We start from the raw sequence: 72,089 nt of genomic DNA, 5'->3' as shown, positions 1-72,089 counted from the left end.
AGTTAGGGAAGTCTGGAAGGAGGACGGGAAAGAGGGAAGGAGGACGGGAAAGAGGGAACAAGAACGGGAAGAAGGGAAGAAGGAGGCAGGAAAGGGTGGGAGGGAGCCATATGGGAATATTTTGAGAATCCAGAGCTGGTTCCACAGACACATTTCAACATGGGAACGCCAGATGCTAGCAATGATTGGATACTGCATAGTTCAGAAGGATGAGCTGCTGGGCACCTAGGCCCCCCAAAAGTCCACGCAAGCTTGGATATTCTGACTTCTGGCTTAGCCCCGTCCCTTCCTCCCTTCTGAGTATTAGCAACATAACATTCTTTCGATAATTTTTCTTTCAAAGGAGATACTACTCTTACTAAAAGGTCAACCAGCTAAAAATATTTTGCTTGGATTTTCCATGCACTTCTGTTCATGATTTCTTTGCTTCTAGCCTTGCCTGGGAGAAATGACCGAAGCATTTTCCACCCGCAGGGAATTGTTTTCCAGGCATTGGTGCCAATGTTTGTCTTCTCACTCTTCCTTCCCCGCTTTACCCTTTTTGGTCTTATCAGTAACTTTCGGAAGAACCAAATGAAATATTTTATTTTTAAGGAAAGAGTCCAACCTCTCTTTGACATTTTAAGCCAAAGGGCCCGAGTTCCTTTTTAGTAAACCCCTTTACGAGAGCAGAAGCAGGGTGCTGTGGCATGCGGGATGGAAATTGGGGTTTTCCTTGGGGCAGGACCCCAGGTGTGATGGGGCACCTGATGGCCCGTGGATAGGACCAGCAGCTGTGCCACTGGTAGAGCAATTTGAGGGTTGCCCCAAATGGTTCCTGGAATTCCTACTGGCAGAATCACTTGTTTGGGCCAAAACATGGAAGATTCCTACTCAACCTTCTCTTCCTGGAATGCTCTTTCCTCCATTTCTCTACCAGGTGAAATTCTACCATTCTTGAGATGGAGTCTCACTCTGTTGCCCAGGCTGGAGTGCAGTGGTACCATCTCGGCTCACTGCAACCTCCGCCTCCCGGGTTCAAGCGATTCTCCTGCCTCAGCCTCCTGAGTAGCTGGGATTATAGGCGCGTGCCACCATGCCCTACTAATTTTTGTATTTTTAGTAGAGACGGGGTTTCACCAGGTTGGTCAGGCTGGTCTCAAACACCTGAACTCATGATCCACCTGCCTTGGCCTCCCAAAGTGCTGGGATTACATGCATGAGCCACCATACCCAGCCCTACTCATTCTTTAGTACACAGCTCAAAGTGTACCTGCTTGGGATTAGTTGTTTTGTTTTCTAGGTTCTCATAGCAGCTGACTCCAACCACTGTCGTGGTACTCAACTTGTCATCTACCTGCTTGCATGCCTGTCTTTCCATAGCACACCCTCTCCCCCTGAGACCCTTCCATGCTTCCAGGTCAGCCTCAGTCTGATTATCTCTGTAAAAATAAGACCTGGAACCTAATGGGTACTGTTAAAGAAAAAATTATGTGGACACTTGTCATTATGGCAAGGAAGACTATATTCAAAACTATTAGGGTAGGAGAGAGAGATTTAGGTCAACCCCAAATGCAGCAAGGATATGCAAGGATTTACAGCAAAGAACAGAGTGAGGGGGAAAGTGACTAGGAATTACTAAGAGGAGACCTCAGAGGGGAGGGAGATTCTGGCTAACCTGACTTAGCAGGATTCTTTGCTAAAAGTTGTTTGGGCAGACCAAGGATGGGGTGGGGGCTACCGTCAAGGCCTAATGAAAAAGAGGGCTTAGAGGAGCCTAACTACATTTTGGTCATGGAGCAACTCTTTGTCAGTACCAAAGAGTTTATAAAATGAAAGGCTCTATCTCTAGGAAGTAGCTCATTCTTGTCATTTAGCCCTATTCACATTCTTCTCTCTGTAAACAATTACTAGCCATGTGACCATGATTCTCTCTTTGACCAACTGTAGGAGGATCCTCTGAACTCTCTTCTCAACTATGCATCGACCTTTGGACTTCCGTGTTAGTCTTTGCATTGCCCAATTTAGCAAGAATCCTGCTAAATCTGTTTAGCCAGCATCTCCCATCCTTGGTATCTTACCAGGTTCCTCGTCTGCACTGTCTCCTAGGTGATATGTGATCACACTGGTCTGCCTTCAGTCAGAATCCTGCTAGGTTACTTTAGTAGAATCTCCTGTTACCTTTGATGTTCTCTCTAGGAATTTTTCATCTGCTGACCTTGTGTACTAAGAGCTGAGCCCAATCTCTCATGCCCACTGCAAAACCCCCCTGTGGTAGTCTTGACATCTACCTCAATAGTCCTGCTGAATAAAGTCGGCCTTACCATTCTTTAATAAGTGTCAGGAATAATTTTTTCTTGGACATGTTTTGTCACCAACCCTGGCTAGAGAACAAGCTGCATCCCTGGGCATTGCCAGGGGACTGGGAGGGTGGGCCTGGGGGCTGTGCTTTGGACAGGGAACCTGAGGCCATGGGTCCCTGAAAGCCAGGGTGCTGGAGGTAAGGGCTGCTGAAGACCAATCTCACCCCCATCACAATTGTGCCTGAAGCCAACCCTTGCCATCAGGATGCCAAATTCTTCTCATATCCAATGAAACTTTCAACCTGTTTCTATTTCCTAGTCAAGGAGAGTTATTTTTCTTTTTTCTTTTTGCCATTAAAAATATTTTTATTTAAATATTAAAAAGTAGCATGCCTTTTCTGTTTCAAGGTCTTTTGTGTTTTGAGAACATCCTTCAGCCCAAAAGCGGTCCCCATGGGAATTTCTTTTAAGACTACAAAACCCGAGAATGCAGGAGTGAATGGTAGACAGCAGATGCGCCCAGGGGAGGGTGAAAGTAAAAGCTGAGTTCTGCTTATTTTTAACCTGTTTTTCTCAGGATCATCTCCTCCCATAAGGAGCTTTATGTCAATATGATACGACTTTCCACAGAGTTTATAGAACCGGGCAGAGATCATCTGATCTGTCCCTGACATGTCAAAGCTTGGAAAGAAAAAGAAAAAGGAAGGGAAGAAAAGAAAAAGACTGAGATAAAGAGGTAAAGGCATTTGCTGAAGTCCCCAACTGTCTCAAGGGACGGGACAAGAATTTCCATGTCTCACGAGGGAAACTTACATGCTGTTGGTGGGCACGTAAACTATTACAACCACTATGGAGAACAATACAGAGATTCCTCAAAAAATTAAAAATAGAACTGCCATATGATCCAGTACTCCTACTTCTGGATATATATTCAAAGAATATGAAACTACTATGTCAAAGGCATATCTGCACTCCTCTGTTTATTGCAGCACTATTCACAATGGCCAAGATATGGAACCAACTTAACAGTCCATCAATGGATGAATGGATAAAGAAAATGAGGTATATTCACACACAGTGGAATTCTATTCAGCCATATAAAATAATGAAATCCTATCATTTGTGACAACATGGATGAGACTGGAGGATGTTGTGCTGAGTGAAACACACGAAGACAAAACACAAGATCTCATTTCTACGGGAAATCCAAAAAGGTCTAACTCATAAAAGCAGAGTGAATGGAGGTTACCAGGGGCTGGGGGGCAGGGGAGAGGTGATTAGGGAGATGTTGGTCAAAGGATACAAAACTTCAATTAGAGGAATGAGTTTCAAGAGATCTATTTGATAACATGGTGAATATAGTTAATAACAATACATTATACACCTGAAAATTGCTAAGAAAGTAGATTGTAAGTGTTCTCACCACAAATAAATAAGTACGGTTATGTGCTAAATAACAACATTTTGTTCAATGATGGACCCTCCCCCACCCCCACCCCATGACAGTGGTTCCATAAGATTATCAAAGAGCTGAAAACTTTCTATGGTTTAGTGACATGGTGCAAGGCATTACTTGTGTTTGTGGCGATGCTGATGTAAGCAGATCTGCTGCACTGCCAGTCATATAACAGTCTACCACATACAATGATGTATGCTACATAATACTTGATAGTGGAAATAAACAACTATGCTACTGGCTTATTATGTATGATGCTGTACTTTTTATTATGATTATAGAGTGTACTCCTACTTATCAAAAAAAAGTACACTCTATATTTGCACAAGGACAAAATCTAACAACACGTTTCTCAGAAAGTACCTGTGGTTAAGCCACACCTGACTGTGGATGAGTCAATGCATATGGTAATTGGCTTGGTTTAGCCATTGCACAAAGTATACATCTATCAAACCGTGATATTGCACACCATAAATATATATCATTCTTATTTGTCAATTTGAAAAAGGCTTTTTTTTTTGAAACAGTGTCTCTCTCCGTAGTTCAGGCTGGAGCGCAGTGGTGCGATCTCGGCTCACTGCAAGCTCCACCTCCCAGGTTCCCGCCATTTTCCTGTCTCAGCCTCCCGAGTAGCTGCGACTACGGGCGCCCACCACCACGCCTGGCTAATTTGATTCTATTTTTAGTAGAGACGGGGTTTCAACGTGTTACCCAGGATGGTCCTAATCGCTGACCTTGTGATCCGCCCACCTCGGCCTCCCAAAGTGCTGGGATTACAGGCGTGAGCCACTGTACCTGGCCTGAAAAAGGCTTTTTTTTTTTAAAAAAAAAAAAAAAAAAAAAAAAAAAGAATCTCCACATCTTAACTCTTGGCCTACTGCAGAGAGAGCACTCCCTGACTTACCAGGAGCCGCAAGCTGATACCTTTTCAGATGCCTTTTATATTATTAGTTCACTCATTTGAATTCCAAGGTTCTGAAAACTTGTTTACAAAGGAGTTTTCGTGTAAAAATAACCTAGTGGTTGTCTCTGGCAATTGCAGATAAGCTGTTTAGCTTGCATTTTGCAGAGAAAAGGAAAGGGGCTGTCACTTGTTCCCACTGCATGACGTTGTTCTTACCCTTGCACGGTGAGAGGCAGGAACCAAACTTCAGCTCACCATGGGAAACTCAGGGGGTCTCTCTCAAAGCTCCGGCGTTTCCTGACAAGGCAGGTCTGGTGAGGAGGCAGCCACCCCAATACATACTGCAGATTTCAAATAAACTCCAAACTAGAATCACCTGCCTCATTCAGCTTTTTTACTGTTAACACCAGCTGGAGCTAACTCAATCTAAGGTTAAATTCAAACTTTGGATATATTATAAATATAATATATATATAATTTGTGTTATAAATATATATATAATTTGTATAAATATACTTTAAAAGCCATTCTATATAAGTGGGCTATAAATATATGTGTGTATACACTTAGATATTTTAAGTTTTTATTTGAAATAATTTGAAAGATACAGAGAAGTTGCTGAAATAATACAAAGAACTGTCATATCCTCTTTACCCAGGTGTCAACATTGGGCTACATTTGGCTAATTATTTTCTATAGATAGATAGACAGGTAGATATTTTTATACCCTAAAGCATTCATGAGTAGATTACATACATCATTCCTCTTCACTGCCGAATATACCAGTGTTTGCCTGAGAACAAGGGTATCCTCTTACATAACCACAGTGTAATTATCAAATTCAGGAAATTTAGCATTGAGACAATACTGTTATCTAATCTACAGTTTATAAAACATGGTTATAGTGTGCCCCAAAAGTCTTGGTACAGGGTAAGCTATTTAATGTTTTTAATACAACAAAGAAAAATGTTTTACTCACAGCTGAGATCATTCATGAGAACCTTCCCACCAATTTATAAGAACAAATTATTTGCTCCATATATTATTAATTGATCTAGATATTTTTAGTTTGCTTCTTGACCTAAAGGCTCTAGACACATCTCTATAAATCCAAGAAGGCAATCCCTGTCCTGAAGGTACCAAGTTGGTATGAAGGAGCTGAGAGTTTATTCTAAGTGCAGGTGATCAGAGGAAGTTCCAGGGGGTAAAATACAGCCTTTAAATATCTTAGCCAGATTTGGGCTTCTGGAAAAATGAGAATTAAAATATAGGACTAGAAATGCTCTTTATGAAAATTACCCCAGTACTCATAGGAAAAAAAAAAAAAAAGCATAACTCACAGCCACACCAGGAAACTGACAGCAAGTCTGTAAACCAAGAGCAGGATCGTGTCTTGTCCCCAGCGCTCTCACTTGGGCAGGGGCAGGGGCCAGGGCCGCTCTCCACTGTGACTACGTGGGGTGTGTGTAAGTGTGTGTAGTCGTTTTGTAATAACGGAACATTGGTATTTCATCAATACCACTTACCTGTCCTCAGCCACACTCAATCTCATCCCCTTTGCTTCATGTCACTGGAACACGCCATTGAATAGATGTCCCATCAGGGCCAGGCTTTCCTCCCCTATCTTTCCTCCCCTATCTCCTCCCCTCGTCTCTGCTTTGAGACTTCACCCCAACAATCAATCTCTCCCACTCTTCTCTCTCTCTTACCTTTCTTATTTCTCCATTGGCTTCTTCCCTCGTGACTCAGAACCTACTCAAATCTTTCCCAGGAACCCAGTCCAGGTGCAGCCTCGCCTGCAGAAGGCCGCCATGCTGGGTGTGGTGCCTGGGGAAGGTGAAAGGTCCAGGAGCAGGTTCAGAGGTCAGAACCCCCATGGACATGTGATGGAGGAGCCACCAATGAAAAGAAAGCAAAACAGTGCCTTCAGTCCAGAGAGAGGCTGGGATGGGCATGGCAGGGGCCAGGGGGCCGGGTGGTGAAAATTAACTTTATACAAGAGATAGGATAAGGATAGAACTAATAGGCCAAGGGACATAAATAAATGTTTGGCTTGTAATAACTACTTGCTAAGTGTCTTGTAGTTTCAAATTCTCAATACATAAGAGTTTACTTTTACTTATTTGTAATGCCCTGGGCCTCAACTTGTGCCCAGATAAGAAACGTTACAGAGAATTCCCATCAGGCATTCTCTCCCACAGTTAATGAACTTTAAAAAGAAGAAAAAGAGAAGCTGCAAAGGGAATTCTTGTTTCAGGCTCTAGGCAAAACCTGCCATGTTGAGGTCAATTGGTTTCACCTCCTTCTGACCCGCCTTTTTGCACAGGAGGTAATTAGGCAGATTGGGTTTCAAGAAGTCATACTCAAGAGCCAGCCCAGGTGTGTCTGCTTCTGCCTGTTGACGGCAGCTAACCTTAATGCTAATGAAGAATAATGTGCTGGTGAGGGTCTCAGATCAACAGCCACCAGCAGTTCAGATTAAGAAGGAGAAATGGGCCGGGCCTGGTGGCTCACACCTGTAATCCCAGCACTTTGGGAGGCCAAGGCAGAAGGATCGCTTGAACGCAGGAGTTTTGAGACCAGCTTGAGCAACAGAATGAGGCTCCATCTCTACAAAACATTTAAAAATTAGCCAGGTGTGATGGTGTGCACCTGTCCTCCCAGCTACTCTGGGGGCTAAGGCAGGAGGATCACCTGAGCCCTGGAGGTCACGGCTGTGAGCTGTGACTGAGCCACTGCACTCCAGCCTGGTGACAGAGGGAGACCCTGTCTCAAAAAGCATTAATGAAAATTGTAAAAGGAGTAAGACTTTTGCAACAGCATCCTCTCTATTGCAGGCAAACAGAGCAGCGAGGTTCAGGGATTCCAGAAAAGGCCGGCATTTGACCAGACAGCGTGCCTGCCAGTGTCAAGGGGAATGATGTTGATTTGAATGGTCTTCTAGCGCACCACTTCCTTAAATATGTCTATAGACAGGCTCTGTTCCAGCACCACAGTTACTTTATAAGCTTTAAGCCTCACGACAACCTGATGAGGTAGCTTTGAAATCACTTCAGTGAGGAAACTGAGACTCAATGAGATGAAGTCGCTTCTAAGATGATTCAGCTCCTAAGTGGCAAAGGTGAAATTCGACAGAAGATTCCGACTGGGAAGCCCTCATTCTTTCCCACTGGGTCTAAAAAGCAGACACTAAAATGATGTTAGAACCAACAACTGTACCCCATCCCTTGCCTGCCCTCCGATTTCAGATGGAGGTACACTTTTCTTTTTCAAAAAGTTTCAACTGGCTGTGAGATACAATTCCAGCCCTTTCTCCTGGAGTTCAGGGCTCTGGGCTGGCACCTGCTTACCTCTCAGTCCTGCCTCCGACAGCTTCCCACTGTGGCCTCACTTGTTCTGACCCCCAATGTGTGGGTTTCTGGTGCTCTTTCACCTAAGTATCCACATCTGGATGTTCTCTCTTCATGATAAGCCACCGCTTCTGCCTTCAGAAACTCACACTTGAAGCCTGCCCCACTGCCAGGTCATCTGTGAAGCTGTCCCTGACCTTCCCAGACCCCTGCAGCTGCTCCCTTCTGTGGAACCCTGTGACATTTTGTCCAGACCTCTCATTTGACATTTGCCAGTTGCAAACTTGGGTTTTATATGAGGGTGCCACATTCATAGACTACCTGGGCCATGGGTAGCGAGTGCCAGCCTTGGGTTTTGGTCTGAGAAGCCCCAGAAGGACACCCAAGTTAGGAAATTCCAGACAGAAATCTGCCAAACATGACAGCATAGGGCCGGGAAGGTTTTGGAACCCAGGGGCCAGGCAGAGGATGAGAAATCAGGTCAGTAAATATTGGCAGGCTAAAGAGAAACAACACCGAGCAGTGGGATTACAAACTTAGATAAAAACTTAGATGTCAGCCGGGAGCAGTGGCTCATGCCTGCAATCCCAGCACTTTGGGAAGCCAAGGTGTGTGGATCACCTGAGGTCAGGAGTTCAAGACCGGCCTGGTCAACATGGTAAAACCCTGTCTCTACTAAAAACATAAAAATTTGCTGGGTGTGATGGTGCGCGCCTGTAGTCCCAGCTACTTGGGAGGCTGAGCCAGGAAAATCGCTTGAACCCGGGAGGCAGAGGTTGCCGTGTGTTGAGATCGTGCCACTGCACTCCAGCCTGGGCTTAAAACAAAAATAAAAAAATTAGATGTCAAAACCCACCTCAGGTGTAGTGTGATGGGCCAGAGACCTTTGGGATGGGGACCAGAATGAACCTTAAAAAATATGCTTGCAAGCGCTTCCTGGAAGACCACAGAATCAACTAGGGACATTCCTCCCATTGATGTCGATTTGTTAAAAGAGTATTTATGGAATTTAAACACAGCCAAATAGGATTAGAACTCAGAGCTTTCCACGGTCTTCAATATACACCTGGGAATTGTGAATCTCTAAGACAGGAATATAGAAGGCAAGTTTTATCGAACTTATTTCAATTCCTTGGCCAGGGAATTCTTTCTCTTAAGAGCCTCTCCCGGGGGCCGGGTGTGGTGGCTCACACATGTAATCCCAGCACTTTAGGAGGCCAAGGTGGGCGGATCACCAGGTCAGGAGATTGAGAACATCCTGGCTAACACAGTGAAACCCCGTCTCTATTAAAAATACAAAAAAAATTAGCCGGGCATGGTGGTGGGCACTTGTAGTCCCAGCTACTTGGGAGGCTGAGGCAGGAGAATGGCGTGAACCCAGGAGGCAGAGCTTACAGTGAGCTGAGATGGCGCCACTGCACTCCAGCCTGGGCGACAGAGCGAGACTCCGTCTCAGAACAAACAAACAAACAAAAAAGAGCCTCTCCCAGTTAGTGTTCTTTAGAACAGGGGTCCTCAACCCCCAGGCTGCAGACAGGTACCAGTCTGTTGCTTGTTAAGAACCAGGCTGCACAGGCCTGGCACGGTGGCTCACGCCTGTAATCCCAGCACTTTGGGAGGCTGAGGCGGGCGGATCACGAGGTCAGGAGATCGAGACCATCCTGGCTAACACGGTGAAACCCCATCACTACTAAAAATAGAAAAAATTAGCCGGGCATGGTGGCGAGTGCCTGTAGTCCCAGCTACTCGGGAGGCTGAGGCAGGAGAATGGCGTGAACCCGGGAGGTGGAGCTTGCAGTGAGCCAAGATCATGCCACCTCACACAAGCCTGGGAGACAGAGCAAGACTCCATCTTAAAAAAAAAAAAAAGAACCAGGCCGCACAGCAGGAGGTGAGCGGTGGGCCAGCGAGCATTACCCCCTGAGTTCCACTTCATGTCAGATCACTGGCGGCATTAGAGTCTCGTAAGAGCGCAAGCCCTGTTGTGAACTGCGGAAGCGAGGGATCTAGGTTGTGTGCTCCTTGTAAGAATCTAATGCCTGATGATCTGAGATGGAAGAGCTTCATCTTGAAACCACACCCCACTCTGTCCGTGGAAAAATTGTCTTCCACAAAACCAGTTCCTCCTGCCAAAAACGTTGGGGACCGCTGCTTTAGAACACACTTAATAAATGCTATTTACGTTTAGTCTGATCCATTTGTCATTGTGGCTAACAAAGGGGGAAGATTGCAAAATTTGAGAGAGAGGAGAGAGAGAGATCAGGCTTTATTTTACCAAATTTATTACTGTATTAAAAGCTAGAATTTTTGATAGTTTTGAACAAAAGCCGTTACGAATACCAGACTGGATTAGTAACAGCCAAGATAAGCATAGGATTCTTTGAGATGTGCATCATAAAACTGGAATCCTACCAAATGATTTGAGGCATTTCTCAAGTTGATGTCTGATACTTTCCAGAATTAAAAATGCTGAATGGATATGTAAGAATAAACCAATTCTTAGCTATTTTCGGCCTGATCGTCCTCATTTTCTCTTATGAAAAAGCCCTGCTTTCATGACAGAACCTATTTCAAGGGCTTATTTTGTTAACTTTTGGGACAGTTCTTTAAAGAAACACACACACACATTATCTACATTATTCCTGTCTTAATTCTCCACCTACACCACATGTGAAGAAATCCTTTGACACTTGACCACCTCTGCCCCCCTTCCAGAGATGGTAAAGACAAAGTTGCATACATTTCAGATAGAAATGCTTTAAAATAGAAAGTGACGCTTGTAAAGTGATACAAGTTTCAACATCAAACAAAAATTATTTTGGGGATATTTGCCAATTTATCTCTACCTCTTGTCTCTTCCATTGTGTAGGTAACATAAGGTTGAGCTGGTCTTTATTTATGGACACGATTTTAATCTAAATTTCGGTTCAAGCTTTTTAAATAGTTTCCTCAATACAGTCTCTAACATCACACAAACAGATTCCTGATGTCATGAGTGGGGATGTTTTGACCTAATCCTGATTCTGAGGTTAATCAGCACACTGTTCATCTTTCCCATCACAACCAACAAAACTGCTCCTGATACACTTCAGACTCCAGTCTACAGGGGTCTCGAAAACACGGCTTCCCGTATCAATAATCCCAAAAGTACTGTTTTCTTTCATCCTTTTTGGACTCAAAATGTCCAGTGGGCCTTCATATTTTGCTTTGATTTGGCAACTTTTCCTGTCCAGATAATTGGTGGTGTGCATTGAACTAGTTAAGGTGAAACAAGAGTCTGAGAAGCATACTGCTTTATTTGTGACAGAAATAGTCTGCTTAGTTAAACTAAAAGTTGAAAAGTCTTCATGAAGCATTGTGGCAGTTTTATTCTATCAGCATTCGATTGACCTGGGTGTGTGACTCTTATGACTGGAGAGCTCCATCACGTGATAGTCCTGATAGAAGAAAATGGGACTTAACACCTCAATAAGATCTCATGTGAACATTTGGGACTTTGTACGTCCTGTCACTTAAAAGTCATAAGCCAAAGCACTGTGGCAGGAAAATGAGCTAGTCATGGGTTACCCAGGAAGCAACCAGTATCCAAGGGGATCCCTTTGGGCCTCTAGGGATTGCCTGAGTCCAGGCAATTAGGCTGCTATGGCCACCTCCATTCTGCTCTTAACATGCACATCTGTTCAAACAGCTGTCCAGGTCTCATAAGAGACCTTTGTTTAACCAAGTAAATGGCTTTCTTCATTTATTAAAAGCATTTTACCTTTCCCTCAAATAAGAACAGATTGTGAGGACAAAATGACATTATAGATGTGAAAATGGTTTGAGAGTAAAAGTTGAATTCCAACATTATTACAATGATGACCCTATCAGTAATACAGGCTTTACATATATCCTCTAGGCACTTGTAAAAAATGAAAAACAGGCCAGGCACAGTGGCCCATGCCTGTAATCCCAGCACTTTGGGAGGCTGAGGCGGGTGGATCACCTGAGGTCAGGAGTTTGGGACCAGCCTGGCCAACATGGTGAAACCCCATCTCTACTAAAAACACAAAAATTGGCCAGGCATGGTGGTGGGCACCTGTAATCCCAGCTACTTGGGAGGCTGAGGCAGGAGAATCACTTGAATCTGGGAGGCAGAGGTTGCAGTGAACCAAGATCGTGCCATTGCACTCCAGCCTGGGTAACAAGAGCGAAACTCTGTCTAAAAAAAAAAAAAAGCCAGAAGTTATATGAAAAGCTGAATTTAGATCAAGACACTGTGTGTGTATATATTCTTGCATGTGCATCTATGAACACATATGTTTGTGTATGATGTTGGCCAAGACATGTAACCTGTATGACTCAGTTTCTGGATCAGCAAAATTGGAATAATACCTCTGCCTTGTTGAATTGCAAAAAAGGGAAAAAAAAAAGAAGTTAGAGTTTAGATTTGAAATTTTCATCCCTTCTCGTTCACCTTGCAAAAAATCCTCCAAGTTAAACAATTTTCAAATAAATCTGGACATAGACTAAGGCTCAGAACTACATGGACATGTTAAGTGTCAAACGCTTGGAGCCAAACTGGTCCTGGCCTAGGAAAGTCTGAGAATGACGGGCCTATACTGATGCTATCCTGCTAAAAGTTTCAACTTCCATTTATGAGAAAGCAAAAAGAGTTGATGTGTTTTCAGGTTTACTGAAGAAGAAATTGGCATAGAGAGATTAAGTCTAATATGAGGTCTCATGGGCACAAAGGGTCAGAACCTGGGAGAAGACCCAGGTCTCATATCATCCGCCCTCAGGTAACACTCACAGGGCTTTCAAATGTCATGAGTCTCAAGAAATAGGAATGCTTTTACGCTATTGATGGGAATGTAAATTAGTTCCACCATTGTGGAAGACAGTGTGGTGATTCCTCAAGGATCTACAACCAGAAATACCATTTGACCCAGCAATCCCCTTACTGGGTATACATCCAAAGAAATATAAATCATTCTGCTATAAAGACACATGCACATAAGTTTACTGCAGCACTATTTACCATAGCAAAGACATGGAACCAACCCAAATGCCCATCAATGACAGACTGGATAAAGAAAATGTGGTACATGTACACCATGGAATACTATGCAGCCATAAAAAGGAATGAGATCATGTCCTTTGCAGGGACATGATGAAGCTGGAAGCCATCATTCTCAGCAAACTCACACAGGAACAGAAACCCAAACACCACATGTTCTCGCTCATAAGTGGGAGTTGAATAATGAGAACACAAGGACACAGGGAGGGGAACGACACACACCAGGGCCTGCTGGTGGGTGGGGGACAAGGGAAGGGAATCTAGAGGATGAATCAATAGGTGCAGCAAAGCAAACCACCATGGCACACTTATACCTATGTAACAAACATGCACATTCTGCACATATATCCCAGAACTTAAAGAAAAAAAGTCACGAGTCTCCCAAAATTGTAGTTTCCTCAACCCTACATCTCCCACTCATCTCTGTACCTTCTCCTAGTTTCCACATCAAAGATAACACAAGCATCTTCTTTTAACACATTTTGGAGTCACCCACCAACACCAATTCCCAGAAAAAGCAAGCCAAATGTAGTTTTATGAAAATCTGTTTAGTCCTCTTTTTTTTTTTTTCTTTTTTGGCAACAGAGTCTCACTCTGTCGCCCAGGCTGGAGTGCAGTGGTACCATATCGGCTCACTGTAACCTCCACCTCCCGGGTTCAAGCGATTCTCCTTCCTCAGCCTCCCAAGTAGCTGGGATTACAGGTGCCCGCCAACATGCCCAGCTATTTTTTTTGTATTTTTAATAGAGAGGGTGTCTCACCATGTTGGCCAGGCTGGTCTCGACCTCCTGACCTCAAGTGATCCTCCTGCCTCGGCCTCCCAAAGTGCTGGGATTACAGGCATGCACCATTTGGTGTCTGAAGTTCAGTCCTGATAGAAGACCCTGAGTGCAGGGGCACGTGTGTCCCCATGGCTGCTGCAGGCCACACTATGGAAAAACAAAACTCGCGCTTTTACAATCAGAACTCTGGAGCTGAAAAGACCAACCCTCCCTCTCCGAGTTTGAACTAAATAGTTTGTCTCTGTAGCATAGTAAACAAAGCAGAGAAGCTCATTAGCAACAGCATCTGCGGTGGTTGATGACTATGTGCACAGCTGATGGGCAAGTCCCGGCCATCTTTCAGGATTAATTTATGCTGGCCGCCTTGGCTTCCTCATCTTGTACGTATCTGGTTTAGAAAATGCGAGGAATTTGCTAGCTGAGCAAGTTTATTCATCTTGCTTTCTAACTAGGCTCTTTCCCACTGAGGTATGTTTCTAAAATTTCCCTTAGCAGGCTTTGTTGCAAAAGCAGTGCGGGGTTCAACGGGACAGTTTAAATCTAAAACAAATCCTCCCTAAAAATGCACTGTTCTCTGTCAGGACAGAATCTCGCTCTGTCTTTGAAACAGAGGTGCCTGAACTTATTATTAAAACTTCTAGCAAAGGCTAGAAGGACATCATCCCTCTATGTGCAGACAATACATTGAAAGAGGCCAGTGGGACAAAGGTTATTTGCTAAGCACTCACTGCGTGCAACATGAGATGTCATTCCATTTTACTAATGTGAGAACTGACTGTTGCAGAAGTTAAATGACTTGGACAAGTTCAATTACTAAGTGGCAGAGCAGGAATTTAAAACCAAGTCTCATGATACAAGGCAGATTGCACTATGTGTGCATAACCTCAAGTTGACCAACTGTTTAACTAAATGTCACTAAGAAAGCGTAGACTGCTAAATTAGATACTAAGATGTCAAGGCTTGCATCTGTAATCCCAGCTATTTGAGAGGCTGAGGCAGGAGGATTGCTTGAGGCTAGGAGTCGGAGACCAGCCTGGGCAACACACACAGTGTGACTCTCTCTAAATAATAAATAAAATACACTAGATAAAATAAATAAATTAGATAAAACCATTATTCATTGAGTTGGAATTTAAGAAAAATATATAAATCAAAGTCTAGATTAATGACTTACAAAAATCATAAACTAAAGTGATTTTCTAATTTGCAAACAACCCTGATAGGTTGTTTCTAATTTGCAAACAACCTATCTTAATAATTCTTTGGTAAGTTAAATTGGCTAGTGATGACATGAAGAAACCTTTTTTTCTTATATTTAATTTTACGATGTGCATTTCTTTTGGGAAAAAAAAAAACATTAAATGTATCCTATGGAAATGAATCCAAAAGTAACAGTTAATTTCAGTTCATAGGTAATGTCCAAGGCAAAAGCAAGGAGAAAAATAAAATAGAACCACTGCACCATCTAGTGACAGAACTCTTGCTTTACAAGAAAACCACCTGATGCAATTACATTTTGCAAATCAGTCCCCAGAACTTTCTGAGCCTGAAGAATATTCATAAAATTGTCCAAAAGAAGAATACCTAGTGACAATGAATCATAGAAAATTAAGAGCAGACAGGATAGATTCCTCTCCTAAGTTTCCATTTGGAAGCTAGAGGCAAACCCAATTTTTAGTCCTCAAAGAGTAGGTGCCATGGGTCCTGTTTACTTTCCCCTCTGCACCCAGAAGCTTTATGTATTATTTTATGAGCTAATAAGGGTTTGAAGCCGGGCATGGTTGCACACACCTGTAATCCCAGCTACCCAGGAGGCTAAGAAGGACTGCTTAAGCCCAGGAGTTCGAGACCAACCCGGGCAACATAGTGAGCAATCCACTCTCAAAAACAAAATAATAAAGTTCGACTGCAAAACACAGATGGTGTAAGGACCTATTCGGTAAATCTGAAATGTTTCTCCACAAGCCTGACTAGGACTCATTTATAATGGTAAACACAAGGCTCAGTTTAAGACTAAAGCGTCTTCCTTCTATTACCTTTCCCTGTAGTTTTGTCCAAAGTAGGTGGTGATAAATCTGAAATTTACTAGCCAGGCGTGGTGGTGCACACCTGTATTCCTAGCTACTGGGGAGGCTGAGGAGGGAGGATCACTTGAACCCAGGAGGTCAAGGCTGCAGTGAGCTAATTACACCACTGCACTCCAGGCTGGGCAACAGAGTCAGATCTCATCAATCACTAAATCTGAAATAAGTAAACCTGAAATTTAATGTCTTATTTGAATGCTCAGCAAATAACAAAATGCCCAAAGAAAACTCACTTATTTTTTAAAATTACAAAAATATTACTTCAAGAGCCAAAATAGATACTAGAACTAAAATAGAAAACTTTTGTGGGATCTCAAGATTTATATTTTGTCCAAGATGTTAACATTCACGGCCAGGGAGAAAATGTATTGAATAATATTGTGATTAGTGTGAATAAATAAAAAAAATTACCAAGGAAGAAGAAAATCCGTTTCCACGGAGTAATTATGTGGAATGAGTAGGTTAGTGTATGTGAAAAAACGTTTACTTCCATTATGCTTGCACAATGTTTAAAGTGAAGCTAGTTTTCATTACAGCAAGATTTGAAACATTTATAGTGACTGGCTCTGTCAGCTCCAACCTCCTCACAGGCAAGATAGTAGTTGAATCTAGTTGGGTACTTAGCACTTCCCTGAGAAATCCCAAACATTCAAAATATGCATAAATTTGACAATTCAAATCCTCAGTTGATAATTTTTCAAAACCACATAATTTCATCTGGTTTTTGACAGTAATGAGATATTATCTCATTACAGGTAAGAGTTCCCAAAATACTCTGTAGACATCAACACAACATTGTTGTGGGGAAGCAGGTAATAGAGCAAGAAAACCCCAGCCCGGCAATTATTAGCTCTGTGACCTTGAGCAGATTCCTACCTTAACTTCAAATGCTTCATCTATAAAACGGCGATAAAACATATCACTTGAAGGGTTACCCTAAGTGTTAAAGAATACATAGGGAGTGTCTAACAGATAAGAAGCACTCAACAAATGGTAGCTCCTTATTAATAAAATTGATAGCATGTTTCTTTAAACGGTAACTCAGAAGTAGATGCTATGTGGCCCAGGATTGATCCTAGGCAAGTCTATTAACTAGACTTTATGCCTCTCACCCTTTTTTTTTTTCTTCTGAGGGTCTCATTCGGTCGCCCAGGCTGGACTGCAGTGGTACGTTTTCCGCTCACTGAAACCTCCGTCTCCCGTGATTTCCAGCCTCAGCCTCCCAAGTAGCTGGGACTACAGGCACATATCACAGCATCCAGCTAACTTTTTTGTATTTTTAGTAGAGACGGGGTTTCACCATGTTGGCCAGGCTGGTCACCTCTCAGCTTTTAAGCACTACCTCCTAAATCGTAGGTAAAACTGGGCCAGAAAAATTGACAAAAAGGCAAAAGAAGACATTTGAGTCCACAGTGAATGAATTGAAAAGATATATCACCAAGAGTCAAATACCTCATAAAGCTTTCAAAGACAGGTTTATTTATATATAAGTGCATGAAATTGAATACAGAAACTTTATTAAAATACTGTATATTACAAATTTTTAATCCAATAAATTCTGTGTAATGACATTTAAGTGCTGGATTCACTTTCAACAGTTGTTTTGTGTGTATCAGTAAAGAGTTCACCCTGTATATTACAAAGAGGAGAGCCACATGTGGACCTCAGAAATGGTCCTGTGATTAGACACTGAATGATAGTAATTGTGCATCTTTTCCTTAAAGCAATGAATTGGAACCTAGATCTTATCTTTGTAGACCTACTTTGTATAATTAAAAATAACTTGCATATGTTTATTGCTGCCCTTTGAAGAAAATGAGAATGGTGAAAAATAATTTAAAATAAAGATCAACATCTCTAGGCTAAACTGATGCTTACTGCAATTAAAATACTTAAAATTCACTGCAAAATTTGTGTTCTCCAGGAAATTATGCTATATACATAATGAGATTTGTACATGAATTGGGAAATAAAAAATTGCTTATATAAAATTAAAAATCAATAATATACAATATTTACAGCTTGTTAGGTATTATATATAAACATAGTTTTTAAAATAATCCTTCATAATTAAACTGTTTTATGTAAACATGCAGTACACATACTCATACAGTGTAGTTTATAGTCTTAACAGAAGGGGAAATTGTGTTCATGTAACACAGGGTACTTCATCAAATATGCCTTTGTTTTTGTGTATTACCCCTCCAACATTTATTCTCCTGTCTTTAAGCTTCACAGTACATTTAGTATTTCTATAGTAAAAATAAATCCCTGATGGTAAACATATTTCTAAAGGTTAAAGTGTGTGCCCTGTACTACAGTATAAAACTAACACTGTTCACTAGAATCTCTAGTTTACAACAAAACTAAATTTTAAAGTCTCACACTTAATTTTCTTAACTACATTTTTTTCCATTTCATACTTGGAAAAAGAAAAAATACAGAAAAATACAACATCATGAAAATATAGTGAAAGTAGCTGTCATCTCTCACAGTCAATGACTAAGTAACTGATTTACACTGAACCATATGAAGTTAGTAGCTACTATTCGTTAGGCTTTCTAAACTTTGAATTCCCAGTCACGGGTGATGTGTACCTAGCCAACTCACTGGTGCCAATCCTGAATCTTGCTAAATCCACTTTGCACAAGTATCTTAACTTTCAAGGCACTAAGGCTTCATTTAGCTTTTAAAATCTGCCTGTGATTTACTAAATGATTCATCGGTGGTCTGAGAGTTAACACAATTTGAAAGTGAGACTTTTAATACCTGTCAGGTAAACTATATTTTTGCTATTTAAATAAAGACATTTTAGCTAGTTAACTTTCAAGATAAAGTTGATTCCCTCATCTCAGAATAACTAGAGTCAGGGGCTAATATTTTTGGTAGAATCCTATGAATTTTGGATGGCTAAAACAAAAAATACTGTGAATTTCCTATTTGTTCATCTAAATATGTGGAGCTCAAGTCTGAATGTGTGTATTGGTGAGAGGGCCAAATCTTTTAAAAAAATTCTTCCATTGTAAATGCATCCAACATCAAAAACATTAAGAAAGTGTCAACAGTTAAATTATCAACTCATCTGCTATTAAAAGTAAATCATTTTTATGATGATTTACTCAACAAGTGCCACTATGTTGCTTTCTATGGAGAAAACGTTAAAATATTCCATTCCAAAAATACTTAACAATGATGTGTAAATACTTTAAAAACAAGAAAAGCTTCATTATCAGTAGTCCTCTCGAGTTAACGTGCCTTTAAACAGGGCTCTAAAAAAAAGTGATTTCTGCTTAATTCAGCAAGACAGAATAAAATTTTTAAAGTGGTGATTTTTAGTAACTACCAATTTATACTTAAGAGAAAAAGTGTTACAGTTACAGGACTCAGATGATTGATTATACACCGCAATTCCTCTTTCTGTGTATTTGTGTCAAACTGCTTTTGAGTTTCAGTTATCTACCTGAATACATTCCCAAAAAGGGTAGAGTCATGTTACTACCAAGAGTAGATATATGTGGGTGCAGTACATAATCATAAAACATATGTATGAGGTTCATGCTCTCCTGACTTGCCTAAAGTACTTACTTTTCAGTAAGATTAGAGCTGCATAACCGTAGGTGTTAAGAATATTCTTTCCTAAACCAGCTCCTTGGATTCTATCAACAAATTGTACACGTTTAAACTATAACATATGACATCTGTATGGAAAGAGGAGGAAGATTTTTAGGAAATTGCTAAATTCGTTCTCAAAATCAGGGAAGAGTTATTATGTAAGTTCAATATATGTGCAACAAATGTAAAGAATGTGAAAACAACTTCCCTAAACTCAGGGGAAGAGATGATTATAGTTCATAGCTCAGTTCACTCAGAAATGTGTTTCCACTAATTTAAAAGTATTATCTGATATATCTCCACATTTACTGAAAATACTTCAGATATTAGGCATTATTTCCCCCAAATTCATGGATACATTTTTAGATAACTAATTCAGCAACCTCCTTAACAACACTGTACTGCCTACACAGAACAGAGCTCCTTAAGTGAGAAGAGCAAACCTGTCACCACACACACACAAAATGCAATACAATTTCAAAATGCACGGTGGTCAGTGAAGCCTCACATATAAAGAAACACAGCATGTGTAAACATGCAGTATACATACTCATTCCAGTATAGTTTATAGTCCTAACAAAAGGGTGGAAATTGTGTTCACAGGATGTAGGGCGCTTTGTCAAATATGTTTTTGTTTTTGTGTGTTACCTCTCCAAATGCTATAATTTTTAATCAAATAATATCCTTTTTATCCTGAACAGTCTTCTTCCAAGATGTTATAACAAGGACAGGAAGTTAAGAAAGATTATAAAACCATTTGATTACTGGTCCGTTTTAACAATTGAGAGTTTCACCCCTGATTATTAAAAGAAATAGTAATTTACCCAGTTACCCAAAAAGTGTTACCAAATTTCTCTGCAATTGAAATCTGCTAGAATTTCTTCAGTAATTTTCCTCGTCCCTCACATCTTAAAAACAAATAATGACTGCAGAGATTCTGATTGAGACTGAGAGAAAAATCTGTAGTGTCAAGAGTGAAGTGGTTTGAGAATATTTCAGAAATTGCTCCAGGCATCTTGTTACTCCCTGAATTATATAAAGAACATAAATTTAAAGTAATAGTACTTAAAGTTAAAAAAAAAATAGGCTGGGCGCGGCGGCTCACACCTGTAATCCCAGCACTTTGGGAGGCCGAGGTGGGTGGATCCCTTGAGGTTGGGAGTTTGAGACCAGCCTGACCAACATAGAGAAACCTGTCTCTATTAAAAATACAAAATTAGCCGGGCATAGTGATGCGCACCTGTAATCCCAGCTACTCGGGAGACTGAGGAAGGAGAATCGCTTGAACCTGGGAGGCAGAGGTTGCGGTGAGCTGAGATCATGCCATTGCACTGCAGCCTGGGCAACAAGAGCAAAACTCCGTCTCAAAAAAAAAAAAAAGAAAAGAAACAAAGTAACAGCTAGGGCTTAAGCACCCTTGGCCCGTGGAAGAAAGGACTTGGTAGACACTGAATGTCGTTCTATTTTTCTACAGAATTGGCACTACACTGTAGAGCCAAAGGCCCGGGCCAGCAGAAGAAACAGACCTATAGAAGACAGAAGGGTTATATATCTCTCTTACTTTTCAAGAAGAATAATTAGCAAATAATGATTCATTAACATGGCTGAATGAATCCAAGGGAAGTAAGTGGGATTAGGTAAAGGAGTCAAGGCTGACTGCCTCTCTACCCTTTTCCTATTTTAACCAGTGGTCAACAGAACTCCTAATTTAATCCTGCTTGCACTGGCCATTTCAACCACCACCAATTCACAAAAGGTTCTTAAAGATCTGCTGATTTTAAAAAGAAAAGGTGAAAAGGAGATGAAGCAAGATAATAAAAGAACATTTTTAGTTTCTTTCCTAAAGTATATGTAGGGAAAATATAGAAATGAAAGAAAATTGATGAATTTTACAAAACAACATATTCAATTGGTAATGCAATTGCAAAATGTAATTTTAAAAAAATTCTGGAGACTATCAATCGATCACTTACTGTGAAATACATACTGCTTTGCCATTCATAAACAATCTCACGTAATCCTCACAGTAACTACAGGAAGTATTAGTCACATTTTACAGAGTATGAACTGAGGCTCAGAGAGCTTAAGTGATTTGCTCAAGGTCAAAACGCTGACAAGTGACAGAGTCTTAATTCAATCTGTGTTGCTGGCTTGGAGTCTCGTATTCTCTTCACTATGTCACAGCCATGATATCTCAGTTATGGAAATTCCACTTAGTGGATGAACCAGGAAAGTGAGAATTTGGAGGGATAACAGGCTAACTTTCAACTAAAATCAGGAAGCAAAATGTTGTCCCAAACTTTTTAGGATTTAAAAATCATCTTGCTAGCTTTTGGTGGACTCAATGTAAAGCATTCCATCTTGGTAATTCTTGTACTTCTTACTAGAGAAAATACTTGGCAGAGCACTTTACATAGTGGATCCACAAAAAGTGTTTTACAAAATAGAATTATTTGGTGTATGAGTGGCAGCCTAGGTACATCAATGTGGCAGCTGCACTTTCTTCATTAGAGGTTCTTTAAAGACCTTTTCCACAACCTTCTGTGATTTCAAATTATCCCGTTCCTTACATCACAAATACAAGATATACAGGCCAACTCATTTCTTTATTTCTCTCATTTAAAGTACAAACAAAACCCTTATACTTTTTTGAGCAGTGAAATGTATGCTGCAAATACTAAGAAAGTATATTGGGTAACAAACCGTAACACTGTTTGGTAAACATTAAGATCTAAAGAATAATTCAGCTCCAGGCCCTGAATACAGCCAGCATTTAGGACTTCATTTATCCTAGGCAAGGTAGGCTATTAGCTTGGAACTGTCCCATGGGGAAGACTCCTTGTTCTCCTTCTTTTAAAGTTTTAAGCATTATTTGCAGTTTATTTGAGGCCTCCTGACTAGCTGTGATCTATGGGCATTTTTAATCAGTATGTTAAACTATAACTAGTTTGGGCATGTAGGAGTTCCTTCTTTGGGGAGCGGATTCACTATAAACAATATTTTATTAAACATTTTTTAAATAAAGGAGTGTCCACTATAGAGGATCCTCCCTCCCTTCTTGCATTTGTCACGAAGAAAATGTACTGCTAAATCACATATAAATTTTAACAAAGTATATAACCCAAATACATCAATAAGGACTTTTGTCATGTCCCAAACAAGGGTCTCCAGCTCTATTAAGTGAAGAAAATTTTCCCAAAATGCAAAATTTCCAAACATCCTCAAACCTATTTAAAAGATCATTTTACACTGAACAAATTTTCCGCTAGAACATGAAAGTGTTCACTGAAAAAAAGCTTTCCAAGTAGACTGTATTCATATATAGCAGCTCTCTATATACGTATATAATGATATATATATGTGTGTGTATATATATCATTAAACATTTCTTGTGTCTATAGGAAAGCTACTAACTTTTTAAAAATCTCAGCATATAAACAGCTATTAAGACAATTCATAAACTCAAACTATTCAACTGCATCTCAAAACGAGACAGTTGCACAAAATCTCAATGGAAATAACTGAAAACAGCAAAGAAACCAAAAATAACCCCTAAAATTAAAAGTATACACATACACACACAATTCATAACGTAAAGCAACTTGATAATGAGATAACTGCAGGACACTCTACAAACTAATTATTAACCGTTCAATTATACTTTCATTCTAGAGTAAAAACAATAGTTTAAATCTCTTTGGTCCACACATTAGTACATTTAATGTATCCAAGTTCTTTTCTCATTAATTTTGGATTATGAATCGTGCTCCATATTACTTTACCATAACTTTCTTAAATCATAAAATAACCATATGTTAAAATAAGTATTCATTCTGTAGATCTGAAACAATTTCCACATGCTATTGGTAATTCCTCTGGAAGAATATGAATGCTTTAAATTATTGACAGAATAGCCAAAGTAAAGGAAGAACACAATTCAAGTCTGGCAGAAAAGAAAAAATCAGATTGACTTGGAAAAGTTATGCCTAAATTTAATTTGTAAAAACATCAGGAATATAAAGAACACATGAAACAATTTCAGGCTTGTACATAATAAAAATAATCAATTTTAAGATTTACTTCAAATATCCATGCATAGTTGCTTATTATTTTTTTAAAACAAATTTCCAAGCCAGTGTTAGTAAATCCCCCAAATTGGCTTCCATACTGGAAAAAGTACTGCCTCTCCAACTTCTCATTGATAAGTTGTGGATATACTCTGCTTCTGGGTAGAGAAAAAGTGGTATGGGTAACAAAGTTCTTAAATTTGAATGTAATATAACAAAGGCCTACTTTTATAGCAAATTGGATTAAACAGCAAGGCTACCAGGTTATTTTTTGATTATCCTTAACTTCATATTCTCTGCAATGTCTCCTTTGAGTTAGCACATTATAACTGTATCTGGTGCAAAAAAATCTCATTACGAGACCAGTTCAACGAGACCAGTTCAACCCTACCTCCTGTACTCTTACAATTACGTATTGCCAGAACCTCTTAAAATGTTTTATATAAAGGACATTTCCACTTTTGATATACGCCCTCACAGATGCTTCTAGTAAACTTAAATCATAACTTCATATCATAAATCAAGAACTGAACAACTGAATTACTCAAATACACGCTCAGTACTGCATTGATATGCTGAGACTAATTGCCAAATTTTAAAATTACCTACTATATTCCCCAATTTTTACTTAGCAAAATTATGATGTTGCCACATGTCCAAAGTAAAATAGTTCATTACTCTTCCTATATAACTTACTTGTTACTTATTTCTACAAATGAGGTCTTTATTTCCAGAGCCTAATTTAGGCCACTCTCTAAAAACAGTTAATACTCCAGAATGAAAGACTGTTTATGTTGTGTCAAAAATCAAGATATATGCAACACGTAATATAATCCCACTGAGATACTAGTTATAAAGATGTTTTGTCCATGAGATACAAGGCAAAAACTTTCTTTAGAAGGGTCAAAGAATGCAACATGCATTTCAGACTTTTTCTTACAAAACTTTTAAGAAAATTTTCAAATTACATTTTTATGACACACCAACTACAATCAATGTGTATGACCCTTCAAGTTTCTGAATTTGTATAAGAATATGTATGCATGAGGGAAGCTATAAAGGGTGTTATTTAAGTTACTGAAAAGTATGCACCCTATAGAGCTACTCTGAGTTCTTAAAACAGTTGAGCTAGTCTTCAGTTAAGAAGACTTATCTTCCACATCAATTAAATAACAATAATACCTAAACATATTGAAGCCCTAAATCCCAGAAACGCGCAACATTAAAAACCAAATAATTTCTCTCATATTAAACAATTCAGTATTTAGCACTCAAACGGGATTTAGTGTTACAGAACAAAAATCTTAGTACATTACCTGAATTCATGTCAAATATGTTCACAGCACTCAGCTACATCTACACTTGCAAATTGTCACATGATCAATGTTAATAAAAAGAAAAGAGTTTGGCACATATATCAATACCTCGAAACGTCCCTGTAACTTAACACAACACTGTTAGGAACGATGATTTCAACACCAATGTTAACCTGATAGGCAGCTAAACAAGGTGCTTTTTCTTGTAACTTTACATAGTGTCTTAATGCACCTTGCCTGAGACAGAGGCACATAAGGTGCAGTGCGGTAGTGCAATCACTTGAACACCAGAGGGCAATCTTTCCACACAGCTCAAGGTCTTCCTTATGCTTTGACCTGCTCAGTCCACATTCTTGCACAATTTCATTTCCACTTGTTAACAATGCCGTTTTCAGGGAATCTGTACATCTGTTTCCTTATGTGAAGTAAGACATTCCCACAGAAACCTCAAAGTGTAGCGAGGATCCTTGAAAAGGAGATGATTAATGTCAGAACAGTCTGTCCAACACCCCATACCAGCGCTTCCAAAGGGGCCATGTTCTTCCCAGCTACTCTGTAAATGCCCGCTACTGCTGCACCTAAGGAGAAACAGGAGAAAAATGAAGGGATACAGTCACTCATTTTATAACACACTGCATGCTGCACCTTAAGAGCTCTTTTCATTTCATCAAAACATAAGTCATCATTTTTTTCTCATTTTATCCACTTTCTATGAAAAAGTTTCCCTGTGATTGGTGAAAGTTACAACTTACCATAATACACTTAGCCACTTATCTGAAAAACAGACTTTTCTATTCAACCAAAAGATATATATTTATGGTATATGCTGCATACTTGATAGCAAATATGTTCATAAAAAATGAACAATTCATTATTGCAACCTCTCACCTGGGCATCCAATTAACTAGACCTCTTTAGCATTTTTGTAAATATACAATATACCATACTGATAATTACAAATGATAATGCAGAAAAATAACATAACTTAATGTAATTTCTAAATTATTAATAAATATTTTAATATTAAAGGTATCTTTTCTGAATAATATGAATTCTTAAATGTCATGTAAAATATAATACCTGACTAATCCATCTCACAATCTACCATACAAAATAGTTCATTACTTTTTAAATAAACCATCCAACTCTAAGTTATTTAGAGACTAGTATCTTGACGTCTAATAAGAATGGAAAATGAACTTGACACTTATTCTAGTGAGGTTCCTTAGGTAATGCACACTTCTGAGAATGGGAGAATCTCAGCGTATGAGGAACCTCAGTGCCCATCTGATTCAACATCTGATCTTCACAGACCATCCATAATGATGTGGTATCTAAGTGGCTAACTTTAAAAGTACATTTAGGAACCATAAAGGAGGAAACATTTAAATTATAATATGCCATCTCACAGATGGAGATGGCCTGAAAACTATTTTTCTAGAAAAACTGTCTATATATCCTAAAATGGTTAGATAAAAGAACATAAGACAAAGATGAGAAGTTATCTGAAAATACTGAATTGACAATTACAATTAAGACTGAAACCTAGTCATGAAAATTAGAATATAATTTTTACTTGTCAACTTAGAAAAAAATTAGCTAAAGACTAATTCTTTGTACTTCACTCAAAATCTTCCAAATAAAAGTTATTGTATTGCTCTGTAAGAGATGTAAACAGGAAAAGCAAATTATTAACCTAAGCCAAGGACTTTCATATACATGTTTTAAAATAAAAGGAAATTAAAATAGTGTACTTACCATATACTCTGTATTTTGCTAGGAACTTTATAAATATTATCATATTTAAATATCATACCATCCCCTCAATATTATTGCCTAATTTAAAGATGAAAAAAACAGAGGTTCAGAGAGGTTCAGTTACTAGCCCCAGGAAATACAGCAAGTACAAGAGCTGGGATTTTTCAATCCAGGTTAGTCTGGCTATAAATCCTGAAATCATTCTATCACTTCATATTTATACTAAGTGAAAATGAGAACGAAGAATTCAGAGAATGATAAAGTAGCTAATAAGCATCTCAAAACTCCTAGTAGCACCAACATTTACTTAACCAAACAATAAAATCACTTGTATAATTGGTCACATATCCAAATTTTAGAATTAGATGACATTCTTTAAAAATATTAAGTATCCTACACCTTTGTTATCAGAAATTATGTTAAACTAGAGTAATACTCTTTCTCTTTGGATTCATCCTAGATTTATATGACTATCTTCCATTTTAAAAACTACAATTTGGCCTCCATCCCTCTGATACTAAGTTTTCAATCATGATCCACAACAAGGGGAAAATCGAAGCAATTACTAGCTCAGGCTGCCTGCGAAATGGCAAACAAATGTGTCAATTCAAACGTTCCATGCTCACATAAGGTGAGGAGCATGGGTTGTGGAGCTAGGCTCCTGGATTAAAATCCAAGCTCCACTACTAAGCAACTGTGTTACACTGGGCAATCACTTAGCCTCCCATGCCTTGCTTCCTCAACTGTAAAATAGGTGGGCATGAAGATTAAGAGATGACACTTGTCAAGTGCTTAAAATAGTGGATGATCCTAGTATGTACGCAACAAATTTTGGCTAGTAGTCGTCATAGTAGTAAAGGATAAAGATAATTCCAATCAGTGGTTCACCATTCAATAAATGGTGTTGGAACGACTGGTAGCCATTTCAAAAAAATAAATTTAGGTCCCTGCTTCACACCATTCCCCAAAATAAATTTCAGATGGATCAAATTAAATGTTAAAAACAAAAGTACATATCTAAACTTTAAAATGTAAGAGAATTATGTTTATGATCCTAGGAAAAGAGATCTTCTTGAGACCACAAAAAAAGAGTAAAACCCATAAAGGTTTCACATCAGGAACAGACTGGAAAAATATTTGCTATATGCAAAACAAACTGATGATTAATATTTAGAATACAAACACACACATGTACATGCATAAACACACATAATCAATACAGCATTTCTGTAATCAAACAAAAACAAAACAAATGTCCACCATCAGTTGGAGATAAACTATATGAAGTCCATACCATGAACCCATACAATTTCAAAAGGAAAATATAGATTTGTATGAACTGAAATAAAAATAACTTAGATATATCATTTAGGTAACAAAGAAAATAAAACATAAAACAATACATATTCTCTACTAGTACATACATACATATGTATGTGTGTATGTATGCGTGTATGTATGTAAATATGTATGAGTGAATGTAATGCATCAACAAATATCTGGCGGATACATACCAAACTGAAAATAGGGCTTACTTCTGAGAATAGCACTAGTTTGAGAGTGTTGGTCAAAAGGGACTTTGCTCTATGTTTTGAGTTTTACATAATGAATATAATCATATATTACTCACATAATAAAATTTTTAAAATCTAACTTAACTTCTATACCTAACTTGCCTAAAACGTCCCTAAAATTCCAAGAAACTTTCATCTTAAATGTCAGGATATGAAAGATATTTCATTTTAAATGCCAGGATATCTTTCAATCCTATTTATCAAATAAAAATATTGGTATACAATGAAAGAGTTAAATAAACTCTTGATTTAAAATAGCAGGGCATAAATATATTATGGAATATAGTAGGAAATAACTATATTCCTTGTATGCAGCTATAACTTATTCATTTTCACTGCCATACAGAATTCCAAGTATGAATATACCACAATTTATTTATCCATTCTATGGCCAACAACATTGCTTTGTTTTCGGTCCTTTACAATCACAAACACTGCTCCTGTGAATGTTCTTGTCCATGACCCCTAGCACACACATGCAGTCAAGAGTTTCTCCATGATCCACGAGTAAAACCAGAACTGCTCAGCCCTGTGGTATGGGCCTTTTCAACTTGACTAGATAGTGCCAAATTATTTTTCCAAATTAGCTGTACCAATGTATATTTCAGTTACTCCATATCCTCAGAGGCAGGTGACATCCTTTTTTGTCTTTTAATTTTTTTTTGCCAATCTAGTGGGTAAGAGATATTATCTATCTGATGAATTTACAAATCCTTGGCAATTAATGTGATTGAGTTTCTCTTCACATATTATTAGCCATTAGGGTTTCTACTTGTATGAAATGCTTAAGTCCTTTATTCACTTTTCTACTGGGTTGTCTTTTAATAACTTGAGGCACAGGGTTTTAAAAAAATATATAGTCTAGATATTAATCTTTTTACAATTATATGAAGTTATATATTGTTTTATTTATTTATTTATTTATTTTTTTTGAGACGGAGTCTCGCTCTGTCACCCAGGCTGGAGTGCAGTGGCGCGATCTCAGCTCCCTGCAAGCTCCGCCTCCCGGGTTCACGCCATTCTCTCACCTCAGCCTCCCGAGTAGCTGGGACTACAGGTGCCTGCCACCACGCCCAGCTAATTTTTTGTATTTTTAGTAGAGACAGGGTTTCACCATGGTCTTGATCTCCTGACCTCGTGATCCGCCCGCCTCGGCCTCCCAAAGTGCTGGGATTACAAGCGTGAGCCACCGTGCCCGGCCAAATATCTTATCCCAGTTTGCTCTTTAGTTTTCACTCTCCTTAGGGTGTCTTGCTGAACAACAGCTAGTTGAAAGAGTACATTAAGATCTTTATTTTCTTGGTGATTTATGAGGCTAATATATGCAGGCATGCAGAGAAGTGGGATAGGGTTCTTGAAATAAATAACACATGTGGATCTGCCACTGTGAACAGTGGCAAACATGATCAATTAGAAATAAGGAAAGATCCCAAATGAAGTGGAGAAAGCAATATTGCCAAGATGATCTGAGGTGAGTAAAATATACAAAACTACAAGGACGAAGGGGAACAGGAGAGTCATCAGTAGACAGAAAACACTGATTAACAACATAAAGTGCCTGCAGATGGGCATTCCAGTAAAAAGTGATGTGATCTGCCCTGCGTATTTCCTGACAGAAAGCAAATGATAGCCTGTAGTCCTAGCAACTCAGGAGGCTGAACTGGGAGGATCACTGGAGCTCAGAAGTTCAAGGGTACAGTAAGGTATGAGTGTGTCACTGCATTCCTGCCTGGGCAGCAGAGCTAGACCCTATCTCTAAAATGGAAAAAGAAAAAAAAAAGCAAGCATATGATAAAGGTTAAGGGTGAAGAGGCACAAAGAGCTATGGGTGGAAAAACAGAAAAAAAAATAGAACAAGGTTAAGGGAAGAATTAGTTTTAATAATGTGTTGATTCTATCAGTTTGCATAGTTAGATCGAGGTTGGCAAACTACAATCCACAAATCTGGCCCACCGACCTATTTTGTACAGCATGCAGGCTAAGAATAGTTTTCACTTTTTTAAAGTGATTTGTTAAAATCCAGAGACTAACATTTCATGATACATGAAAATTATATGAAATTCTGATTTTAGTGTCCATCAATAATGTTTTCTTGAAATACAGCTGCACTCATTTCTGATATTGAATTATCTTTGCATTCCAAGAACAGGAATTCCTAAGGTTCTGGTGTAGCCCTCATCTTGTTTAGCAATAAGATTACGCTGACCTCTGAAAATAAGCTGTGCACAGCTTTTATTCTTTCTATTTTCTGCAGTAACTTGGATCAAATATGAACTAGTTGTTCTTGAAAGTTTGGTAGAATTCTCCTGTAAACCCCTTTGGGCCTGGAGTTTTTTGGAAGAAGGGTCTTTAATATTGCAATTGGCAAAAATAATTATTTTCCTATTCATATTTTCTACTTCCCCTTATGTCAATTTTGACATTTTATATTTAGGTATAGCTGTTCATAAAACTATTTTATTTTTATAATTCTCTATCTTTATTATTGAGATTTAGTATTTCTTCTATTATGCTCTGTATTTTACTCTTCTGCCTTAACCCTTTTTTCTTAGTTTGCCAGCAGTCTATTCATCTTATCTCTCCAAAGAACCAGTTTGTTAATCTTTCATAAACCTGACTTACATCTCCACACCAATAAAACTAAACAATGTAATCAAAAGATATCCATGTACAATAGCCATAACAGGAGTTTAGGAATTAACTTCATAAAAAATATACAAACTTCCTATTGAGAAAAGCATTTTTAAACTCTAATAAAAGACATAAAAGATGATCTCAACAAATAGAGATACACTACATGTTCTTGGGTGATAAAATATGCCAATTCTTCCCAAATTATCCTCTATATTCAGTTAAATCCTAATAAAAATCATTATCATACTTTTTGAACGATCCAGTAGACATAGTCTAAAATTTATATGAACAAATAAGGGCCCATCAACAGCTGTTAACTTTGAGAAAGGAAAGTAACAAGAAGGAGCTATTCCTGACAGATATTAAGATATACCACAAAACTACTGGGATTAAAAAAAAAAGTGACCCTTCTACAAGAATAGATAAAAAGACCATGAATCAGAATAGAGTTCAGAGACAGATCCCTGTACTTTGAGAATATAATACACAATAAAGGTGGCACTACAAATCAGTAAGGAAATGATGAATTTTTTAGCGTTTGGCATGATAAAAACTGATTTACTATATGGCAGTGGGGGAAAAAACACATAGAATCCTATCTAATACCTAAAACAAAGGTAGACTCTATATGGAGGATAAATTATGGCCTGAATGCCCGATGCCTTTTTTGTAAATAGAAATAAAGTTTTACCGTAACAGGCCATGTGCATTCATTTACATATGTCTATGGCTGCTTTTGCACTACCTTGGCAGAACTGAATAATGTGACAGAGACCACTAGCCTGTGAAATCTAAAATATTTATTACTTGGCCCTTTACAAAAATGTTTGCCAATTCCTGCTACAGGTGAATTAAAGACCTTAATACAAAAGGAAAAACTGTAAAATTAATAGAATATATCAGAATATCTTCTAGCACTGGAATGGAGGATAACTTCTTTAATAAAATCTTTATAAACCATAAGGCAAAAACCCTTTCAGTTGATCACGCTGAAACTAAGGATTTCTGCTCCGTAAATGATATCATGGATGAAGGTAACTGATAAAAGACTGAGATAAATTATTTGCAAAGTCCAAAACCAACAAGAGGTCAATATCTCTAATATATAAAAATATCTGTAATTTAATAAAAAAGAAACAAGAATACCAAAAGAAAACCACAGAATTTAAAGAAGCAATCTGTAAAAAAGAAAACCTAAATATATAATAAACATAGGAAGAGATGCTCAAATTCATTAATAATCACAGAAATGCAAATTAAACCAACAATGAGAACTTACTTTACACTTTCAGACTGGCTAAAATTAAACAGCTAAAATTAGACATTATATAGAAACCAGTTTCTCCCAATTCTGGTATTAACTAAAAACATTATATAAAAAATCACTTTAGTTTCAAAATAAAATCTAAGAAGTTGCAAAATATAATGAATATGTAACTATATTCAGTCAGCATCTTACTGAATATAGGTATTTAGCAATCAATAATTGAAGATACAGCTATGAGTGCACTAGTATTCACAACTTGTATTAAGAAAGTAAATATCACTATTCACATTGGCTAGTTTTCCTAATTCACCTGTTTGCAAGTCAGATAATTAGCCAGAAAAAAATTAAATGTTTTATTGCTAATATGGACACAAATTTTTACTTGGAATTGTGTCAGACTTATATTAAGGATTTAAAAATATAACACTGCAGTTTCTAAAATCACTGGCTTACTTTATTCTTGACTGAATTGAAAATGGGTTATATATACACACATATCATCAGAGATAAATGGAAGAATTCCATTTCTCATGCTCTCTTTAAACTTTTCCAATAATATATGCAAATAAATACATATATATATATACACATACCACTTAAACTTCCAAACAGGCTGCTCCTTCTTCCTTCGTCCTCTGTTCACGGTTACACAATTACAACAGTAGCCATGTCAAAAACTACTGGCAGCCCCTTTCATATCTCTTTGTATGCCACCACAATGAATAACTAATTTAGATTTTTTGTCCTTTGTATAGTTCTTACATTAACTCCTTCCTTCCCAACCTACAGCCATTACTTTAGTTCAGAACCTGGCCTCAAGTTTGGATTATAGTTAATGCCTCTTAGTTCCTCTTCCTTCCTCTTTATTCTCTCTCCCTATCCCCTCTTCTTTCTTTCCTTTCCTCCCTCTCTTCCTCTCTCACTCCTCCTATCCATCCAACCTATATGTTTTGAGTATCAGTTATGTTCTAGGTACTGTTTTATTTTTGGGGATCGAGCAGTGATGAAGACAGACCAGGTCCCTGCTCTTTCAGGGTTTTCTCTTGCTTCTTTACATTAATTCTATATTCAACTATAAAACAAAATTTCCCACTGAACTGCTTGTCCCTTGCCAACTGCATTCAAAAATATCCATTTGTTTTCCATGGCCTGCAGAATAGAGCCCAAACTTCCCAGACAGCTTTCCAAGGCCCTCTGGAATCTGGCTCAGTTCTATCTTTCCTACTGAATCTGGTACTACTCCTACTAAGCAGACCATGTGCTTTAGCTAAACCTGAGTACCTGTTTAAAACCCTGTCTATGACAAAGCATATGAGGTAATATCCATATCATCAAATTATAGGTTGAATGCAGAAACAACAAAAGCAACTATAAAAACTTAACACAAGATAACAAAAAATAACAATTGAAGGATAAGAAAACAGACTCCTCCCCATTTCCCACAAGTATTTTATGGTTGTCTTATTAGTGCCATAGGACATACCCAGGGACATGGGAGTAGGGCTTTCCTCTCAAGACAAAGGATGTCAATCACTCTGGAAAGGGTAAAGAAGGGAATCCCTTGCATGATAAAGATAAGGTTGCCTTCTTATCTCTGAGGCAAGAATCAACTAGAAAGGAAGAAGAAACTGTCAGAAAGTCCCAAAACAGATCCAGTGGTAGCAGTGAGCTGCCCCTGACATATGGGAATAGGCCGGACGTGAAGGGCAACAGACACATGTACTATGCATTGGCAGTCACAGAATCAACAGCAGCTCAGAGAGGCACCCGGTTTCTGGCACAACCACACTAAGCAAGCAGATGTGGCACACTCCAGTCTCAACAGGGTGCACACCTAAGCTCTGCTCAACCAGCGGCTGCAGAAATTGTTACAGTAGGTAGGTTGTCAGGAGTGGGGCAGGAGAGGGCTACCCTCACCCACCAGGAATGTCAGGTGACCATCAGGTGATGGTCCGGCAGTTGTCACACTAAAATGATAATTGGTCACAGGCACCAGGGAGAGGCAATTTCCCAATGGATAAAAACACTTGAAATTGGTAACCAGTAGCTTCCAATAAAATCTCAGGAAATGCGTAAGTGGGCTCAAGCATGCGCATTAAGACAAAATGGTGGAGTATGACCTTCCGGGGCATTCCACTGGAAAAGGGAAGAAAGCCTCAGATGAGCATGAATACAACTTCTTAAACACACTGCGCATGCTCGCCTCCCAAGTGTAAAGAGGGCACCGCGCATGCGGGTGGCTCACCCTAAAGGAAGAATGAAGGAAAAGGGGTGCAAGAACTGGAAATGGGCCAGCGAGTCGTAGGACCAAGGTTAAATGGGGCACTTGACCTCCAAAGTGCCCGCTTGGGTCTCTTCCAAGTGTACTTTCCTTTCTTTCCTGCTCTAAAGCTTTTAAATTCCACTCCAGCTCTGAAGCTTGCCTTGGTGTCTTTTTCTGTCTTATACCCCTCAGTCGAATTATTTCCTCTGAGGAGGCAAGAATTGAGGCTGCTGCAGACCTGTATGGATTTGCTGCTGGTAACTTGGATACCTTCTGCTGATAACAAAACCATAAACTAATTCTTTGAAGTCAAGGCTGGAGTTTGGGCCTAAGTACAGTGTTAAGCAGAGAAGGCCAGAGGGAATGAACCCAAAAACTTGTCTGAAAAAACTCATGAGGCAGCACAGCAGGAAACCTGCAAAGCGCTAGAGGACACTCTAGCACAGCTCATTTCTAGTAGGCCATAATAATGTGTATATAAGAAGAAAGTGCAATTTGATTTTGTAGTGACAGGCAGATGACATTAAGGACCTCAGGGATATACTTTTGCTTATGATAATTATCACTGACATATTTTTATGCCTTTCCTTTTTCCTAGAAAATGAGCAACTTGAAAGCAGAAACTATAATCACTGTGAATTTTCCCATTGAACTGCCTTGCCTCTTGCCAATTTTTATGAATTTTTCGATTTCCCTCAAAACCTTGTAAAAGGACTCTTCACATAGCAGAATTACAACAACTATCTGTTCAATGAATAAATCAGCTCATCTTTATCTTCTAGGTGGAGTGTGTTAAGTGTTGAAAAATAATCTACATAAAAGATCTCACTAATGTTACATGTATAATAAGAACACAGCTACCAAAATGGTAAGTGCATACAAACTTACATCCTCAGACAAAAGAAAATCAACTTACTGGTAATCATCGCTCCAGTTACAGAAGCCAGAAATCCAATGCTGACTGCAATGACAGAGATGACTCTTCCCTGCCTATGCCTCTGCAGCATCACAAACATCAACACTCCTGCAGCACCATGGACAAACAGAGAAGAGAAGAGAGCCCAGAGGAAGATCCAGTACCACATCTCTGAAAGGAAAAGCAAAGTGTTAATAATCTGTTGAAACACAACTTAGAAAATTCAGTTTAACAAATAGTGAGCACCTATGGTTTGGGAGGTTAAATGACATAATACATAGAAAAATGCTTCACACAGTACCTGACACAAGTAGCACTGAATACATTATAAGTTTTATCATCATCGCTGATGCCTGATGGGGAAATAATTCCTTCCATGGCTTCAAAAGGTTAACACTATACTCTAATTTCTTCTAAATGCCCCTATTATATAGCTATCATCCATCAATTTTACATTAAACCCCGATATATTTGTAAACTTCTTAGAATTATAAAATTAGTTTGAAATAGAATCTTTTATTTTCTACCCTAAATAGCAGTGTTAAGAATGTTTTTAACTACCTTGTAATTCTAATTCAAATCATTCCAGAAATCAGTCAATGACTTTTACCTTTTATCTTTAAGAATTTCAGTCATTTTCTCCTTGTGGCCCTGAACTTGGTATACTAAAAAATCAGTCAGATAAATTATTTCCCTCTAGTCATCTTAGTGTTCCTTATCCAGAACTTTTCAAGCTCCAATATTATCTCCCCACTGTGACCTCAATTGACTGTTCACTGACATCTCAGCTTAAGAGACAGTGGACAAGCACACTCTTCATTCTCTCTCTCACATTCATTCCCATTCCTTCTGGCCACCCAACTGCCTCCCAGTCACTCCATATAGTTCCCACAGATGTCCTTGCACTGACTCCTTCTCCCTAACCATACTGTAGTAAGGTTGGAAAGAAAGGCAATCGATCCAAGCTGGGCCAATCGTTCCCTTCCCCTGGGACTTCTGGATTGGGACCAACTGAGTGTCCTTGCTCTTTGGGTAGCTGAAGCTGAAAGGCTCAAGATTTGTGAAGCTACTTCATCGTCTCATGATGAAAGCCACAGTACAAGAAGGAAAAAGATCCATCAAAGACAAGAGAGAATCAAGTCCCTTAATCAGTTATTTCTAAGGCCTGACTCATTACCATCCTTAGATTCAATGTCACATCCCAGTTCCCGTGTAATAAAATCCCTCTTTTTACTTAAACTATTCAGGTAAGGATTCTCTCACTTATACCTGAAAGAGCTGACTCTAAAATATTTAGATGTCACCTTGAGGATCATCCTTGATATGCAAACATTCTATAATACAAAGTATCTCATCTGTGATTTGGGCTAGGTAGTCACTCTCTATCAATTGTAAAAGAAAAGCCAATAAAACAGTCATTAAATAATTAAAATGGATGAATCAAAACCTATGTATCCAAATATCATTAAATATGGATATTTACTGTTGGTAGGAATGTAAAATGATGCAGCTGCTGTGGAAAATAGTATGGAGGCTCCTCAGGAAGTTAAAAACAAAACTACCATATGATCCAACAATTCCACTTTCTGGGTATATACCCAAAAGAACTAAAAGCAGAATCTCAAAGAGATATTGGCATACCCATGTTTATCAGTATTATTCACAATAGCCAAGAGGTGATAGCAACTCAAGAGTCCCTGAATGGATAAACAAAACACAGTACACATATAATGGAAAAATTACTCAGTTTTAAAAGGGAAGGAAGGAAATCTTATCACATACTACAACAGGAATGAACCTTGTGGACATTACGCTAAGTGAAATAAACCATCACAAATGAATACCATATGATTTTGTTTTTTTTTTTTTTGAGGCAGAGTCTTGCTCCATCACCCAGGCTGGAGTGCAGTGGCGTGACCATAGCTCACTGCAGCCTCCATCTCCTGGGATCAAGTGATCCTCCTGCCTCAGTCTTCCCAGTAGCTACGACTACACATGTGGGCCACCATGCCTGGCTAGTTTTTAAAAAATATTTTTGTAGAGACAGGATCTGCCTGTGCTGCCCAGACTGGTCTAGAACTCCTGGCCTCAAGTAATTCTTCTGCCTCAACCTCCCAAAGTGCTGGGATTATAGGCGAGAACCACTACGCCTGGCCTCAAGTTGTAACCTTTAAAATCAACCAGTAACCATAGCCAGTGAAGTGTTTCCTTGAGTTCTATGAGCTGTTCTAGCAAATGATGAAACCTGAGGAGGGGTCAATGGGAACCCCCGACTTACAGCCAGTCAGAAATACGGGAAGCCCAGACTTTCTACTGGTGTCTAAATGGGAGTCATTTCTGGGACTGTGCCTTTAACCTGCGGGACTGGATGCTAACACCAGGTAAATGTCAGAACTGAACTGAACTGTAGGACACTCAGTTGGTATCCTAGAGAATTGCTTGGTGTGGGAAAAAAACTACACATCACTTGTCACACAAGTGATCTGTGTGAGGGAGGAGAAAACAGTGAGTGCCTTTTTTTGGTGGGGAGGGGGGCCTGGTGTGGAGTAACCTCAGCTCATTGCAACCTCCACCTCCCGGGTTCAAGCGATTCTCCTGCCTCAGCCTCCCAAGTAGCTGGGATTACAGGTGCCCGTCACCATGCTTGGCTAATTTTTGTATTTTTAGTAGCGATGGGGTTTCTCCGTGTTGGTCAGGCTTGTCTCGAACTCCCGACCTCAGGTGATCTGCCCACCTTGGCCTCCCAAAGTGCTAGGATTACAGGCGTGAGTCACTGCCCCCAGTCAACAGCAAGTGTGCTTCATCAGTTATGTTTTTACTAATTTTTTTTTAAAAAGTAAAAAATTTAAAAGCATGATATAAATTTGAAACATAATTAGGTCAAGACCATAAATGACTAAGAATTTAAAACAAAACAAAAACTCCTTAAAAAGGAAGGAGGGTATATTTATTAAAAAGCAACATGAGCAATCTTTGCGGTAATGGATTTCTTCTTTGACTATAGTGGTGGATATACATGTAAGTGATACAATTGTATAGAACTAAATACACAATAGAGAAGAGTACAAGTGTACAAGAAATACTAGCAAAGTCTGGATAAGGTTGGTGGATTGCATCAATGTCAATATCCTGGTTGATATATTATACTGTGGATTTCTGAGATGTTCCTATTGGGTAAACTGGATAAAGGGCACATAAGCTCTCTATGTACTGGTTCTTACAACTGTGATTCTTATAATCTCAAAATAAAAGTTTAATTTAAAAAAACGAAAGAATAGAAAGATTTTTTTTAAAATCAGCTTTACCCTGCCAAATTCTTAAGAACTGGCACGTAAAATGGACTCATGCAATTTGAAATTACTTCAAAGAAGAGACATCTGATATATTTTACAGTGTGTGTTAAACTACCATGCCTGCTTCTCAATGGCATACGAGATAGATGCTAGTGATTATGGAAAAACAGACAAAGCTTGCCTCTTAGAGGCTTTTCTCTTCCAGCATTCAGGGAAACAGTATTTCAGATCATTACTCTCAAACAAATGGCTTCAACTTATAATAAATACATTAAAATTTAAAAACCCCAACTTGCTCAGAAGACATTTGCATATTGAAAGATAACAGTTTTCCTAAGTGAACCTAATAAAGTGAGAATATAAGGGAGTAGAAAATGGGGGTGTATCTTTTCATCAAGGGAGCTCTTTTCTCAATTTACCCTGAGACAAGGAAAGGCTCTGCAACAATCACAGACTCTTCAATACAAAAGTCAACAATCCGCCTTGTACCTCGAGCCCATTTAAAAAAGTTCTTATAATACAATTAGAGGAAATAATTTATTTATTGAATATATTTAACACTATGAACAGGAGATTATCTGACATTATAAAAAAAGTAGTGTTGTTTGACTACTGAATATGTAGCTATGATCTCAACAATAAATCTACCTAATAGAAGGCAAAGTAAAATTTCAGTTTAATGTTTTATAAAAACCAAAGGTATCAAAATAATCATAAAATTAAAATAGAACCTCAAATGGTCCTCCAATGACCAGTCCAGGATTATTCCTTCATCAGACTGAACATGAACAAAGTACCCTAATGTCAGATTTACTTTTATATTTCTTTCTCTCTTTCAAAAAATCATACTCTTTATGATGGAAAAAATGATAGAAAACATAACCTAACAGTTATGTTAGGTTTTGTGTTATTACTATTATTTTGAATTACCTGACAGATCAACATAACCTCATGAGTGAACAGGGACTCTAAAGATTTTGATCAACTCTGGATAAGCAAGACTGTCCAAGGCCCAATCACTATAGGCAAATACATGAAACCTACTGGATTAGTTCAGGTGAAGAGAACCGCAGGATCCTAAGGACTAGAGCAAAAGCAGATGCCCATGTTCCTGGGAAGAACACCTAGTAAAAAGACAGGAGTGGAATATCACAGCCTTTTCTTAAACTGTCTATGCTAAAGTGAACACCCAGAGGCTCACAGTTTTCTCTCTCCACTCATACCCCACCTCATCCAAGCTTCTAGCAATTGGGTAACAATGAAGGGAGGAAGCCAGAGAGACTTCGCTAGTGCTGAAAAAATACAAAACAAACATTTAAAAAATGTAATACACAAAACAACAGAAACTTTGAAGCATCTCATGCCTATAATCACCATAATTCTCTGGAAGGGAATATCCCTTCTTCCAGAACGTATCTCAGAAATTCCTTTTATAACATTTCCCCACTCAAGACTGTCTATAATCCTCACCTTAATTTTGCCTGGATTGTTGCAGTGTGTTACTTTTTGGTGGGGTAAAAGGCAGTGGAGTTATGATCTGTTCCAGCCTCCAAACAATACTAGAAATAGCTCTGCTCCCCATCTGTAACTTTCATCAGCTCTGGTTGCCAAGCCACTAAAAAATTATCTTCTGTGCTTTTGTTTTTAATCCTTCAACAACATTATTTATGAAAAATGAATTTCTCTAGATGTCTAGAAAATACTGAGTAAAAACAAGTCAAAGAATGGTACATATTGTATAATCCTATTTGTTTAAAAAAGTACATTTTCATATCTGTACAGAAAACATATAACCAAATGGAAGAAGACCTAACAATGGCTATCTTTTAGAGATAAGATATGAGATGAATGATACCATTTTATACATTCTTTACTATTTTAAACAACTGGTCTGAAATATTTTACACACATTTTTACCGCAAATATAATATTTTTAGAAATTAGTTTTTCATTCTTTTTTTTTTTTTTTTTTTTTTTAAGAGATAGCAGTCTTGCTATGTTGCCCAGGCTGGACTCAAACTCCTGGGCTCAAATGATTCTCCTGCCTCAGTCTCCTGAGTAGCTGGTACTACAGGCATGTACAACTAAGCCTGGCTCTCATTCTATTCTTTATCAAAGGAGGAGATTTGGGAGGCCAAGGTCAGGAGATCGAGACCATCCTGGCTAACATGGCAAAACCCCATCTCTACTAAAAATTAAAAAAAAAAAATAGCCGGGTGTGGTGGCGGGCGCCTGTAGTCCCAGCTACTCGGGAGGCTGAGGCAGGAGAATGGCATGAACCCGGAAGGTGGAGCTTGCAGTGAGCAAAGACCATGCCACTGCATTCCAGCCTGGGCGACAGAACAAGACTCTGTCTCAAAAAATAAAAAGTAAAAAAAATAAAAAATAAAAATAAAGGAGAAGATGCTCTACTAGACCAATGGTTCTCAACTTGAGCTGCTCATGAGAGTTACTGCATACTGGGTATGCAGTAGAGACAGAAATCACTACTCTAGGATAAAGTTACATAAGAGGTATTTATTTAAAGCTCCGAAAGTCATTAAAACAACAAAACCTATCTCACTAGACTAATTATTTTTTTAATCCTCAAAAATACAGAGAATCCAACCTCTCTACTAAAAGTCATTAGTAAGGCAATACTGAAAACTTACTATACACTAAATATTCTAGAAATCAAGCTGAAAATACCATTTATATATTATATATATATTTTTTCTTTCTTTATACCATCACCTTCTTTACAGAAATGGTTCATATTACATATTTAAATAATCTCTGTCCTAACTGGGTTATTTCAAGCTTTTTGTTATACCAACACATCTAAAGTGTAGAACTTGCTCCCATTTTCTAACAGCAATGACTTCTGAATTTGGGGACATGTCCCACATAGGGGACTTACTAGACTCTCAGAGAGATGATACATTTATAATTTGGAAAAGTGCTATATAGATCAAGGGTCGGCAAAATATAGCCCATGAGCCACATCTAGATCTAGTTTACCACCTGTCTCTGTATAGTCTTCAAGAATGGTTTTTAGATTTTGAAATGATTTTTTAAAATCAAGAAGCTGGGCACAGTAGCTCATGCCTGTAATCCCAGCAGTTTGGGAGACTGACTCAGGAGGACTGTTTGAGCCCAGGAGTTCAAGACCAGCGTGAGGCCCTGTCTCTACAAAAAATTTAAAAATTAGCCAGGCATGGTTGTACATTCCTGTGGTCCCTCACTACCCAGGAGGCTGAGACGGGAGAATCACTTGAGCCCAGGAGGTCAACGCTGCAGCAGTAACCCATGATCATGCTACCACACCCCAGCCTGGGTGACAGTGTGAAACCCCGTCTCAAAAAAAAAAAAAAAAAAAAAAGGAAAAGAAAAAAATATATAAGGAACAATAATTTTTGACATGTAAAAATCATAGGAAACTCAAATTTCAGTGTTTATAAAGTTTTATTGGAACAAACACATTCATAGTAGTCCATGACTACTTTCAAGCTACAATGGCAGAGCTGAGTAACTGAGACAGAGATTATATGGCCCATGAAGCCAAAAATATTAATATTTACTACATTTTCTATTTAAGTAAAATAAAATACTATTGCTAAAAGTAGAATACTGTATTTACAGAAAATGTCTGCTGACTCCTGGGCTGGGCTTGGCTGTCCCATCCCCCATTGAAAATTACAGTCAAGGTAGTTTCACATATTATCAAGAGTTGGCACTTTGAGTGTTCAATTAATGACATTTCAATTACATATGTTCTAATTCCTCAGTTTCTGCAGAGTACAGTATGCAGGTGATGCTATGGGGTACATAGCCCTGTGCAAGGGTGTGGGTTGTCAAGAAAGGTTCCAAGAAGAGTCATCGCCAAACATGAATTTTTAAAAAATTAACAAGATTTAAACAAATTAGATAATCATGTTGGAGGTGCGATAAGAGTGGGGAGTGGGAAGTGGGACTTGGCTATATGCTGGAGTCACCTGGGAGAGCCTAAAATAAATGATGATGCCTTGATACCACCCCCAGACATTCTGATTTAATTGGTTTAGATGTAGCTTGGACACTGGAATTTTTAAAAGTTGCCCAAATTTAAACGTTTCTTATGCTCCTGTAAAGCCAAGAATGAGAAACCACTGCTCTAAAACACAATGTTCAAATCATGAAATTGTATATAATCGAGAATATGAAATTGCAAGAACTCTGGGTTTGACTAAAACCAAAAAATACGGTAAGATGAGGCTGTAAATTACAGTGGTATGTTAGAGCCAGAGTAATTTTTGGTGAAGAAAGGGAAGAGGCTTATAGACCATATAGAATGAAGAATTTTTGTGAAAATTGAAGATTATGGGGACTCAATAAAAACTTTAAATAAAGAAGTTATAGAATCTATCTCCTTTTAAAAACATTACTCTGGTAGATATGGAAAAGTGGGACTGGATGGAGATGAGAGACTATAAGAATATTTCAAGAGTACAAAGAGATTAGCCAGGTGTGGTGGCATAAGCCCATAGTCCCAGCTACTCAGGAGGCTGAGGCAGGAGGATCGCTTGAGCCCAGCAGTTTGAGGCTGCAGTGAGCTATGATTGTGCCACTGCACTCCAGCCTGGGCAATGGAGTGAGACCCTGTCGCTTTAAAAAAAAATAGTAATGATAATAAATGAACAAATAATAACAATTTTAAAGAGTACAATGATAAATTAAGGCCTGGATTTTTGTAATGGACTTGGGATTGAAAATAATTTGAGAAATATTTAGGAGAACTTGCGGATGGCCTGGATGATAGAGATTAGGGAGGTGTGACGTCTCGCCTCTCAGATTTCTGGTGTGAACAACTGGATAAGTGATAATTCCATTAGGTTTGGGAGTATAAAAAAGTACATTTAGTCCATCTACCATACTGTTCAAACGCTGGTGAGAAGCAAGCAGTAAAGAAATTAAAAGCAGGAAAATATCAAGTATAAAAATGTGAAGATTACCTGCACAATTACATTACTGACCATGTTCTAAAAATATCTAAATTTCTTTTTTTTAATTATTTTATTTTATTTTTTAATTTCTGGGGTGCATGTGCAGGATGTGCATCTTTGCTACATAGGTAAATGTGTGCCATGGTGGTTTGCTGCACCTAACAACCATCACCTAGGTATTAAGCCCAGCATGCATTAATTTCAGGTTTGTAGTGTCCCCAATTTTTTCCTAAATGCATGATTTTGTAGAATTTAAAATCTATGATTACTAAAACAGTTCAGTTATTCTATTTAAATTTTAATATAAAAAGTTGCAAAAAATGTCACTCCCATCCAATGAGAAAAAGATAAATTATACAATCGTAACTTTTCCTTAGCTCGTTAGTGAGGTGAGGATGCAAAGCAAGGAGTGGGGGACATGTGTTACCTGGTAAAGCATAAGAGCAGGCGGTGGGCAACATACAAGTGGGTAAGAAGAAATCAGCTACAATTTTTACAGACTGTTAAAGACCAAGCATGGGTTAACACATCAACCTTGAGTAAATGACACAAGTGACAGACACAAATGCACACTCGCTTGCAAGTGCTTTTCCACAGGTCATTACTGAGTGCTCCCTGGAAAGACTGGACCATAGGCCGGAGACTGGAGAGAGCCACCGCTGGTGGTGTAGGCCTGCGGGAGGTGACTGCTGGGGAAACACAGAAATCTTGCTTCTTGCGACTCTTCCCTTATTCAAGGCAAAAGCCTTAGCCATTAGGGGAGGGCAGCAAATCCTGTCACCCTAAAGGGACAGGCAAAGCTCTAGTAGAACTCCAGTTTAGGGAAGGGTAGAAGAATAAAACCTCTATTCCTGGGAGAGAAGCAGAAAACCATCCAGGACCCAGGACCCAATTCCAAGCAGAGGTCTGTTACTGCCAACGGAAGGATGAGAAACTCCTAAGAACAATCACAAATGTAAGAACGGTTTGGCCACCATGGTTCAGAAAGGCAGGAATGCTGACAAAGACCCACCTCCTGAGATCCCCATACACAGAGCATGCCTAACACAGAAACAGGACAGCTCCCCTCAGGAGCCTAGCGGCAAGCAACAAGCATCAGCATTCCACCACTGCAGGCTAGTGTGTGGAGAGAGACCCCTTCTGAGGCATAGTTGTGAAAAAATGGCTAAAAGCTACAATGGAGCATTGCCACTGAGAATAACCCTGCAGTACAGAGCTCCCACCCTAAGCACAAGGCAACAACAGCAACCTTAGAGAATGTGAAGCATGTGGTGCACTGAAGGTAACCACAACAACAAAATTCAAATTCAGCTCAACTCCTAAATAGATTAAATCAGTTCTCACACTATTGGTCTAATGGAAGCAACAGACCATCTCCAGACATGAACACGATGTACCTCAGTCTTTAGTGAGACTTTTTCAATCAAAAAATTCAAGAAGCACACAAAAACAGGAAAAACAACTCACTGTTGAAAGATAAAGCAATCTACAGAACCAGAGTCAGAGATGGCCCAGTTTGTAGAATAACCAGACAGGGACTTTATAATAATTATTGTTAATATGTTAAAGTCTCTAGTGGAAGAAGCAGACAACACACATTAACAGATGGGGAATTTCAGTAGAGATGGAAATTCTAAGAGCCAAATGAAAATGCTAGAAGTTTAGAAAAAAAGATATGGAACAATTTCAAATGGTTTAACATATATGTAATTGGAGTCCAGAATAAGAAAGAGACAACGGAGAAGAAAAGATATTTGAAAGGAAAGTTGCTGAAAATTTTCCAAAAATAATAAAAGTCATCAAAGCACAAATCCAAGACTCTCACAGAATCCTAAGATAAATACCTCCCACTTCCAAGAACCAAAACACAACAAAACAAAAATAAACCACGCACACACATACCTAGACACATCATAGTGAAATGCGTGAAAACCAAAGATAAAGGGAAAATACTGAGAGTAGTCGGAGGTTAAAAGACATATTACAGTGGAACAAACATAAAAAGTAAAGGAAACTTCTTATCAGAAATTTCCGAGCCAGAAGACAACAGAGTGACATCTTTAAAATACTGAAAGGGGGAAAAAAACTATAAAGCCAGAAATCTATATTCAACAGAAATGTCTTTCAAACTAAAGGTGAAATGAACATTTGTCAGAAAGAAAAAAGCTCGGAGAATCAACTGCCAGAAGATCTATGCTACAAAATACACTGAAGGAAGCTCCTTAGACAGGATTATGATACCAGACGCAAACTTTACACCAAGAAATAATCAACAAAGGAGGCTAAAATGAAGGTAAACATAAAAGACATTTTCTTCTTATTTTTAATCACGCTAACATTTCAACCAGACTTAAAAATAAATTGTATTTATCAACTGGCAACCACATTTAATACATAAGTTAAAGCTACTGTAGATATTTAATAGTTTTCTACTTTTGCCTCTTAAGAGAGAGCAGAAACATTATCTTTTAAACTTAATTGTGACACCTTCAAGAGCTGCTTTAACACAGTGCCCATCTTAAAATTCATGGCAATACTGTTTATTGCCCACTTAAACTAAGTTACCCTTTTGCTTGCTAATTATATAATTTCAAACTGTAAATAACAATACCCATAATTAAACAGAAGACAATTCTTAGAAAAACAGGTTTTTAATTAAAACCAATCAAAATATCATTTGCTTTAAAGAAATCAGGTTAAGGCTATTTAAAATAGTTCAAAAATTGCTCTATATTTGAGCCACAGCACTGTCTTCCTAAAAGATGCCATTCAATTTGTTCTTCCCTGTAACTGATTAACTGAGTAATTAATCAATTATAATTCCAGTGATTTTTACTCAGATAAAAAGTGTAAGGATTAAATGTCAAAATCTGAATCTAGTATGAAATTATAACAGTAACTATACAATGGTTTTAATTGTTATTGTGTGCCCTCAAGTATCTTAAATTATATGTAACATACAAAAAAATATTTTTTTGATTCATGTTTGTTTGAATCACCAACCTAAAAAAACCTTCTCAGTGAAGAAGGATAAAATGTTTTACAATCTCATGATATAACATTTCCATGGGATATTTATACTAAATACTGAAAATTAAACTTTTTACACCAACGAGCATAACTTGTAATGAAATTCTCAATATAATACATTCCTGAAACTAAATATAAATAGGTGACCAAAGGAATGACCGATCAGGAAATACAATCATAACCAGGAAAACTGCAAATAATGCAAAGTCAAGTCACAGTAATCACACCTTAAATAGCATTCGGACTAACTGTGAGGAAGTAATTATGCTGTACTGGGATTAAAAGAGAGAGAGAGATAATTTCATAACTGGAAGGAATCTTCAAATATTGAATCAAGTTTCCTAAACCAACTTTCAAGAAGGCCTAAGTCTAAGAGGTCAGAGGTGTGCAGAGAGCAACGATTTTCTTGGTCCTAAACCTTACTCTACAAATAAGTATATTAAAAGTCTGAAGAAGTCCCACTTGAAAAAGAAAGTTGCTTAACTTGAAAGATTAAAGAAACCAGTTTATGTGCAAATGCACACATTTTTTCTTAACTCCTGTTAAAACCTCTAAACTTTTTTTTTCTTAACTCATAAAATTTCTACATCAGCTCTCCCTTAATCAATGTGAAAACTATTTACATTAGATAGCATTATAAGTGAGGAAACAGGCCTGGGAAATATGTGACTTGTCTAAAGTAAAAAAAACTAGCTAGTAGAAGTTGAGGCTAAAAAATTTCTTGACTCATACATTCAAGGATCCTATTACTTCTTTCAAATCTTTATTTTTAGAAAAAAATTTAGCAGAACCCCAATTATCCAAGAAGGGAGGTGGAAATTCCAATAGCTGCTCACCTAACATATTTACATAAACATTTTTAATGTTTGATTCTCCCATATACTTCAGATTTAATATAACTAAAATGTTTAGAATTTTTAAGATACAGTAGACCCTTGAAAAATGCAGGTTTGCAGTGCACGAGTCCACATACATGTGGATTTTTTTTTTTCAATTAAACATGGAGCAAAAATATTCTAAGGATGCAAAACCCACCTACAGGGAGGGTTGACTTTTCACATACATGGGTTCTGCAGGGCCACTGCAGGATTTTGGTATATGCAGTGGTCCTAGAATCAATCCCCCATATATACTTTGAGATCAAAATAGACACCTCTTTATCAACTAAGACTGAAACTAAGATTAAGGAAGCAAAGTTACCTACAGGTCAAGGGTTCAGGGCCCAGGCGGCATGGCGAATTTCTAAAGTCCTATGGCTCTAAACTCCCTGACAATAGGAGCTATCAGACCACCCCTTACTGATTTACAACCCAGACCACAACTCTGATTAGACACAGGACCAGCCTTATAAACATTCTTTTCTTATAAGCAATTGTAGACCTTAAGCCAGTCTCTACCAGTTATACTATACCATAGAGACTGTGCACAGACTGCCTTTGCATCCCATAGTTCACCTTCTGACATAGTCAAATTCTACCTCATTTTAATGCTAAAACCTTGCCCCAAAGTAAACAGAGAATACACGTTACACGTTTACCCACTGAGCATGCACTCAGCTCCTCTCATAAATATATATAGCTTTTCCCCCAAACCTGCTGAATATGTATGACTCTATTGTGTAATACAAACTCTGAAAGGCAATAAAACCCAACCTCAACTTCCCTTCCATGAAGAGACAGTGCTTTCTGCACATGCACATGGCAGAGACTATCTCTTCCTGGTTTGCAAATTGATATTGCCAATAAAACTATCCTTTCTACTATTTAGCCAGCCTAGTGGTCTTTTGGATGACAACACTGAGGGATAACTGTATTATAATTTAATAAGGATAATTTTCTATGGCTAATAACCGCATACAAATGAAGAAAACATTCTCAAAAGATAAATTTAATATAAACTGTTAAAAGACAAGTCACTTTAAAAAAAAACTGAGTTATATGCTCTTGGAAATAAGTGAGTCATTTATACTGAAATTTTAATAAGTCTAAGTCTCCCATATTAACACTTATACACCACAAGATAGCTACAAATTGATCACGAAAAAAAATTTTAAAAAAATCGGGTGTTCCCAACCACTAAGCTCTCAATAACAAAATCTCCTGAAGAGTTGGTTTACAAGGCAGCATCCTAGGCCTTGTTCTAAGATCCTAATTCCACATGTATCGACTGGAGCCATGGATCTGTATGAACAGTTCCAGGTGATTCTGATACGTAGGCCTGGAAACCATGACAGATTCATGTAATTCATGGCAGGGAGTGACAGAAGGAAGAAACTGTATAATGAAAACCCAGTTTCACATTACTGATGAAAACATCTTTGCTTTCCAAGGCACCCAAGAGCAGCAACGCAATCATGTCCTGGTAGTACCAACCCATAGGCAGTTCACCTCTCCTGCCTCTCCATCTCCCATGAACAGGTTCCTCCTCCACTCTCTACCTCTTCTTGTACTGTCTTCACAGTTCCATTGCCTGGTTCTTCCTGAACTCAACAAGCCACACAAGAACTACTTAATCTAAAGGTTAGCTTCTCTAGATCACTGAGCTCCTTGTGGATAATGACTGATGATTTCACTTTTGTTCATCAGTGTTTACCACAGAGACTGGCACATAACTCATAATCAAGAAATATCAGGATTAATCCTTGAAAATGCTAGACTGTGCTATTTAAACATGATTTTACATATCAAGACAGCTTTCTGCTTTTTCTAATCACCTTGTTTTTACAGACACTTCATTCCCTCACCTGCTATGATGCCCCTAGTCTTCCCTTAGCCTCATTCCTTTCTCCCCATACCCACTTTTAAGACTGTCTTAGCCAGCGTCCAGCAGGCCCCCAAGAGTCCCCACCACACCCTTGTGCAGTGTGCTCGCACAATGTTCCAGAGCTGGTCTGTGTATGACCAATAGAATACAGCAGACATGATGGTATATCACTTCCAAGATTAGGCTACCAAAGACTGTGGCTTCTGTTTTGGTTTCTCTTTTTGTGTGTGTGTGTCTATGTGTGTGTGATCCCTCACTCTGAAAAAACCAGTTGTGAGTAGCCCTATGTGGAAGGCCTCCCACCACCTGCCAAGAGCCACATGAATGCCCCTGGGAGCTGACTCCCCAGCCCTAGACAAGTCTGCAGAGAATGCAGTAGTCCTGGCTGACAGCTTGACTGGACACTGTAAGACCCTGAGCCAGAACCATCAGAGACTGTATGAGAAAATAAATGTGTCTTGTGCTAAGCTGCTAAATTTGGGGGTAATGTCATTCAGCAATAGATAACTAATACAAAGATGTGTAAGTTAATACTCAAGAATATAAGCTTCTTGAAAATAGTCGCTATGTATTTATCTTTGCATCTCTGACAGCACCATGTCCACTGTAAAGTACTCAAATGTTTGCTCAACTGAACAGCAGCTGAGTGGTAATTTCTCAAGTCATGGCTTAGACACTCTGTAAGCAAGGGCAAAATAATCTCTGCCTGTTTCCTCACTTTTACAAACCGAATTAATAATGGTGTCTACCTTGTGGGATTATTGTGAGGCTCAAATGAAATAATACACGTAACATTCTTAGAACAATGCCCAGCACATTAAAAGGTGTTAAAGAAATGTTAACTACTAAAAGTAAAATTTCTAAGAGGGAAATGTATCACTTTCCTTCCTTAGTACCAAAACCCTGGGTATACATTTCTTTATATAAGAATTATACAATCTGTCACGGTAAAGCGTTGATTAAAAAAAAAAATTGGCTGGGCACTGCGGCTCATGCCTGTAATCCCAGCACTTTGGGAGGCTGAGGCGGGTGGATCACCTGAGGTCAGGAGTTTGAGACCAGCCTGACCAACATGGTGAAACCCCATCTCTACTAAATAAAAAAAATTAGCCAGGCATGGTGGTGGGCACCTGTAATCCCAGCTACTTGGGGACGGAAGCAAGAGAATCACTTGAACCCAGGAGGCACAGGTTGCAGTGAGCCAAGATCGCGCCACAGCACTCCAGCCTGGGTTACAAAGTGAGACTCCACTTCAAAAAAAAAAATTATATAAGCCACGACAGGATTATGAAAAAAATTAGAGGCAGGGCACAGTGGCTCATGCCTGTAATCCTAGCATTTTGGGAAGCCAAGGCAGGCAGACTGCTTGAGTCCGGGAGTTTGAGACCAGCCTGGGCAACACAGCGAGACCCCGTCTTTATTTATAAAAAGTTAGAAAAATTGATGTATATGTAAGTATATGCGATAACATACCAAATGAAGGGGAGGAATGGAGTATGTTAATAAGCTGTTAATTGATCTAGTAACCTACATTCCTCAAAGCTATTTGCATTTTTTTCAAGTCCTACTACAAGTAGATATATGCTCTTAGATTATATTCCATGATTATCATAACACAAGCAACTGGACTTCAGTAAGAAATTGTGCTCTTCCTATTTGCATAAAGTTTGGTGAAAAAAATCTTTTTCTTTCAAGGCTTAATCTAGTTAGCTAAAGTCACAAGATGGAATGTGACAATCTAATGAGGTCTTTTTTTTTTTTTTTTTTTTGAGATGGAGTCTCACTCTGTCGCCCAGGCTGGAGTGCAGTGGTGCCACCTCGGCTCACTGCAAGCTCCGCCTCCAAGGTTCACGCCATTCTCCTGCCTCAGCCTCCCGAGTAGCTGGGACTACAGGCGCCCGCCACTACGCACGGCTAATTTTTTGTATTTTTAGTAGAGACGGGGTTCCACCATGTTAGCCAGGATGGTCTCGATCTCCTGACCTCGTGATCCACCCACCTCTGCCTCCCAAAGTGCTGGGATTACAGGTGTGAGCCACCGTGCCCGGCCTGAGGCTTCTTTTAAATGTGTTGGTACTGCCACTGTTTATTCTGTGATTATTTTATTGTTCATGTAGTCACTAAAAATAAAAAATTAACCTATCACACCTGATATAATCACATATTAAATAAATTTATATGCTCACTTTATAGAAAATGAGATGCATGCAAAATGCTTTATATAGTGTCTGATACACAGTGAGGGTTCAATAAATACAGCCATCAGTAGACTTATTCATCTGATACTACAATAAGTTCAACATGCTACACTCTCTGGGCTCTCCTCTTACCTCTGACCCCTCTTTTATTATTATACTTCAAGTTCTAGGGTACATGTACACAATGTGCAGCTTTGTTACATATGTATACATGTGCCATGTTGGTGTGCTGCACCCATTAACTCGTCATTTACATTAGGTATATCTCCTAATGCTATCCCTCCCCCTTCCCCCCACTCCATGACAGACCCCGGTGTGTGATATTCTCCATCCTGTGTCCAAGTGTTTTCATTGTTCCAATTCCCACCTATGAGTGAGAGCACGCAATCTTTGGTTTTCTGTCCTTGCGATAGTTTGCTCAGAATGATGGTTTCCAGCTTCATCCATGTCCCTACAAAGGACATGAACTCATCATTTTTTATGGCTGCACAGCATTCCATGGTGTATATGTGCCACATTTTCTTAATCCAGTCTATCATTGATGGGCATGTGGGTTGGTTCCAAGTCTTTGCTATTATGAATAGTGCCACAATAAACATACGTGTGCACGTCTTTATAGCAGCATGATTTATAATCCTTTCGATATATACCCAGTAATGGGATGGCTGGGTCAAATGGTATTTCTAGTTGTAGATCCCTGAGGAATCACCACACTGTCTTCCACAATGGTTGAACTAGTTTACAGTCCCACCAACAGTGTAAAAGTGTTCCTATTTCTCCACATCCTCTCCAGCACTGTTGTTTCCTGACTTTTTCATGATGGCCATTCTAACTGGTGTGAGATGGTATCTCATTGTGGTTTTGATTTGCATTTCTCTGATGGCCAGCGATGATGAGCATTTTTTCATGTGTCTGTTGGCTGCATAAATGTCTTCTTTTGAGAAGTGTCTGTTCATATCCTTCGCCCACTTTTTGATGGGTTTTTTTCTTGTAAATTTAAGTTCTTTGTAGATTCTGGATATTAGCCCTTTGTCAGATGGGTAGATGGCAAAAATTTTCTCCCATTCTGTAGGTTGCCTGTTCACTCTGATAGTAGCTTCTTTTGCTGTGCAGAAGCTCTTTAGTTTAAATTAGAGATCTCATTTCTCAATTTTGGCTTTTGTTGCCAATTTCCTTCCTTAGTTTCAATTCCTTGTCCCCATCCCTACCTCCTCTCTCTTCTGTTTAGGTTTCTTTTCTACAGAAAACATATCCCTAGAAATTGTGACTCCTCTTCATGAACTATCTTACTTTCTTAGACCTTCCTTTCAACCACTAAACAAAGATAAATACATTTTATTATCACAGTTAATATTAAAGAATCAAAATTATAACTCAAGCAGTCCCAAGACATATCCAGAAAATGGTTCAGATCGAAGAAATGTCATCTGGACCTTGGACTTGCTATTGCCAGAGGATATGAATTTATGATTCAAAAATAATGAGACAGAAATTAGGAAAATAAAAACTTAATGACAAATGGTAAACACAAAAAAAAATCCCTAATGACAATTTTGGTTTTTAAAAATTATAGCATCTTCATTCTCAATAAGATATACAGGTAAGCCTCCTAAGAAGTTAAATCCTATGAAGGCCGTATTATACTGGCACTTACTATTTGACTCTGTACCTATCAAGGATAAGGACTTTTCACATTTTTTTAAAAAGTAAAATGGAGGTCTGATACAAATATTGAAAAGTACCATATATCTTTAGGGCACATTTACAAAACATAAATAACTCTAAGTAGACATTTGAAGTAACTTTTTCTACTGAAACTCACCTCCTATAATAGAGCCTTTAGGAAGAGGAACTTAACCTAAAGGTAAGGTAGAATACAGAGTAACCCCGAGAGAAGTATGCCTTCTTGGGAACGCTACTGAACGAAGGTGCTGACTATACCAGTATGAATGTGAACAATTCCAAATATATATACTAAATATTCACATTCTTTTTTCTTTTGACTGACACTAAATATTGAAACAAAAATGACTTAGTAGCTATAATGCCTAAAAGGGAACTATGATGTAGTATGTATATGTGCGTGTGTATACATATCCTAAATATACATATATACAATACTCTTCATTTAAATATTGAAACAAAAATGACTTAGCAACTATAATGCCTAAAAGGGAACTATGATGTAGTATGTATATATGCATGTGTATACATATCCTAAATATACATATATACAATACTCTTCATTTATCTGCAGTTTCACTTTCTGCAATTACAGTTACCCACTATCGACTATTGTCTGAACATAGATAAGTATAGTACAATACAATATTTCGAGAGTGAGAGACCGCATTCATATAATTTTTATTACAGTATTTGTTGTTGTTAATCTGTGACTGTGCCTAAGTTCTAAGTTAAACTTTATCATAGGTATGCATGTGTAGGAAAAAACACAGTACAGGCATGTGTTGCCTAATGACAGGGATACATTCTGAGAAATGTGTCATTTGGCCATTTCATTATTGTGCAAACATTATACAGTGTACTTACACAAACCTAGATGGTATAAACTAACATATATTCCATTTAGGCTATATGGTATAGCCTATTGCTCCTAGGCAACAAACCTGTATAGCATGTTACTTTACTGAATACTGCAGGCAATTTTAACACAATGGGAAGTATTTGTGTCTCTAAACATAAAAAGGTTAAGTAAAAATATAGCATAAAAGATTACAAAATGGATATCTGTATGGGGAAGTTACCATGAATAGAGCTTGCAGGCCTGGAAGTTGCTCCAGGTGAAATTGTGAGTGAATGTGAAGGCCTCAGACATTACTGTATGCTGCTGTAGACTTTATAAACACTATACACAGGCTACACTAAATTTATTTTTAGAATTTTTTTGTTCCTTCATAATTAACCTTAGCTTACTGTAACTTTTTTACTTTATAAACTTTTAACTTTTTAACTATTTTCTAATAACATTTAGCTTAAAACACAAATACATTGTACAGCTGTATGAAAAATACTTTATATTCTTATTTTATAAACTTTTTCTACTTCTAAAATTAAAAAATTGTTAAAAACTAAGACCCAAACATACATATTAGCCTAGGCCTACACAGGGTCAGGATCATCAATATCACTGTCTTCCACCTCCACACTTTGTCCCATGGAAAGTCTTCAGGGGCAATGACAGGCAGGGAGCTGCCATCTCCCCTAAGGTAACAATGTCTTCTTCTGGAATCGCTCCTGAAGGATCTGCCTGAGGCTGTTTCACAGGTTGGTTTTTTGTTGTTGTTTGTTTTTTTTTTAGAGTCAGAGTCTCGCTCTGTTACCCAGGCTGGAGTGCAGTGGTGCAATCTCGGCTCACTGCAAGCTCCGCCTCCCAGGTTCATGCCATTCTCCTGCCTCAGCCTCCCAAGTAGCTGGGACTACAGGCGCATACCACCATGCCCAGCTAATTTTTTGTATTTTTTTTTAGTAGAGATGGGGTTTCACCATGCTAGCCAGGATGGTCTCAATCTCCTGACCTCGTGAACCACCTGCCTCAGCCTCCCAAAGTGCTGGGATTCAGCTTTTTTTTTTTTTTTTTAAACAAGTAGGGGTACATTCTAAAATAATGATAAAAAATCTAGTACAGTAAATACATAAACCAGTAACACAGTTGTTTGTTATCAAGTATTATGTACTGTACATAACTATATATGCTCTACTTTTACACAACAGGCAGTACAGTAGGTCTGTTGACACCAGCATCACTATTAACATGTGAGTTACATGTTGCGCTATGACATTAGGATGGCCATGATCTCAGTAGGTGATAGAATTTTTTTAGCTCCATTATAATCTTATGGGCCCATCATCATATGAGGTCCTTCTTTGACTGGAAAGTTACATGGCACATCACTGTATATATGGGGTTCAGAAATATCCATGGTTTCAGGCATCCACTGGGGGTTTTGGAACATATTGCCCTTGAATAAGCGGGACTACTACTACTACTACTACTACTACTACTTACTACTAGTACTACATACACACACACACACACACACACACACACACACACACAAAGAGAGAGAGAGAAGCCTTTTACTCTTCATTCCAGGTTGAATTCCCAGCCTCCCAATGCTTATTACCAATAAAAAGAAGGGAACACCTGCCCCCACATTTGCTGCTGACACAGAAAGACCAGCCTGAAGCGGCCCTCATCTTTTCCCAGGGACCAATTATCCCTTTCCTAACACCAGCCAAGTTTTGCATTTATACTGGGATTTACAGACCCTGCCCTTTTCTAAATAAAAATTCTTCTCTAAACTCTTAGCAACCAAATTTGGGTCAGAACACTAAGATGGAAGCCAAAATAGTTAAAGAAAATAAAAGTAAAGCCAAAACAAAAAACCATTTAATTGTAGATTTTTTTAAAGTCAAGCTACCTAAAAAACTGTATATACAATATTGACTCTCATTTTAGATTGGGGTTGGGAATTTAGAACATATTCAAAGAAAGAAAATCTATTTGAGAAAGAAAGGAAGCTATTTATCTCTCTATTTCAGAAGCATATAACTGACACAGTTAAACAATTTAGGAATCCTGTGAAAAACACACTTAAAGAAGTGATATGTACAGAAAGAGAACTTTGGCAATGGTTATTAAGTGACAGAAATGGGGTTTCTAGGGATTAATATGCTCTATATGGAATCCCCATACAAGTGTCTTCCAAGGCAGGGGAAATAAATAGCAGGCTGAACTTGGTAGGAGTTCTAAAACTGGCTAGATAGTAAGTATGGATCACTAGCTTTTACAAAGGCAATGGCAACTTAAAATTTTAGAAAGCCTAATATATTACATTTTCCAGTATATTTTATTTTCTGGACAAATTAGTTCCATTCATACATCTTCAGGCTCGCTGATGCAAATACTTACCAGGGTACTCTTAAGCACAGGTTGAATATCCCTTATCTGAAATGCTTGAGACCAGAAGGATTTCAGACTTCAGATTTTGCAATATTTTCAGGCTATTTACGATTCAGCATCCCTAACCTGAAAATCTGAAATCTGAAATGCTCTAGTACTTCCTTTTAGTGTCATGTTGGTGCGCAAAAAGTTTAGGATTTTGGAGCATTTTGAATTTCAAAATTTCAGATTAGGAATGTTCAACCTGTACCGTGATATTTATTCTCTCTCGACCTGCCTGAGTTAACAAGCTATGTAGGAGAGAAAGGAAAGGCAGAGAACAAAGGGCCAGGAAACTCTGGTTCCAGTTCTGCCTCTGTCATTAAATAACTGATCTCAGCCACGTCACTTCACTGATGGAGTGATATTTCAATATTTCTCAAATTAAGTCGTTCTGGCTGTAAAATGTTAAGATGTTTGTAGTTCTCATTATTACTTTTTAAGAACTTATTTTTATCAAAGTAATATATAAACAAGACTACTTTCTAGAGGTCAGTCTCTAAAATAAAAAGGTCAGTATATTTTCCCACTTCACCTATTGGAATAATACACGAAGTGAAAAATCACATCACATCTCTTTGTACATGGGAAAAAAACACTAGTGACAGCATACTTCCCTTTCATTTGGTATCCAATTAATCAGAATGCCTATTAAGCAAATTTGTGCAAATCCTTCACACAGTTATTTCTTAAATCCAAGTAGTACCGGTTCTAGACTATGCTCCTTTCTATTAGTTTCATTTCCAAGCTTATGCTGACGACAAAAATGCCTTCAGACTTAACAGTATATGTTATCATATTATGAAAAAAGATATTGACTTTTTCACTATTAGCTATCGGATCTAAGCAAGTTACTCTTTGCTTCAGTATCTGAATCTGTAAAATAAGAACAATAATCTCCCTCAGGATTGCTGAAAAGATTAAACAAAATATATGAAAGCATTATACCCAACACAGAAAACTACTCTCAATAAGCATTTGCATGTTTTAAAGGTATGTATAAAAATGATTTATACGAGTTGCTTAAACACTTCATTCCTCTTTAACAGCATATTCACTCCAAGAGATGCAGCTGAGAAACAATGCAATATAGAACGTTTAAATCAAGCAACTGTTAAAATTTTAAACATTCACCTCAATAAACATGTATTTATCATTTACTACGTGCCAGGTACTATAATGTTAGGGTATAAGAATTCAAAGGTGAGGCAATGGACTGACCCTCAAAAAGCTCACAGTCTAGAAGAGATAAATACAAATTATAATGTAATTGAAAAACATAATAAAAATATGTACAAAGAGCAGAAGTAGCAAGATAAAGCAAGAAATTAATTTTGCTTGAAGAAAGTAAGGAGGAAGTAGCTGAAGTAGCATAGTAAAGAAGAAAGAGGAGTCAAGGGCAAAGACTTGGGTCTAAAGCCCAGCTCAGTCATATACTAGTTGTAAGATTTGGGACAATTTAATTTACCCCTCTGAGTTTCCTTTTAAATGTACTTTGAAGAGTTATTCTGGAGATTAGAAATAATATATGTAAAGTGCCTAACACACAGCAGCCATTCAACAAATGACAGATGTTTCAGAAGTTGTGTTTACTCACCTCTTTTTAGTAGACTAAGTCGTAAATGGCACTGTAGGTAGCATCTGTTAACTAATGATTAAGATACACATGGAATTACTAAGGTCACTGGCATGGCGAAGGCCACAGTGAATCCCATCAGAATATTATCACTTACAGACTGCCACTGTTGAGAAGACATGTGGTTCCTAACATGTGGTACACTCAACCACTAGTGAAACATATTTCTAATCTGTTTCTTTCTGCATTTTTACCCTGACACCTAGAATTTCACATATTCAGACAGTAATTATTTCCTAGTAGAGGTTCCCATGGTCCTCAGTCCCACCTCAGTCCTAGTTTGGGATGTTCGGCATATCCTTTATGAAATCGTAAGGTCCAATGAGCAACTGGCAAGTATTAAGATCATATGGAAAGACAATTGGAGCTAACCCTGGATGAATAACTACTATTATCAGCTTAATGGGTGACTTGTGGAACTGGAGGCAATTATAATCATTAGAATCTTACTTATTTAAAAATATTGTTGAAGCTGGCCAGGAGTTAAGTTACATTTACATTTACTCTATGGCTCCCAAAGCTAACTTTCTCTAAAAACCCCCTGATGAGCTAAGCCAGTGATTAACATCTACAAGCATACCTTGTTTTATTGTACTTCACTTTATTTTGGCTTTTACAAATGGTAAGGTTGAGGCAACTGTGTCAAGCCAAGTCTATCAGTACTATTTTTCCAACAGCATGTGCTCACTTTGTGTCACATTTTGGTAATTCTCACAATATTTCAAATTTTATTACTGTATCTTATTATTATTTTATTATTGTATTTTATTATTATAGTTATCTGTGATAAGTGATCTCTGATGTTACTATTGTAATTGTCTGGGGGTGAGACAAACTGTGCCCATGTAAGACAGGGAACTTACTCGATAAATCTTGTGTGTGTTCTCACTGCTCCACCAACCAGCCATTCCCCAGTCTCTCTCCCTCTCCTCGGGTTTCCCTATTCCCTGAGATACAACAATATTGAAATCAGGCCAACTAATAACCCTACTACATTGGCCTCTGAGTGTTCAAGTGAACAAAAGAGTCAGATATCTCACTTTAAATCAAGTGCTAGAGATGATAAAGCTTAGTGAGGAAGGCACGTTCAAAGATGAGTTAGGCTAAAAGCTAGGCCTCTCGTACCAAACAGCCAAGTTGCAAATGCAAAGAAAAGTTCTTAAAGGAAATTAAAAGTGTTACACTAGTGAACACACAAATCATAAGAAAGCAAAACAGACTACTCTCTGATATGAAGAAAGTTTGAGTGGTCTAAATAGAAGACGAAACCAGCTACAACACTCCCTTAAGCCAAAGCCTAATCCAGAGAAAGACCCCAACTCTCTTCAATTCCATGAAGGCTGGGACTTGAGAAAGCTGCCAAAGAACGTTTGATACTAGCAGATGACAGTTCTTGAGGTTTAACAAAAGACACCTCCATAACATAAAAGTGCAAGGTGAGGCAGCAAATGCTGATGTAGAAGCACAAATTATCCAGAAGATCTAGCTAACTGATGAAGGTGGCTATCCCAAACAACAGATACTCCATGTAGATTAAACAGCCTTATATTAGAAGAAGATGCCATTTAGGACTTGCACAGCTAGAGAGAAGTCAATGCCTGACTTCGAAGCTTCAAAGGACAGGCTGACTCTTCTTAGGAGCTAATGTAGCTGGTGACTTTATATTAAAGCCAATGCTCATTTACCATTCTGGCGCCCTTGAGAATTATGCTAAATCTACCCCGGCCGTGCTCTATAAATGAAACAAAAAAGCCTGGATGACAGTACATCAGTTTACAGCACAGCCTACTGAATATGTGAAGCCCACTGTTGAGAACTGCTCAGAAAAAAAAAGATTCCTTTCATTTTAATGAGTATTTTCTTCAATGACAATGTACCTGGTCAACCAAGAGCTGTGATGGAGATGTCCAAGTAGATCAATGTTGTTTTCATGCCGCTAACACAACATCCATCCTGCAGACCATGGATCAAAGAGTAATTTTGACTTGCTAGTCTTATTATTTAAGAAATACACTGTGTAAGAAGGCTAAAACTGCCAGAGACAGTGATTCCTCTGATGGACCTGGGCAAAGGAAATTGAAAACCTTCTGGAAAGGAGTCACCATTCTAGATGCCCTTAAGAACAATCGTGACTCATGAGAAGAGGTCCAAATATCAACCTTCATAGGAGTTGGAAAGCAATTGACTCCATTCCTCCTGGATGACTTTGAGGGGATCAACACTTCAGTGGAGGAAGTAACCACAGGTGTGGTCGAAATAAGCAAGAGAACTAGAATTAGAAGTGGAGCCTGAAGATGTGACTGAATTGCTGCACTCATGATAAAGTTTGAATGGATGAGGAGTTGCTTCTTATGAATGAGCAAAGAAAGTGGTTTCTTGAGATGCAATCTACTCCTGGTGAAGATTATGTGAAAACTGTGGAAATGACAACAAAGGATTTCGACTATTACATAAACTCGGTTCATAAAGCCGCAGCAGGGTTTGAAAGGATTGACTCCAATTTTGAAAGTTCTACTGTGGATAAAATGCTATCCAACAGCATCCCATGCTACAGAGAAATCTTTCACGAAAGGAAGAGTCTATTGCTCTTCCTTAGTGGCAAACTTCATTGTTGTTTTAAGAAAACTGCCATCATCCCAATCTCCAGCAATCATCACCTTGATCAGTTAGCAGGCACCAACACAAACACAAGACCCTCTACCAGAAAAAAGATAACGTCTTTGCTGAAGGATGTTAGCATTTTTCAGCAATAAAGTATTTTTAAATTAACGTCCATACTTTTTTTTCAGACATAATGCTATTTCACATTTAAAGGCTACAGGTAAAATGTAACTTTTACATGCACTAGGAAAACAAAAAAATCATTTGACTCACTTTATTGCAATATTTGCTTTATTGCAGTGTTCTGGAACCAAACCTGCAATATTTCCAAGGTATGCCTGCACAAATATATGTTAAGTCCCCACTTTTCATTTCACTTAAACAAAAACTGGTACAGTTCAAATACCAAGCAGTGGATAAATGCAAGCAAAATCAAAGTAAGATAAAGCAGTCTACCTCTAAATTCAACTGAATCATGAGATGGTCTTTATGTCCATTTAGTTTTCCAGAATTATAACAATATGTTCCTTACCGGCAATCACCATGTAAAGCCAGTCTGTTTCAAGTTAAATAACCACAGCTTAAAAGTGAGGATAGCATGAAGCAATCTAGAATCTACTTTAACTGTATAGTCTCCATTCAAAGAAACCAGTGTCCTTAAAGTTGTCTTTTGTGGTATATAATTCCATAAAATTTTCTTCTATGAATGTTTGTATTCTATACCATGCCAGACTTTATATATATGTTATATATATGAACATAGGTTATATTTGTAAAATACTCATAACACTCTTAACCAGTTTGACAAAATGCATTTTGAAATACTAATGTTCTATTGAAATTAACTGCCCTACACATTTTCAAGAACTAAAGCCTGAGTATGTTTTTAAGATTTTTTTTCCTCTGAAAAGCAGGCACTGAGGAGTCACCAAATCGCAACTGAATTTCTTTCTCGTAAATTCTACTTCAGAGAATAATTTTTAAATTCGGAACTCAAAGTATAATGTAAGCATTTCCACATAACAAAACCAGAAGTTTCTTCACAAAGCAAATCTACAGACTGAATGAAAATATTGTGTGTTTTATCACTCACTTTTACAAATAGAAATTGATGTTATAAGGCCAATTCCTGACAGCCTTAATAAATGAAGGGAAATACACAAAATTATCAAACGTCTCAGAAGCAGCAGCTGGAGGCCTGAGGGAAAGAGACAGACAGACAAAAGGAAATGGGAGGGGAAGGAGATATATGAAGCTAACACGCTTAGGCTGCACTAGACCTTAGCTCAGCCCCTGACCCACTATAATTTACTCAGTTATCTACCTCGCCCAAAAAATTAGCGGTTGAAAAGTAAATCGACCATTGTGGGCAGTGATTTTAGGTCCTACATTTGGCTTGAGATTTGCCAGAAAGAAAAAGAGCTAAATCAGAAAAAGATGTAAATAGCAAGAAGCGATGTGTGTGGAAGGGGGAGGGGAAGAGGGTAATGGAATAAAAGCGAAAGGCGCTCAAGTCTCAGCACTAAAGCTACTCCGCGCGTACTACAGAGGCCGGGCCGCCGCCGGGAGCTCTCCCCGTGCAGGGCAGGAGCGAGGGTCGCGGATGCTCCCCCTGCGACTCAGGGAAGGGGGTGGCGGGCGCCGGCGCCCCCGGGACACGCGCAGAGTGGCTCCGATTAACACCTTCCTCGCCGGGACCTGGAGCTCCGAGCGGGGCGCGCAGGGGGTGGGGCGGCGAGGAGCGTGTCCCCTCCCGGGGATGGAGAAGACAGGAGAGGGGCGGACCGCATCCCCGTTCCCAGCCCAGGCGCGTCAATTACCCGTGAGGTTCCTCAGCACCGTCCCGTGGGCCCAGAGGCTCAGGACCTGCTGCACCGACAGGTTGATCATGGAGTGGTCGCCCCCCTCCGCCTTCATCTTCCCCGAGGGGCGCCCGCCGCCCTCTCCTCGGGTGCCGGGCGGCGGCGGCGGCTGCGAGGCTTGGGGGGCGGCGGCGGGTGCGCGGCTCCTCCAGGCCGCCGCCGCTGGTGGAGGCTGCGGGACGCCTGGCCGGGCGCTGCTGCTGCTGCAGCCGGAGGGCCTCCGTGGGGGGGCCGCTCAGCGTGTCTCCCAGGCAGCCCCCTCCCCGCCGGGGAGACATTGAGGACGGCGGACGGAGGAAGGAGGGGAGGGGGCCGGGCGCCGTCCCCGCGCGGCCCCCGAGCGAGGACTCGGGGCGGAGGAGGCCGCCGCCGCTCCCTCTCAGGGGCAGCGCCGCGCCGCGGGGGCCGGACACGCGAGGAGGCCGAGGTCACGCCAGGAGGCCGGTGCTGACGGGCAGCCGGCAGGTGCAGCCCCCGACAGGGCCCAGCTCATCGCCGCCGGAGGACGGAGACGCGGGACCGGCCGGAGGCTGCGGCGGCACCTGCCGCCCGCCTGCCCGCCTGCCCGCCCTCAGGTCGCCGACACTCGAGGAACCGCCCCCTCCACCCGCAGCCGCCGGCGGGCCACTCGTGCGCGCGCACGCGCGCACCTCTCAGCGCCGGCCCCTCCTCCCCTGCGCTCCCCGGAGCCTCTGCGCATGCTCACTCCCCCGCTCGCCGCGACCCGCCGCCCTCCGACAGCCGGTCGGCCCCAAAGCCCTCCTTCTCGCTCTCCCCTCGCGCTCCAGCGCGCGTGGCTGACGGCGCCGAGCGTCGGCCCGCAGTGGGGCGGAGGGAAGCGCGGTCTACGTCACTGGCGCCACCGCCGGGCCTTACTGCTGATTGGGCGCTCCAAGGGAACAGCCTCCACGCCCCCCACCCCCGGACCCCGGGCGCGCGCCCTGAGAGACCTGGAGACCTGTATCCCTCGCCCTGGCCCGGCTGGGTGCGCGCGGTGCGGGCGGCGTGGGCGGTGCGGGCATTGCGGGAGCCCGCGCTCCAGGGGCAGCCCTGACCCAAGGTGGGGCTGTTGAACTCGGTGAGGTGGATGCTGTGACAGTTCAGATTTTTGCCTTACAATGTAATGCTTTTGATAAAGATGCTTATGCATAACTTTTTTAAAAAGGTGTCACTATCTCAGCATTTAGATATATTAATTTGCGGGGTTTTTTTTCTGAGCCCGAATCGAATGACCTGGATAGGTCACTTACTTGCAGAATGCATGTTAAAACCCCTAAAACACAAATAGACCCGCGTTATCATTCTGCTAATCCCTCTTCCCGCAGCAAGAACTTGGGCCTCCCAGGGTTCCAGGACCTGCCTGACATTACCTGTTTACTCCAGGCTCGGCAGGTGTAATCCTCAAGGCCATCGCCGGCTCTAGCCCCCCTTTTCTTTGGTGGTAGTATGCTTTTATCTAAGTTGCGTCTGTTATTTTTTTCCCTCGAACTTAAACTAGATCTCTCTCCCCATGCTTTGCTGTCTTTCTTCATGTCCAGCGTTAGCCAGAGGAGCATCTAAAATCCAACTACAAGTTAAACTCCTCGAAATTTGAAACCTTCTAACTTTAAAAAATAAAAATTTAAGTTTTAGCAATAACATAAATATGCAATAGCCAGCCCCTCCCCCCACCTTTTTTCAACCCCTCTGCCATCTGGATAAAGAAAAATTTACAAAGAGAAGTGAAGAAGTACCTGCTGTAGCTAAATCATGAAGTATACTTGACAAAGCACTGAAGGGTGGAATTACCTGTCAAATGGTTCTCTTGGTGACCACTTTAAAATAATATTTACATACACACATTTATTTCTTTATTTGTGTTTTCCTTTTGATGTCACAACATAAGAGAAATTTTTGCACCATCAATAGGAATTGAGCCAAAACTCATAATGTAGTGTTTATCTTCCTCCTAGAATTTAACTTAATTAGATCTATTAAGATTACAGAATATCAAACCTAAAAGAGGCTTTAACATTTTTCTAATTTTATTTTACAGATAGGGAAATAGATTCTGTGAATTAAGTGACTTGACAGAGATGACAGCACTTCAGAGCCCAGTTTCTGAATTCCTGGTCTATTATTCTTTCTAGCAACCACGTTATCTTTCTTAACCCACTGTTAACTCCCTCACTTTAAGATTCTCGATGGGGAAGTGCAGGTTACCTAATGATATTCTTAAGGGACTTGGCATTACATAATTAGTGGTGTTAGGGAATGTGACCACATTCAGTGAAGGGTTCACAGCAAACTCCCTGAGCAGGCGCTCATTAAACTCATATCAGAAACCTTTAGTTAGTTTACGTTCTTAGGCTTGCACACTATTATTTAAAACACAGCACGCAGTGAAAATATTCAGAACCTGGGACAGTGCCTGGCACATGCACCACAAATATTTGTTGAATGAATCACTGAATGATCTTTATAGAAAAGTCAGCATTGTTCTTGTTCTGAATAAATATTTTTTACAGAATCTAAGTGTTCATGTCAGGAAATGAGAAAGACACAGCAATGAAGTCTCAAGCCAGTAATGTTATTTGCTGCCCAACAACTTCTCCCCTGCTGTTCAGTTCAATTTAATTGGTGTCTATATTTATTTGGCATCTACTATCTGTAATGTTCTGTGCAAGGTGTTATCTATAAGATTTGAAGATAAGGGCTCTACTCTCTAGGCTACTTAGGTTTTCCTTGATAAAAGTAATGATCTTGGCTGTGTTGGAAGCTTATATCCTTAAGAGAATTAGACATTTTACCAACAGCCAGAGTTATGAAACCCAAAACTGAGTTAATACAAATGAAAGTTTTGGAATTTCTTTCCTACAGATTTTTTATTTTGAATTGATACACCAATTCAGGAACAGTTTAGTCACGTTCCTGTCAGAAATCAGGGAACATACCAAGTGAATCCAAAAATTTCCTTTCAACTCTGTGCCCTTCAGCGTGAAACAATTCACAAACGTAATTCATAAACCAAAATTCCTGGTTTATTTCTCACACGTAAGTGAGAGAACACCCATTAGCCTTAGTCATTTTAAAAATTGTCCAGAGACAACCTAGAGGAAAGCTTTTTAAATCAATTAAAATATAAAATGATATTGATCTTTTGAGAAAAACATCTTCAGGTATCTTTTCAGCAGCACCCCACTCTACTGGTATCAACTTACTGTATTAGTCCATTTTCACGCTGCAGATAAAGACATACCCAAAACTGAGCAATTTATAAAGAAAGAGGTTTAATTGGACTTACAGTTCCACGTGACTGGGGAAGCCTTACAATCGTGGTGGAAGGCAAGGAGGAGCAAGTCCCGTCTTACATGGATGGCAGCAGGCAACAAGAGAATGAGAAAGACGCAAAAGTGGAAACCCTTGATAAAACCATACAGAGTCAAATTATATCATTCCTCCCCTGGACCCTGCCCAATCTCATGTCCTCACATTTCAAAATCAATCATGTCTTCCCAATAGTTCCCCAAGGTCTTAACTCATTTCAGCATCAGCTCAAAAGTCCACAGTCCAAAGTCTCATCTGAAACAAGGCAAGTCCCTTCCGCCTATGAGCCTGTAAAATCAAAAGCAAGTTAGTTACTTCCTAGATACAATGGGGGTACAGGCATTGGATAAATACAGCCATTCCAAATGGGAGACATTGGCCAAAACAAAGGAGCTACGGGCCCCATGCAAGTCCAAAATCTAGATTGATTCAGCTTGATTCAGCTCAGTCTAGCTCCACAGGTCTTCTCATTTCATACCTGAGGCTAAGGAAGATGTCACGCTCTGAGTACATGACATTCTCATGGTATAGGGCTGGAACCAGGGCTACAATGGGACACTGGCCTTGCCTGCAAAGCCTTGCCTGCAAGTCTTGACAACAGACTCTGAAACACTCTGTTATCAAGATAAATAATATACTAATATATTTTTAAAAATAAAAATTCATGCAAAAATCCATGATTAATGAAATACCAAAATTTTAAATAAACACAGAATCTCACCCTGCACTTGCAAGACCTTGTCTCACCCACCTCATCCTTATCCCAGCTCTGGCATGAACAAGAGAGGCAGGGCTAAACTACACAGGTGCATTTAAAGTTCATGCTCAGATATGGGGTCCATGTCACATACATGTCACATATCCACATTCCCTTGTTTGAAGCAGATTGCATAGTTAAGCCCCTAAGTGAATGGGATAAAAAAGTATATTTCGCCTACAGAGAAGGATGAAAAGAATGAATGGGAGGGGGCAACAAATGGTAATGAACAAATAATGCGGTGTTAACACAGGCTGAGTGAGGTTAAGTCTTCTACAAATAATATATTTCAGCCTATATTTCTGTGTACTTTTTGTAGTTTGCCCTTCATGAATTTTGATTCTATGTGTTTTAGTGAACACATATGTATGCAAGATTTATGATTTTGCTTCTTGAAATTAAAAATATATTAATTTCCATTATAAAATGCTTTTAAAATTTATGTGAATCTTGTCTGATGTTAAGGTCTTAAGTCCTGCATTCTGTTTGCATTTGCCTGGTATGTATTTTTCCATTCTTTTTCAACTTTTGAATAACTTTGTTTTAGGAGTTTGACATCGTGATCCAATATGAAATTTCTAATTTAATAGAAGAATTTCTAGATCATTTCTAGTCGTTGATATAATAAATATGTGGTATTACTTGCATCATAGTTATATTATTCTTTCTGTTTTTGTTGCTTCTTTTAAAAGAGTATTTCATGGGTATGGTTTGTGTTTCCTTTGCCTTGTTTATATGTTCCTTATAATTTGAAAGGATTGGTTTTGTTTTTATATTTTATAGTAATCTCTGTGACCATAACTGATATACACTTCATCTTCTGTTTAGAATGTATCTAGTGATCATTCACTCTCAGCAATCCTAAAATCATATAACTCCACTTCCTTATAACCTGCTTTTCCTCCCCTTCTCCATCAGATTATAATATATATTTTTTCTATTTCATACTTCTACAGCTAAACTACCTAAGTTTTAATCCTGATTTTATTGCTTTACCAGGAGTGAGCATTCAACATTCAGTGTTACTTAACCTCTGTAACTTTCAGTTTTCTCCTCTATAAAATGTGAACTATAATATTCTATTATATGTATAATATATCTGTTATTCATTATAGATAGTATATATTTTATTATAATATTTCCTTGAGATATTCTGAAGATCAAAGTACTTAGCAATTAAGTGCTTAGAGTGGAGTCTGGAGCAGTAAATACTCAATGAATACTAGTTTTTATTACTGTAACATTTAAATATTAATAGATTTTTTAGAACTGTATGGGAATGGGAATCTTCTAAATAATTATTTATTTTGAAGAACAAGCAGGAAGAAATTGTGAAGGATTCTCTTGATGGGCAAGAATCTACCTCTTTCCCACCTTTTTTTTTTTTTTTAGTGTGATGAATTCATGTGACTGAAAACTCTCATGATATGACGTGTGATCAGTGAAAAGTCTCCCCCGATCCCTGGCCCCCAGGCACTTAGATCCATGCTGCCTGGGAGTTACCTGCCCTTCCTGGGCCATAACACTATTTCCTTTAGTAAAAGTGTGGAAAGTGATGTTTGGGCATGAAGAAATAATTTAAAGTAGGGTGGAAACTGTAGTATTAAGAGAATGTAAGTGATAAAATTGAGAATACAGGAGAAATGCAGGTTTAGTGACAAATGCCCATTAAAAATAGCCCTATTTGCTCCCAAACCTAGACCATTTACAAAATATTGGTAAGAACGTGGTTTTCAGGGGCTCCCAACTGTATGCAGCATTTTAGTTAGGGAAAGAGTATTAGTCAGGATTCTCCCAGAAAAACAGAACCAATAGGTTGCATATGTATAGAAAGACATTTATTATGAGGAGTTGGCTCACACGATTATGGAGGCTGACAAGTCCCAGGATCTGCAGGGTGAGTTGGCAAGCTGGCAACCCAGGAGAGCCAATGGTGTAGTTCCAGTCTGAGACTGCATTGCCTGAGAACCAGGAGAGCAATGTTTCCATTCAAAGACACTTACGCAAGAATTCTGCCTTCCTTGGGGAAGCCTTTTTACTCTATTCAAGTCTTCAGCTGACTGGATGAGGCCCACCCACATGAGGGGAGGGCAGTCTGCTTTATTTCATCCACCAATGTAGATGTTACTCTCACCTAAAAATACTCTCACAGAAACACCCCAAATAATGTTTGACCAAATAACTGGATATTCCATGGCCCAGTCATGTTGACACATAAAATTAACCGTAATTCTATTTAACACACAAAATTAACCATCTGAGAAATTCAGGAGATTTGAAGACACCTGGGTTATACAGTGTGTTCAACAGAAGGCACAACCCTCCTATTATTGAAGGAAACTTTGAAATGAGAAATGGAGTTGTCATGAACAGCTTGAAAACTATCATTTATTTAACACTTTCTATCTTTCACATACCAGTCTGTAAACTGTTAACCCTCACAACACCCTTTTAAGGTCGTGCTGTTATTAGCTTCACTTTTCAAATAAGGAAATTGTGGCTCTGGGCAGCCGGTAACCTGCCAAGGTCACCTAGCCCAATACTGTCTCAATCCAAATCCCCAAAATTTAACCATTACTTCTTCAATTTGCCCCTTGTTTTAATAAGACTTCGAGGCTCAAAACTTACAGGAACTTTAGATCTGCTTGTTGAATGACTTCTGAGGCAGAGATATTCACTGTTCACTAAAATCTCTTCTTCCTGGGCGTACAACCTGATACATTTCCCAGCCACCCTTGCAGGGAAGTATGGCCTTGGAACGTGCCCAGATGTGATGTGTGCCACTTCCATGCCTGGCATATCAAAACCTCTTTTAACTGTTGCTCCATACTTTTTACTTTTCTGACTTATTTGGATGGTGACACTCCAGTATTTTTGAAAGTCACATATCAAAGATGTCAAAGCCAGTATCAGCCCGGGTTCTTGAAAGAGTGCATAGAACAAGACAGAGAGCCCCCCAGCTGATCTGGAATCCCTTTGAACTTCCTTGGTATAGAGCTTATAAAAGAAAATAAAATTTTAGGACTCTCTGAATTTATTATGCCAACAGGGAAGGTAAGCCCTGGAGACTGAGTCATGTCACATGTTTGGAATTCTGCTTCTTACATTATAGCTTAACTCTCTTCCTCATTGTTCTTGTTCTGTAAATGACTGAGACCAGAGCCCAGATCTTTCCTTCCAATCACTGATCTTTGTTATAGATTAGCAGCCTCCTTTATTGTCCTGTATCTAACTCAGACCAGATGGCGCTCAGGACCCCATAACAGTTACATCTTCCATGAGGAATGTTAAATGTACCTTTCTCAAGGGAAAAAGACCACCTTAGCTAATCAGATCATTGTAACAAGGCATTAAAGCTTAGATAAGTCCTATACTTGGGAACACTGGCTTCCATTCTTTGGAATCTGTACTTCCTAGGCGGGCCATCCCCACATTGCACTTGAACACACTCTCCTTAAACTAGATTTTGACTATTTTGATTATTTTAGGTTAGCAAGCTGTTGTATTTTGGGAATTTTCCTTCAGCGGTTGAGCTTCCCTAATTAGTATTCCGATACTGCTCTGTTAAGAATACATTCTTTTGTATTCCAGGTTTCCAGTGATTCTATTTTCTAGAAGTCAATTGGTGAATCCAGCTTACTAATCAAAGCTAGATGATCCAAATTTTCTGTAGACACAAACAATTTGAACATATCTTGTCTACCCACAAAACCCTGCCACCTTGCAGCGGGCAAAGGCTCTTTCCTAGAGAATTCATCCAGACCACCTTTCTTCACTTACTACGACTTTCTAAGTCTTTATATAACATACAAAATAAATGTTACCCCATCACTCTTCTCTATATTAAAGTTCTGTCCAATTGGGTACCTAACCCAATCCATCATAAATTGAATTCAACTAGAAATATTAGTTGCATTAAAAAAATTGAAACTCTGAAAGTAAATATTCCCGATGGTCTTTTTTTCTTTTTTTAAAATTATTTTTTAATTTTTTAATTATTATGGGTACATAATATTACAATTATTTTTAAATTAATTTTTAATTTTTAATTATGGGTACATAATAATTCCATTTATGGTGTACATGTGAGTTTTGATACAGGCATACCATTTATACTGACCAAATCAGGGTAACTAGGCTCTCCTTCATCTTAAGAATTCATTATTTCTTTGTGTTAGGAACATTCCAATACCACTCTTTCAGTTATTTTAAAACATACATTTTTGTTAACTATGGTCACCCTATTGTGCTACAGAATACTAGCTCTTACTCATTTGATCAAACTGTAATTTTTGTGCCCATTAACCATTCATTCTTTATCTTTTTTTTTTTTGAGATGGAGTTTCACTCTTGTCACCCAGGCTGGAGTGTAGTGGTGTGAACTTGGCTCACTGCAACCTCTACCTCCCGGGTTCAAGTGATTCTCCTGCCTCAGCCTCCCAAGTAGCTGGGATTACAGGCGTGCACCACCACGCCCAGCTAATTTTTGTATTTTTAGTAGAGAAGGGGTTTCACCATGTTGACCAGGCTGGTCTCTAACTCCTGACCTCAAGTGATCTGCCCGTCTTGGCTTCCCGAAGTGCTGGAATTACAGGTAAGCTACCAGGCCTAGCCTGGTAACCATCATTCTAATCTTTATCTCCATGCATTTAATTATTTACTTTTTAGCTCCCACCTATGAGTGAGAACATGTGATATTTGTCTTCTGTGCCTGGCTTCTTTCACTTCACATAATGTCCTCCAGTTCTATCCTAGTTGTTGCAAGTGACAAGATTTGATTCTTTTGTATGGCTGAATAATATTACATTGTGTATATGCATCACATTTTCTTTATCCATTCATCCACTGATGGACCCTTAGGTTGATTCCATATCTTGGCCATTATGAATAGTGCTGCAACAAACATGGGAGTGCAGATATCTTCTCAATGTACTGATTTTCAATCCTTTGGAAATATACCAAGCAACGGGATTGCTGGATCATATGGTAATTCTATTTTTAGTTTTTTGAGGAAACTTAATGCTACTTCCACAGTGACTGTACTAATTTACTTTCCCACCAACAGTGTACGAGTGTTCCCCTTTTTCCACATCCTCCCCCAGCGTTCATTATTGCCTGTGTTTTGGGTAAAAGCCATTTTAACTGGTGTGAGATGATGTCTCATTGTAGTTTTGGTTTGCATGTAACTGACGATTAGTGATGTTGAGCATTTTTTCACATACCTGTTGCCCATTTGTATGTCTTCTTTTGAGGAATGTCTATTCAGATCCTCTGCCCATTTTAAAATCAGATTATTAGACTTTTTTCTTATTGAATTGATTGAGCTCCTTATAAATTGTGCTTATTAATTCCTTGCCAGATGAATAGTTTGCACATATTTCTCCCATTTTGTGGG

General features: G+C 38.9%; 1 protein-coding gene across 2 annotated transcripts; it reads right to left on the bottom strand.

Moving 5' to 3' along the window:
* Positions 1-17,373: 17,373 nt before the first annotated feature.
* Positions 17,374-63,260, bottom strand: TMEM170B (transmembrane protein 170B). 2 transcript variants are annotated; one of them, XR_009211327.1, is made up of 4 exons: positions 62,590-63,260; positions 35,325-35,495; positions 24,913-25,490; positions 17,374-23,754 (listed from the first exon to the last, which is right to left on the bottom strand). XR_009211327.1 is itself a non-coding variant. In XM_032140712.2 (3 exons), exons 1-3 carry the CDS (start codon positions 62,684-62,686, stop codon positions 25,360-25,362), a joined length of 399 nt encoding a protein of 132 aa, XP_031996603.1. In that variant the 5' UTR covers positions 62,687-63,260; the 3' UTR covers positions 17,374-25,359. The 2 variants fall into 2 exon arrangements, 1 of the variants encoding a protein (XP_031996603.1); XM_032140712.2 differs by having other exon boundaries at positions 17,374-25,490.
* Between the last annotated feature and the right edge of the window lie 8,829 nt (positions 63,261-72,089).

The sequence above is a fragment of the Hylobates moloch genome, unplaced genomic scaffold (genome assembly GCF_009828535.3).
Source record: "Hylobates moloch isolate HMO894 unplaced genomic scaffold, HMol_V3 SCAFFOLD_20, whole genome shotgun sequence".
Classification (NCBI taxonomy): Eukaryota; Metazoa; Chordata; class Mammalia; order Primates; family Hylobatidae; genus Hylobates; species Hylobates moloch.
This window is presented reverse-complemented; position numbering and strand designations above follow the sequence as displayed.

Coding starts and splice junctions, on each gene's coding strand:
- TMEM170B (XM_032140712.2), bottom strand. CDS start 62,686: ATGAAGGCGGAGGGGGGCGACCACTCCATGATCAACCTGTCGGTGCAG. Junction 35,496..62,589: donor GGTGCTGAGGAACCTCACGG/GTAATTGACGCG, acceptor TTTTCCTTTCAG/AGATGTGGTACTGGATCTTC. Junction 25,491..35,324: donor AACTGGAGCGATGATTACCA/GTAAGTTGATTT, acceptor GTTTCTCCTTAG/GTGCAGCAGTAGCGGGCATT.